The sequence below is a fragment of the Glycine soja genome, chromosome 4, assembly GCF_004193775.1.
Source record: "Glycine soja cultivar W05 chromosome 4, ASM419377v2, whole genome shotgun sequence".
Classification (NCBI taxonomy): Eukaryota; Viridiplantae; Streptophyta; class Magnoliopsida; order Fabales; family Fabaceae; genus Glycine; species Glycine soja.
Genome location: NC_041005.1, coordinates 24,850,246 through 24,922,334, shown reverse-complemented (window position 1 = coordinate 24,922,334; position 72,089 = coordinate 24,850,246). Strand labels below are relative to the sequence as shown.

General features: G+C 36.0%; 1 protein-coding gene across 1 annotated transcript; it reads left to right on the top strand.

The window, feature by feature from the left end:
• Nucleotides 1-46,352: 46,352 nt before the first annotated feature.
• LOC114408146 (diacylglycerol kinase 7-like) lies at nucleotides 46,353-62,370 on the top strand. The gene is made up of 12 exons (XM_028371245.1): nucleotides 46,353-46,940; nucleotides 47,805-47,927; nucleotides 48,629-48,766; nucleotides 48,857-48,942; nucleotides 50,612-50,699; nucleotides 51,719-51,794; nucleotides 53,819-53,901; nucleotides 59,864-59,934; nucleotides 60,422-60,499; nucleotides 60,762-60,849; nucleotides 61,469-61,585; nucleotides 62,212-62,370. Exons 1-12 carry the CDS (start codon nucleotides 46,590-46,592, stop codon nucleotides 62,368-62,370), a joined length of 1,458 nt encoding a protein of 485 aa, XP_028227046.1. The 5' UTR covers nucleotides 46,353-46,589.
• The last annotated feature ends 9,719 nt before the right edge of the window (nucleotides 62,371-72,089 follow it).

Here is a 72,089-nt window from a genome sequence, read left to right as displayed (position 1 = left end):
ACGAAAGGAATACGCGCGGAGTCGCCACCAATGTTTATTTGAGGAAAACGTCAGAAAAACCGGAAAAGACGCGATCTACGAACTTTTAAGTGAAAGGCTCGGGGGTTGTATTTACGCGCGAGGAAGGTATTAGCACCCCACACGTCCGTCACAAGGGACGGCAGCCTTTAATCGAATGTGCAAACATGACTTTGATTTTTGCGTTCCCTTTTATATCCTTATATCCTTTATACCCTTTTTATATTTTTTCTCTTTTTGTGGTCGACAAGGGTGTTTCCCTTTGCTCCTACGTATTCCTCAATTGGGATGAGAAAATCAGACCTACGTAGTTCTTTCGGAACAAAGTGTTTGGTTAAGTTGTTTTTGTCTTTTTTGCAAAATATGTTTTTATTGAACAAAAGGTCATTTAAGGTGTTGGACCATTAAACGGTCTTTTGATTTTGAAAGGAGAGAAACGTTAAGGCATTGGACCATTAACGATCTCTTGGGGTGGTCGACAAAAGTGGGGCTTTTGCTCCTACGTATCCTCAATTGCGATGAGGAAATCAGACCTACGTAGTTCTTGCTTATCAAGTGATTCTTTTTTACTTAAAAGGTGATCATTTTAAGGCGTTGGACCTTAAAAACGATCCATTTACTTAGTAAGAAATTGAAATGACAAACTTCAAAACCTATTTTTATGGACGAGCTTGACTAGGCGAGTTGATTTTAGCCTTGGTTTCACTTTAGTTATTAGTCAATTCAATTAAGAATGAGAAATCCCAAAGAGAAAACGTCCGATTGATTTTCTGCTTTATTTTACTAAAAGATGTTTTTTTTATTATTATATTATTTTTTTTACCTCTTTTTGATTTCCAACGTGGTTACGGCACGACCGAACGGTCGGAATTCATTTTAACCGAAGTTAACGGATAATACAATTCAAACGATCGGTGGAAATTTATTTTATTTTTAGGTTAAGCGAGAAATGACTTAAGTAAAATGGCTTAAGCACGTCAAAAGGGGGTATAAAAAGTAAATGAAATGAGAATAAAAATACACGAAACACAATGCGGACCACCATGGGTACATAGAATGAATCGAAAAGCTTGGTTCGAGGTACTTACCCGTTGAAGATGGAAGAACGATGAAGAACGAATGAAGAGCGTCGAAGAACGGTTGAAACCTTTGCGAAATTCTTCACGGAAAACATTACGGAAACGTTTCGGAAGCGCCTCGGCTTAGATTTTTTTCATGGAAACAATTTTTCCAAGCAAATTCGAAAGAGAGAGAAGTGCCTAAGGGGCTGAACCCTTTTCTTCTTCACTTCCTCCCCTATTTATAGCAAAATAGGGGAGATGGTTGCCGCCCAGCTCGCCCAGGCGAGCTCAGCTCGCCCAGGCGAGCCAAGTTGCTTCCTCCAGAAGCAACAGCCTTCTGGAGGAATCTTCTGGAGGGCCCAAGTGGGCCTGGTTGCTATTTGCACCCCCATTTTTACTAAGTACACCCCCTCTGCTTTTTTTTGTGATTCTTTTTTCGTAAAGTTACGGAAACATACGAATTTCGTAACGATACTTGTTTTCTTTCCGTAATGTTACGGAACCTTGCGGATTACATAATCATCCCCTTTTTGACTTACGGAATGTTACGGAACCTCACTTAATTTATGCAACGATGCTTCCATTTGATTTCCGGTGTGTCGCGGAAACTTACGGATTGTGCATCAATATTTTTTGGTTTTCCGGCATGTCCTGGAATTTCACAAATTGCCTAATGATGGGTGCCAAGCACCTCACAAGGACCAAAGAAAGGTCGCATGTCATCAAGCAAAGGTCCCCGGACGAAATTAGGATATGACAGCTATTATAGGGGGTATGTGTAGCTAAGCTGTAGCTTCTTTAGGAATCTTCTCAAGGAAGCTTTTCAAGAAGGTGAGCTTAGTTATTAGAGGGGTGTGTGTAGCTAAGCTCTTGCTTCTCAAGGAAGTTTTCTCAAAGAAGCTTCTCAAGAAGGTGAGCTTAGTTATTAGAGGGGTGTGTGTAGCTAAGCTCTAGCTTCTCAAGGAAGTTTTCTCAAAGAAGCTTCTCAAGGAAGTTTTCTCAAGAAAGCTTCTCGAGGAAGCTACCTATTCTATAAATAGAAGCATGTGTAACACTTGTTGTAACTTTGATGAATGAAAGTCTTATGAGACACACTTCAAAGTTCTACTTCTCTCCCTCTTTTATTCCTTCAATTTCGTGCTCCCCCCTTCTCTCTTTCTTTTCCTCCATTAAAGCATCCTCTTGAAGCTTCTTATCCATGGCACATTCTTGGTGGTGAAGCTCCTTCTTCCATGGCTTATTCCCTAGTGGATGGTGCCTCCCCTCTCCTCTTCTCCTTCGCCTTCCGTTGCATCTCCATGGTGGAAAATCACCATTGAAGGACCTCATTGGAGCTCAAAGATCCAGCTTCCATAGAAGCTCCACAAGCAAGCTTCCATCAACGAAGCTTTAGTCAAACAAAATAATCCAAAAATGTCAAAGAACTGGGTGTTGAAAAAGCATAACAAGACTTTCTCTTATTGGTTTAAAGATACAATCTTTGCTGATGAAAATGCTTCAGAAACATTAAGAAAGCTAGCAAATGGGCTTAAAGGAAATGTTATAACTTGGCAAGGATACCACATAAACAAGTATTCCTTTTACACAAAACCACAAGATGACAAAAGTACAATGCAAAACAGCGGGGTCACCCTAAGGTCTGAATCTCAACACTTCGCAAGTGTGCATGATGACAATCCCGGTGTAGCTTCCATCCCTTAATTTGGATTCATTGATGAAATTTGGGAGCTTAACTATGTCCAATTTACTGTATGTGTTTTCAAATGTAAATGGGTTGATAATAACACCAGTGCGCGGACCGATGATGTAGGATTTACGTTGGTAGACCTAAAAAACTAGGTTACCACAATGACCCTTTCATCATGGCAGAACAAGCTAAACAAGTATTTTATGTGCAAGACCCTTGTGATGAAAGGTCGTGTGTGGTTCTACACGGGAAAACAATTGGTGTTAATGTAGAAGATGATGGTTCATACATGGACACTTATGTTAGTCCTTTGTCCACACAAATCACTCCTAACGTTGTCGGAGAAGAAGAAGCTGACGACGTTCATGCTAATCATAATGATCATGATGAAGGAGAATTAATTAACATCATCTAATGTAATTTTCTAATTTTGTATTTGATTTCAGTAAATTGATTTACATAACTCATACTGTGATTTTTTATAATGTTAACTAAATCAAGTTTTTCTCTTTATAGGACCATGGATACTCCACCTGCCTCGCTTCCTCCTCCTTCTCTTTCTCCTTCTCCTACAGTAGCATCAATGTCTCTGTCCACCCAGAAGCGGACACGCAAAGCGACACGACTATGATCCTTGGCCACTATACCACCTTGGGCAGAGAGACCAGTGGTCAACATCGACCCTACAACCAGCAAGGCCGATGGTCCCCATAAGAAGAAATTAAGAACATACTTGGGGGTTGTCGCTCGTGATAAGGTTGACATCACATACGAGACATGGAAGGAAGTCCCTACTGCTCGGAAGGATTTGATTTGGGAGGATATTCAGGTATTTTAGTTTGCTTCTTTGATTTTCTTTATCAGCCAAAATTTATAATTGACTTACAATAAAACCTAATTTTTTATTTGTCAGGCGGAATTTGAAATCCCTGAAGCTTCTGACAATAGGACAAAGAAGAAAATTCTTCAGACTGTTGGCGAGAGGTGGCGGCAATTTAAATTGGACTTGACTAGTAAATGGGCCCTTTCAGCCGACCAAGACGGTGTGGACGACACTGTCTGTGAAAAATACGACATTAGCAAGGAGAAATGGGCCAAGTTTTGCCAGAGACGCAGAGACCCTTCTTGGGAGGTATGTACTTTGTCATTTTAGTTGTTTTCGACAAAAGATTCAGTTGTTATAATTCATTATAGTAATTTTTACCATTAATGTTTGATTTTTTCAGGATGTGCGGAAAAAGGCACAGGCCATCTAGAACAAAACACTGCCCCCCACGTGTTGTCTTATGGGGCTTATGAATATTTAGAACAAAAAGCTAGTGGCTGACCAAAAAGAAACTGCAGGAAGCTGCCCAGTTTGGCCTGCATCAGACGCCACGTGAAGTGGAAGATGGCCTGCATCAAGAAAACTGGGCAGATGACGTCTAAGGCAGCAAAGGAAATCGCTGAGAAGATCGTAAGTCATTTTCAATTAAGAATTCTAACTATGTTTGTTTATTCTGTGAATGCCTAAGACAAATATATTTGTTTTGTACAAGATTCTTTGGAGGAGCAGGCGTCACAGGGATCATTCATCCCTCATGGACGTTAGGATGTCCTAACTGCCGCCATTGGGCGAGCAGAGCACCCTAGTCGTGTCCGTGGTGTTGGAGCTCGTGTCACCATCAAGCAATATTTCGGATCGGCTCCACAAATGTCCCGCAGCTCTTCCTCCCTGCCTCTTAAAGACCTACAGCAGTTGACCCAACAAATCAGGGACCAGCAAGAGGAGTCGATCACACAAAAAGTGACTCGGCAGCTGATAGCATCTTTCAGCCAAATGCAATCCCAGATGCAATCTCAGGGGCTTGCACTGCCTCCAGAGCTTATGGTTGGTCCCTCAAGTCCTCGTGTCATCACAAAGGAGAGTTATGTTGATCCCTCAGGGAACGATCCTGAGACAGGTGACTCAGACAAGTGCGGGTTGTACATCGAAGCAAATCCTCTCTGCCTGGTTTCCTTATGAAGAGTTTATGAGGGATCAACAGTTCACAAAATTCCTTTGTTGCCTGGCCAAGTGAAGGTTGGTGTTGAGGAGGTTAAAGATGCATAGGCTCCCGTTCCTGTACCCACTGATGAGGTTACCTTAGTGGGGCAGGCACTTAACACCTTCCTTGCTTGGCCGACACATCTCATGAAGCATTTATCAGAACAGGTAATTTACTTTGATTATATGCTTCTTTTTTTCAATTAATTTATTCAGCATAATTATTTAACTATGTTTGATCAGCAGGTAGCTGTTTCTCCAGCAAAACCTCCACAAAGGCCGGATCTTGAGGTCAATGATCCGCTATATCTGCTGACATTGACCATCCCAGAGCTTTTCTTGAAGCCTTTCTAGGTTAACTGGGATGCTACCGTGTTCGGGGTGTTTAATCCAAACTTCCCATTATAAATCAAGCACGAAGATCTCTCTGAAATCGCACACGGTGGTCAATGTCTCAGCATATCTGTCATACAGTTGTGGATTCTATAAGTCAATTTACCTTATTGTTAATTACCTAAGTTATTGCTTTAAATTCATAAATAATTAACTTTGTCTTAACAACAATAGGCATCTGACTGAAACAAGTATGCGAGCAGGGAATTCTGATGTGTATGGATTCCTCGAGCCACAGTCTATTCAAAAATCTGGGCAATCGTAGTTTGACTCCGAAAGTTACATCAAGAGTTGGATGCAGAGTTCAAAACGCGATGTCTACCTTGGAGCCTACTTAAATGGGTAAGTCAAACAAAACAATTGAATTTAAATAATGTATACTACTACAATAACCCATACTCATCTCCACTGCAACGGACACTGGCAAATGGTGGTCATTCTGCCCAAGGAAAACCTTGTTGTCTGGTTTTGTTCCTTGCATAACAAGCCAACAACTACCTTAAAGGAATAATTAACAGGTCTGTGTTGTTTTCAATACATTTGCATTGACATTACTCAACAACATCAATTTTTAAATGTTTCTCGTATTCAACAGTGCTTTGAAAGGACTTGATGATACTCCACAGCCTATGTCCAAGGCTGCAGCTAAGTGGATTATCGTTAAGGTACGTGATTTAAATAAAACTTCTACTTATATATACTGCTTATGTGTGTGTACACTAATTGTAGTTAATGTTTAATTAATATCCAAATTTCATTATGTATTTAGTGTAATAGACAAAAATGAAGCACTGAGTGCAGCTATTACATCATGCACTGGATGTCCACCATCATCTTAGGAATTTTCAGGAACAACTTGGAAGCAGTAATTGTTTATTTCAAACAAAGTTGATATTCTTATAATTGGTATTACATTATTAATTTATCTTTTATTTGATCATGCAGTATTTTAATGATGCTAGACCATTGGAGCCAGAGAGATTAAAGGCGCTTCGCATCCAGTGGGCACAATATTATCTCTGACTTAGAGATCAAACTTAGGATGTTAGGAAAATTAGGATGCTAAGGAATTCATTTTAGCTTACTTAATTAGTTTACACTACTTGGTTTACATTTTTGCAATTTGCTATGTCATTTGAACATTGAATGTTATTTATTGATAGTTCTTAATAAATCATTTATTCATATTTATCAATTCATAGTTTACTATAGCTTTCTGCTAAAAACTGCTTGAAAACAGAATGCAAATGATGTTTGCTATGAATTGTGGTCTGAAATTGCCTTTCACAGGTTAAATTTTGGGTTTTTTTTTGTAAAAACAGAAAGTGTATATATAAAAAAACCTTAAAACAACATCGGTTATTTACAAAAACCGATGTTAATATACACAAATAACATCGGTTTTTGAAAAAAAACCGATGTTAACATACAACTTAACATCAATTCCTCCAAAAACCGATGTTATTTACGTATATTAACATCGGTTATTTACAAAACCCGATGCTAATCTTCAAAACGTTAACATCGGTTTTCTAGAAAAATCGATGTTAACTTATACGTTAACATTGGTTTTTATACAAAACCGATGTTAAAGTTTCTAACTTAACATCGGTTCTGAATAAAAAAACCGATGTTAACAATCATACCCTAATTTCGTCTGGGGACCATTGTTTGTCGGCATGCGACCTTCGTTTGACCACCTCAAAATGTTTAATACCCATTGTTGTGGAATCTGTAAAGTTTCGAGATGTTTCGAGAAGAAACCACTCAAAAACACGAAATGGGAGTGTATTTAGCAAAGTGGGGTGTGTGTAAATAAACTGCTACACTCTAATTTCATCTGAGGACCATTGTTGATCGCTTCGGAAGGCTTAACACTAATCACGGTGGAATCTGTAAAGTTTTGTGAGATTTCGAAAAGAAAACAACCAACAACACAAAAATGGGGGGGTGAACTTATCAAGATAGGGGCGTAAATAGCAATTTGAATCTAGGCCCTTCTAGAGCATTTTGGAAGTTGGGTTGCTTAAGGAGGAAGCAACTGGGTGGCAAGCTCCTCCACGTTGTTGAAAAATGGTTTCTAGGGCTTCCGTAATGCTTCCGTAAAATTTCCGAAAAACTTGAGTAAGCATATTTCACTTAACATTGGTGAAAGGGAAGAGAAAAAAAGATGAATATCAACTCCGAAATACTTCTGTAAGGCTTCCGTAACTTTTCCGTAAAGTACAAAAAGGGGGCTGAACTTAGTAATTGGGGTGCACTTACAAATCTTCCTCAAGAAGCCTTGGGCGGCAAGCACCTCCCTTTTTCCTAATAAATAGGGGAGGGGGGGCTGTTTCAAAATGTTCATGACCCCTAAGCTATGCATTTCAACTATTTTGGGCAAAAAACATGTTTTCGTGAAGAAAAATCAAGTCGAAGTGCTTTCGTAACGCTTCCGTTAGCGATTCTGTGGAAATTCTTCATCGTTCTTCATCATTCTTCACTGTTCTTCAGTCTTCAATCGATAAGTTCCCAAAATCGAATCTTTCAATTCATTCTATGCACCCTTAGTGGTCCCTACTTGTTTTGTGTACTTTCACTTTAATTTTGCTTACTTTCAGCTTTCTTTTCTTCTGCTTTAACGTGCTTTTTTACCGTTTATTTAAGCCGTTTTCTCACCTAATAAATGATAAAATGAATTTCAACCGATCATTTGTGTTGTAATCTCGTTTAATCACTGTTAAAACAAAATCTAACCGATCGTTCACGCTGTAACCAAGGTTAAACCAAAAAAAGGCAAAATAATAATAAAATAATCAAAATATCTTGAAAAATAATAATAAAATAATCAAAATATCTATGAATAAAATAATCAAAAAAATCAATTGGACGTTTTTCTTTGGAAGTTTCCTTGAATGAATTGACTAAAGTGAAACTAAGGCTAAAATCAACTCACAAATCAAGCTTCGTCCGCAAAAGTCACTCAAAACCGTTTTAAGGTCCAACGCCTTAAATGGTCCTCTTTGCTTTTATCGGTTAACATGGACCGTTCAAAAGCATAAAATCAACATATAACTTTACCGCTTTTGCAAGAACTACGTAGGTCTGATTTCCACATCACAATTGAGGATACGTAGGAGCAAAAGTCCCGCTTTTGTCGACCACCCCAAGAGATCGTGAATGGTCCAATGCCTTAACGTTTCTCTCCTTTCTAAAACAAGAGATCGTTAATGGTCCAATGCCTTAACGTTTCTCTCATTTCAAAAATTAGAGATCGTTAATGGTCCAACGCCTTAACGTTTCTCTCCTTTCCAAAAATCAAAAGATCATTTAATGGTCTAACACCTTTTTGTTCGGTTAAAATATACCTTGCGAAGAAAGATAAAAACAACTTAACCAATGTTTAGTTCTCAAAATACTACGTAGGTCTGATTTCCTCATCGCAATTGAGGATACGTAGGAGCGAGGGAAACACCCTTGTCGACCATAAAAAGATAAAAAATACAAAAGGCATAAAAAGATATAAAAATGTAAAAAAGGGAAAATAAAACAAATCGAAGACATGATATTGAACACTTGCTTGAAGGCTGCCGTCCCTTGTGATGGACGCATGGAGTGCTAATACCTACCCCGTGCGTAAAAATAACTCCCGAACCTTTCACACTTAAAGTTCGTAGACCACACCTTTCCGGTTTTTCCGACGTTTTCCTCGAATAAACGTTGGTGGCGACTCCGCGCATTTTCCTCCTATAGAAAACCGATGTTAATTTATGTGTTTACAATTGAGTTTGCAATTATCTCTTCCCTTATCTTATTTATTTTATTGCAATCAATTTTTTCTTGCACGTTTAAAGAACATTATTAAATTGATTGTTGCTTCTTCTCCTGCATTTTGAGCCTATCATTTAAAAGGGGGTTAAAGTTTGTTAGTAGGAAAATTTTAAAACTTAATTCACCCCTCTCTTAAGTTATTGAGGCCACTTGTCCAACATATAATTATGGCCTCAGCTAACTTCAAGAATAATTATGGCCTCATCTAACTTTCCATTTCGTGAGGGAAATTCTATTAATAGGCCTCTTATTTTCAATGGTGAGGGTTATCACTATTGGAAAACCTGTCTACAGATCTTTATAGAAGCCATAGATTTAAACATATGGGAAGCCATTGAAATTGGTCCCTTCATTCCAACAATGATAGTGGGAAATGCAACAATAGAAAAACCTAGAGAACAATGGGATGAAGATGAAAGAAGAAGGGTTTAATATAATTTAAAGGGCAAGAATATAATTACTTCTGCATTAGGCATGGATGAGTATTTCAAAGTTTCAAATTGTAAAAATGCAAAAGAAATGTGAGAAAGAATGGTAGTAACATTGGAAAAATGGTATGGGTTCCAAAAGGATCCTTAGTCAAAACTAACATTCAAGGACCCAAGAAAATTTGGGTACCAAAATCAAAATATGATTATATAAATGATGGACTCCTTGAAGCAAAGTTGATACATTGATAGTGGTTACTCCAAACACATGATGGGAGATGCATCAAAGTTTATTCATATTTATCCCAAAAATAGTAAACATGTGACCTATGGAGACAACAACAAAGGTAAAATTCTTGGAGTTGGAAAAATAGGTACAATCCTTCTACCACCATAGAAAATGTTTTACTTATTGATGGTCTTAAAGAAAGCACTAACCGAATGAAGAACAAAGAACAGATGAAGAACGACGAAGAACGTTCACGGAAGCATTACGGAAGCGCCTCGGCCTTGATTTTTTTTCTTCTTTCTCCTTCTTCTCACTAATTTTAGTGGAATTTGCTCACTAAGGGTGTTGAACCCTTTCTCCTCAGCCTCCCAAGCCTATTTATTACAAAATAGGGGGAGGAGCTTGTCGCCCAGCTCGCCCAGGCGAGCTGGTTACTTCTCCCCTAGGTCTTCTAATGGGCCCAGGGGCTAAGAAATGCCCCAAAATTGACCATCTTGCCCCCATTTTGAGTATTTTGCTCATTTCATTTCGAAACGTCGTAAAACCCTTCGGAATGCGCGACAATTGGTGTTAAGCAGCTCAACTTGGTTGGTGAAACTCCACGTGTTGGCAAATAATTGTTCCCGGGCGAAATTAGGGTATGATAGTTTCCATGATGTCTTAAGTTCAAATTGTAATATTGTTATTATAAAGGCCTTAAGAAAATTTTAATATTGTCTTAAGTTTCCATGACGCCTTAATAGGAGATATAAAGTGGGTTGGGTGATTAAGAAAGAATGAAAAAGGAAAAGGTCGTGGGTTCGATCCCCTTGCTAACAAAAAAAACTAACAATTAACAACTAACATTTGTAAATAAAAAAAATTATAAAGGCCTTAATTTCTTGAACTTCATTGTGAGTAAAAATCAAATGAGTATTACTACTTACTTTCTCTTTCTCAGGCAATTCTAGCTTGTTCCTTTACTAAGAAAGACTATGAAAAAGTGCTTGTTGCGGCAACACGAACTCTCCATATGAGTTTTGTTTTAGGAGTTGGACTGTCTTTTGCAGTTGGAGTTGGATTCTACTTTGGAGCTAGAATCTTCTCCAAAAGTGTTTTTGTGGTGCACTTAATCAGAATAGGCCTTCAGGTATAATTGTCATACCTTAATTTCGTCCGGGGACCATCTGTTTATTGGGATACGACCCTCGCTTGACCACTTGGAGGTACTTGACACCCATCGTTAGGCAATCCGTGAAGTTCCGCGACATGTCGGGAGTTGAAAGGAAGTGTTAATGCGCAATCCGTGAAGTTTCGTAACATTCCGGAAGCCAAAGAAGGGATGATTGCGTAATCCATAAGGTTTCGTGACATTATGGAAAGAAAACAACTATCGTTACGTAATTCGTGAGGTTCCGTAACGTTACGGAAAAAGAATCAGCAAAAAAGGGCAAAGGGGGTGTATATAGTAAAATAGGGGGTGCAAATAGTAATTTGCAAATCTGGACCCTTCTAGAGGTTTCTGGGTATTTTCTTGCTTAAGGTGGAAGCAACCTAGCTCGTCTGGGCGAGCTGAGCTCACCTGGGCGAGCTAGGTGGCAACCACCTCCCCCGTTTTGTTAAAAAATGGGTTTCCGGGGCCTCCGGGACACCCGTAATGCTTCCATAAAATTCCCATAACCCTAAATAAGCATATTTCACTTAATATGGGTGAGAAGGAAGAGAAAATGGAAGAAAATCAAGTCCTATAGGCTTCCGTTACTTTTCCATAAATTACGAAAGAAAGGGAGTGAACTTATCAAAATGGGGGGTGCAAATAACAATTTTGAAATTTTGAATTGGGCCTTCAGAGTATTTTTCGAAGCTGGATTGCCTCTGGAGGGGGCTTTTCTAAGGATCCCTCAGCTCCCTGGCTATGTATTTCAGCTGTTTTGGGTGGAAAAAATTGTTTCCATGAAGAAAATCAAAGCCGAGGTGCTTCCGTAATGCTTCCGAGATGTTTCCGTGAGCGAATCCGTGAAGGTTTTCCATCGTTCTTCACCGTTCTTCATTCTTCAATGGGTAAGTTTTCGAATCTGAGACTTTCAATTCGTTTCTTGTTTTTTTTTGCTTTCATCTTTATTTCGTTCATTTTCAGTTTTCTTTTCGTCCGTCTTTAACGCGCTTTTACCGTTTATTATGCCGTTTTCTCACCTAATAAATGATAAAATGAATTTCAACCGATCATTTGTGTTGTAATATCGTTTAATCACTTTTAAAACAAAATCTAACCGATCATTCACGCTGTAACCTCGGTTAAACAAAAAAAAACAAAATAATAATAAAATAATCAAAATATCTTGAAACATAATAATAAAATAATAAAAAAAAATCAATCGGACGTTTTTCTTTGGAAGTTTCCTTGGATCAATTGACTAAAGTGAAACTAAGGCTAAAATCAACTCACAAATCAAACTTTGTCCGCAAAAGTCACTTAAAACCATTTTAAGGTCTAACGCCTTAAACGGTCCTCTTTGCTTTTATCGGTTAACATGGACCGTTCAAAAGCATAAAATCAACATGTAACTTTACCGCTTTTGCAAGAACTACGTAGGTCTGATTTCCTCATCGCAATTGAGGATACGTAGGAGCAAAAGCCCCGCTTTTGTCGAGCACCCCAAGAGATCATTAATGGTCCAACACCTTAATGTTTCTCTCCTTTCAAAACCAAGAGATCGTTAATGGTCCAACACCTTAACGTTTCTCTCCTTTCAGAAGCAAAAGATCGTTTAATGGTCCAATGCCTTAAACGACATTTGTTCAGTCAAAATATATCTTGCAAAAAAAGATAAAAAAAAAAACAACTTAACCAACGTATAGTTCTCGAAGAACTACGCAAGTCAAATTTCCTTACCACAATTGAGGAATACGTAGGAGCAAGGGAAACACCCTTGTCGACCACAATAAGATAAAAAATATAAAAGGTACAAAAAGACATAATGACGTAAAAGGGAACATAAAAAAAATTGAAGTCATGTTTGCACACTTGATTAAAGGCTGCCGTCCCTTGTGACGGACGCGTGGGGTGCTAATACCTTCCCCGTGCGTAAATACAACTCCCGAACCTTTCACTTAAAGTTCGTAGACCACGACACATTTCCGGTTTTTCTGACGTTTTCCTCAAATAAACATTGGTGGCGACTCCGCGCATCTTCCTCCCATGGAAGATGCACCCGTGAGTCTCGCGTCGCCCTCCCGCCGAAGGGTAGGTTGCGACTGTTGGCGACTCCACTGGGGACTATTGTTAGAGAGTTAGGCTAATCAATCAGTGTGCTTTCTTTACTATGACTTCCCTTTTGTTCTTGTGTATATAAAACTCTTTTGATGATTGTAGTGTGTTTTAAAATGTATGCATGAGGTAAATATTTATTCATTTGATGCACACAAACACCAACACTATTTGCACACACGGTGAGTTGAAAAAGGGCCCTATACCCGGGTTCGTGGGAACATAAGGAGTGGAGGTGAATCTGTGATCATGCTAGGTCTTCGACTTGCTTGATTACAGTGAACCCTCATCTAGAGTTTTTCTCTTTGATAACATATTGTTGCTAGTAGTCCCTACTGCTGCAATATGTTCTTCGAAGGGGATGATACCTCTAGAGGCCATCAAGAAAGATATGGCCACCTTGGGAATTATCACTAAAAAGCCCTTTTAGCCCTCTCCCATGTAGGTCCCTAAAATAGGGGCACGGAGCAAACATGCTACGTGCCGCTTTTTCACACTGCCATGCATGTAGTCCTAAAGTGTCATGTACCCCTTTGCTTATATTTGTTTGTATATATTGTCTCACTATGTACATCCCTGTATTGTGCCTTTCGCATATGCATCATGCACGGGTTCTCTCTTGATCCCCTCTCTTTGACAAACCAACGGAGTGTCCGTGCCATCTTCTTAAATACATAAGTCGAGCATTGTGCTCCCCCAAGACGTTGTATCTAAGAAGGAGACAATTTCCCGGCCTCCCGTATTCATAAATTGCATCTGTGTCATATGCATTTCTTCATGCATTCATCCATTCCACCCATGATAGATGTTGGAGTTTTTATTCGCACTGGGTTTTGTTTCACTTTAGTAAAACATGGGAACAAATCAAACCGGAAAAAAGGTCTTGTCAAGTCAAGATTAAGGGCCTAGATATCACCAACATTAAGGAGTTGGGGCGGTTGATGGGACCTCTCCAAATGCAAGCCTTCCACAAGGTGTACGGAAAGATCTTAGATTTGACCATAGCAAAGATATCCACGGAAGTCGTTGTATCACTCACCCAATACTATGACCAGCCTTTGAGATGCTTCACGTTTGGAGACTTCCAATTAGTACTGACTGTTGAAGAATTTGAGGAGATTCTAGGATGTCCTTTTGGGGGAAGGAAACCGTATCTTTTCTCCGGGTTTCTTCCCTCATTGAGCAAGATTGCAGTTGTGGTCAGGGATTCGACAAGAGAATTGGATCGCATAAAGCAAACTCGAAACGGCGTAGTGGGCCTACCACGAAAGTACTTAGAAGGCAAGGCAAGGGATATGGCGAATCAAGAGGAGTGGGTCCTGTTTATGGACATATTAGCATTGCTAATCTTTGGGGTTGTCCTCTTTCCAAACATGGATGGTTTGGTGGACCTAGCCACAATTGATGCTTTCCTTGCATATCACCACGGCAAAGAAAGCCCGGTGGTAGCTATCTTGGCAGACTTATTTGACACATTTGACCGAAGGTGCGAGAAGAGTAGCGTACAGATCATCTGATGTTTACCCACTCTTTGTGTATGGTTGGTTTCGCGCCTATTCCAACAAGACATAAGGCATCCATGTCTGCTCCGAAGCCATCGCTCGTGTGTCGAAAAGAGAAGAGTAGATTGGGACCAACACTTGGCTGGGATAGAAGGTAGAACAATCAACTGGTTTCCTCGATGGAAGGAAGGAAAGGAGGGAGTCCTCTTCTCATGTGGGGACTACCCAAACATCCCATTGATAGGGACGAGGGGTTGTATTAACTACAATCCCGCACTTGCTATAAGACAGTTAGGGTATCCCATAAGGGGAGCACCGACGGGAGAGAGCCTCTCTCCTTTCCTTGTGAGAGATTTCGGCGCGCAAAGTTTCAAGATTATACGAAGAGTCCATAAGGCATGGGAAAGCTCGTTAAGGAAAGATAAAGAACTTAGGGGTATTCATAATGGCATCATCGGTGGTTATCATGAATGGCTGAAAGTTCGTACACGAGGGTTAGATTGGCTCTCCAAGTTGAAAATTATCAACGAGGAGGACTTCGAAGCTCCGAAAGACGATGAAGAAGTCCGAGCTCTAAAAACCGAACTAGGAAAAGCAAGACTTGCCAAAGAAAAATTCTAGTTAGTCGCTACAGACGTCCGGAAAGAGTGTGCCGAGTTACGAGAAGGAAATGCAGTTATCGCAAGAGCCCTTGAACAAGAAACCAAGAGGGCTCATAAGGAAGAGCATGGCCGAGACAAATTCCGTGGAGCTTTGTGGGGCAGCAACAATGAGCTCAAGCTTCGAAGGGAAGAGAGAGACCAATCACGAGCACATAGAATGGTTTTGAAAGAGAAGTTAGCTGCTTGCTCAAGGTCCAAAAGAAACTTGTCTCAGCGTTTATGCGAGACAAAGACCAACATGTTAGCCATCGTCAGCAAGTACCAAGAAGAGCTAAATCTAGCCATGGCTCATGAGCATAAAGTGGCGGACGAGTATGCCTGAGTGTACGCGAAAAAGGAGGCTAGAGGAAGGGTGATCGACTCGTTATATCAAGAGGCAATAATGTGCATGGATCGATTTGCTCTTACCTTGAACGGGAGTCAAGAACTTCCTCGATTGCTAGCCAAGGCCAAAGCAATGGCGGACACCTACAACGCCCCCGAGGAGATCCACAGACTTCTCAGCTATTGTCAGCATATGATAGACTTAATGGCCCATATAATTAGAAACCGCTAGGAAGTTTGTATTGTCACTCAGATCTTGACTAGTTATAAACTTTCTGAATAAAATGAGTTTATCCCGCGTTTTTACTCCAAAGATCAATGCGAATCAAATCACTCCTGCATCGCATAAGCATCTCTTCATGGCATCATAATGAACATATCATTCCTGCATTTGTCCGTTATCATATTCTAGCATCACATTTTGCATGAGTCATTGCATCATCATGCATATGCGTTCAACATACTTTTTGTTCTACAAACTGCATACCTTTTGTTTTCATGTTCGCTCATGCATGATCCTTGCATTTTCCTCTGCAAAAAAAAAAAAAAAAGAAGCGTGAAAATCCACACTACATTCTTAGTTGCATGTGTTAGGTACCATGAGCCAACCATGTTGGGATCATAAACCCATTTCTAAAAAACAAAAAGAAAAAAACAAAACAAAATGATTGAGCATGGTACCTAATGCGTGGTTAACTAGGAAATGATGTTTCTTTGGGCATCTCAATCTCATAATTACATTTTCCATGCATAGCATGCGTATTCCCGAGTCTTTCATCTCTATGAAATATTGTCAAAGTATTGGCGATCGAAATTGCCATTCGTTGGATTATGGGGTTGAACCAAGCTCATGCTTTTACGAAAAGGTTCATCAAATCAAGTTGAAGCATGGAAGTAACCATCTTGCAAAAATTGGGGCAAAAGATGGATCGAGTAACATCGCTACCTCATTTGCTGCCAAACACATTTAGGACTGTTGATGTCCTTGTTACTTCCTGTTTCACCTTGACAAAGATGTCATGGACCATGTTGAAAATCTAAATTGATTCAATCCCATGTCCTGCGTAAAAATTCACAATACTTCAACTGTGCATCATTCGCATACATCCATCCTTTTCATTGGTTGCATTGCTCATTGCATTATTTCCTTGAAAAAAAATGAACTTAATCATTATTATCAAAAAGAAAAAAACATGCTTTACAGCGCCCTTACCGAACCTGTGCTAGAGCTAGAGTAATGGGTGAAGTAGAGGAGGTGCAAGAGCAAATGAAGCCGACACGGAGGCCTTGAAAGAGAAAATGGCCACAATGATGGAGGCCATGATGAGCATAAAGGAGATAATGGAGGTTAGTGCGGCTTACCGAACCCGTGCTAGAGCTAGAGTAATGGGTGAAGTAGAGGAGGTGCAAGAGCAGATAAAGGCCGACATGGAAGAGAAAATGGCCACAATGGTGGAGGCCATGATGAGCATGAAGAAGATAATGGAAGCCAATACGGTTGCAGTTGCCGCTACCAGCGTTGTTGCTAAGGTGAACCCGATGCCCTCATCTGATCTCAACCAAATGAATCATCTAACCTCAGATATGGTGGGCTAAGATTTGGGAAGTATGGGCGGCCCCTATTATGTGCAAATTCAAAACAAGCACGCCTTCCCGCCATATGTTTGGCCTCCCAACTATATGCCACCCAATGTGGCGTACACTCCTAATAAGAATGTCAATAACTCCACTTCCATATTCATTGAGAGCTAACAACCCCAAACTGATCATGCACATGTCCCTTAAACCGTGGGGGAGACACATGAAATTCCCCACCACAATCTAGCCGACTTCGAGCCTTGCCTCGGATATGCCATTGAAGGGCAAGCAGTTGGTGGTATACCCTTGCAAAACACTTTGGAGGGCCCTCAGTTTCGCCCACAACCACAACCTTTGCATTCCACAGCAGGTAAAATCCCTCCTATTATGGAAGGAAAGGGAAAAATTGGATCATCTGGAGGAAAGGTTCAGGGCCATTGAAGGAGGCAAAGATTATGCCTTTGCTAATCTAGAAGAGTTGTTCCTAGTACCCAAACATGGTCATTCCCAAGTTCAAGGTGCCGGACTTTGACAAGTACAAGGGGACTACTTGCCCTAAGAACCATCTAAAGATGTCTTTTCGAAAGATGGGGGCATACGCAAAAGATGAGGAACTGTTGATACATTTCTTCCAAGAAAGTCTTACTGGAGTAGTTGCTACTTGGTACACTAACTTGGAGCCTTCCCGAGTCCATTCTTGGAAGGACCTAATGGTTGCCTTCGTTAGGCAGTATCAGTACAATTTTGATATGGTTCCGGATAGGATGCAACTACAGAACATGTGCAAAAAGGGGCATGAATCTTTCAAAGAGTACGCCCAAAGATGGAGAGACCTGGCAGCTCAAGTGGCACGAATCTTTCAAAGAATACGCCCAGAGATGGAGAGACCTGGCAGCTCAAGTGGCACCTCCAATGACGGGGAAAGAGATGATCACAATAATAGTAGACACATTACCAGTGTTTTACTATGAAAAATGGTGGGGTACACACCTTCAAGCTTTGCGGATTTGGTCTTCGCCGGGGAAAGGGTCGAAGCGGATCTGAAAAGAGGCAAATTTAATCATCCTGCTTGGATGAATGAGAAAACTGGGGCAAATGAAGAGGGTGAGGATGAGGGAGAAACCCATGCTGTGACTATCATTCCTATATGGCCAAGTTTCCGATCAACCCAACAATGTCATTACTTAGCCAATAACAACCCTTCTCCTTACCTACCACCCAGTTATCCATAAAGGCCATCCCTAAATCAACCACAAAACCCACCTGCCACACAACCAATGCTAAACACCAACCAAGGAAGGAATCTTGCAGCAAAAAGCCTATAGAATTCACTCTAATTCTAGTGTCCTATGCTGACTTGCACCCATATCCACTCGATAATTCAATGGTAGCCATAACCCCAACCAAGGTTCCTCAACCTCCATTTCTCCGAGGATACGACTCGAATGCAACATGTGCATATCATGCAGGAATTCCGGGACATTCCATTGAGCACTATATGACCTCGAAGCGTAAGGTGCAAAGTCTAATTGATGCGGGCTGGCTGCAATTTGAAGAGAATCGCTTGTGAATCCCAACGTTGACAAGCGACACCACACATGGGGAAATTTTGAAAGCTGTTGTTAGATGTCTCTAATAACTCATCAGGATTTTCAAGTTTATGCCATTATTATAAACCACAATTACAATTCTAAATAAAATGGATGAATTTGACATTTTTGTCCCTCATCCTCTCACAAACACATCTTTTCTTATTCAAACTTCCATCGGAATGTGAGTGCAAGCCATTGGTCTGTTAGCTCAAGCGACCTGCGCTCCTGAGTGTTGACTTCCAAGACCGTTCAATCAGAGATTACTCGTCTTGCACGTTGGTGGGGGTGCCGTAAAACAATGAGTAATGTTCAAAACAAATAAGTTTCAAAATAAAAGAAAAAAAAAAGTATTTGATTGACTGTGTTTTCAAGTAAAAATATAGACATTCATGTGACCTCATTTTATCATTCCTAGAGAAGTGAGTTATCAAGAATAGGAGTCATTTGACTTAATCCATCAACTCAAAAAAAATCCTTCAACTATTTCTCGTCCTTGGAAAACTCTTTTTGCAAGAATCAACTGCTTCTTTCATTCTTCCTTGCTACAAGGTTGTGAAAAATAAAACAACGATGGATACCTCAGATCCCTACACTGGGGCAATGAGAGGCATCGTGCCTGAACCTCAAGTGAACCTAGGGGCAGATTAGAAGTTCTCACCCAATAGGTTCCCTGCTGCAAGGTCATGACGAAAGACAACGATTGGTACCTCAAAGCCTTACACTGGGGCAATAAGAGGCACCGCGCATGAGCCTCAAGTGAACCTAGGGGCAGATCAAAAGTTCTCACCCGTAGATGTTTTTAAACAAAAAAAGGGGGGACAAACCCTGGAATTTCAATTGATTGATTAAATGTCAAACGGCTCCATTGTCGTCACTCCAAAATGGTCAAGTGACTAAATCAAACAGAACATACACTCTGAGGGAGTTCCCGGAGGGATTTGCAAAAGATAGGATAAGGTTGCATGAATTATCACCTCTTTCAAAAGGACAGTCAATCTGTGTTTTCCAAAAAAATTAAACCAAAATCAAAATCACAAAATAGGGAAAGAATGTCATGAACATTGTACAACTTTCCATTGCATTGCATTGTTTCATATGAAGTCCGCATTTACCAAATTTCATGACAAAGGTTGCATGCATCTGCATCCCTAAAAATCATGTTGACTGCATAGATTTCCTACATCCAATGTCCAATCTTTTGAATTTGGGATGACCGGCTCTCTCAATGAGTCAATCTCATGCTTTCTCATAAGGGAGGACCCTTGGGTACTAGTACCCCCGCCTTCAGAGGACTACACGTCCTCGCGATCAGAGAGCTGCACACCCTCACCTTCAGAGGACTGCACGTCCTCACCTTCAGAGGATTGCACGTCCTCACCTTCAGAGGATTACAAGTCCTTACCTTTAGAGGACTACATGTCCTTGCCATCAGAGGACTACGCATCCTCGCCTTCAGAGGACTGCACGTCCTCACCTTCAGAGGGCTACACGTCCTCGCCATCAGAGGGTTGCATGCCCTCACCTTTAGAGGACTACACGTCCTCGCCTTCAGAGGACTGCACGTCCTCACCTTCAGAGGGCTGCACGCCCTCGCCATTAGAGGGTGACACGTCCTTGCCTTCGGAGGGCTGCACACTCCCTTGCCTTTAGAGGGCTACGCGTCCTCACTTTCAGAGGGCTCCACATCTGCACCTTAAGAGAATTTAAGTTCCTCTACCCTTAAATGTTTAACCGAGACTTGCACTCTCAGTTAAGGGGCCAGTAGTTTCCTTTTATCAGTTCCTGGGCCATCCCTTGATATTGGAGGGCGCCAACTGTGCGAATACAACCAGAGAGGGAGGCTATCACGCAGCTACTATGCATACCGGGGCAAGATTTCACCCGTTTCGCTGCAAAGAGACAAGTGCGGATCGTGCGCACCCACATGACCACTCTTACACAGATATGTATGACATTGCTACTTAGCAACATTCTGCCCAGCGACCGTAATGCCGATCTCCAATTGCGGAAGTATCAGTTGGTCTGTGCCATCTCGACATAGGTAGGTATGCATTATTTCCAACTGATTTCTAATGTCATCTACTATTTGCAGGGGTCGCACCCACAAGACACCCAGTGGACCGGGAGAAGTCCAAGAGGGCCCTGGGGTTTCCAGCTCTGGTTACGGGCCTCTATCAGTCCTACAGGGTGCCCGTACCCCCCTGGCAAGGTCATGCCATCGCGACATAAGTAAGTATGCATATGGTTCAAACTGATTTCTGATGCCATCTATTGTTTGCAGGGATCGCGCCCGCAGGACACCCAGTGGACCCAAAGAAGTCCAACAGGGTCCTAGGGTTTCTAGCTCTGATTACAGGCCTTTGTCAGTTCTACGGAGTGCCCGTCACCCCCAGCAAGGTCATCAGGCCTCCTACTAACCAAGCTTTCATCAAGAAGTATTGCGCCCGCAGGCAGGCAGAGGGCGAGACACCACAACAGCCTGGGGATGGCTAGCAACAGGCAACAAATGCACCGCTGCCACCTCTAGAGCCCCTCAGCTCATCCACAAAAAGGTTAGAGTATTGCCTACGACACATGACCGACCAATAGGCGACCAAGTCCAAAGCCAAAGGTAAGCAAAGTACTAGGTCCGTGACCGAAAGTCATCATGCGTCCAGCTTAAGACGTTAAAGAAGCGCTACTAGGAGGCAACCTAGTACCTTTTGAACCTATACTTGTTATTTGATCACTTTTTATAGTAGGACGCACCTAGTTGCTCATGATCCTAGGAATTTAAATAAAACAAGCACAAGCTCGGAAGGTAGTCATACCTCACAAAATATATGTATGTGTGTATAGGTAGCAAGATACCTTAGATATGCATGTATATAGCAAACATACCTCACAAAATATATATATATATATATATATATATATATATATATATATATATATATATATATATATGTATGTTTAGGTAGCAAGATACTTTGGATATGCATGTATATAGCAAACATACCTCACAAAATATATATATGTATGCTTAGGTAGCAAGATACCTTGGATATGCATGTATATAGCAAAAATATCTCACAAAACATATATATGTATGTTTAGGTAGCAAGATACCTTGGATATGCATGTATATAGCCAAAAATATCTCAAAAAACATATATATGTATGTTTAGGTAGCAAGATACCTTGGACACGCATGTATATAGCAAAATACCTCACAAAAATATACATATGTTTAGGTAGCAAAATACCTCATGGAAAAAGAAAAAGAGAGAAAAAAGAAAAAAATAATAATAAGTTGTCTAGCTAAAAAACCAACATGCTTTTGAAAAGAGATAACTTGCAGCTTTTCTTTGAAAAAAAAATCACTAATCATAACCAGTTTTTGAATGAAAATGTGTGTAATACACCTGAAGGGTGAATGCTGTGAAAATTTTCCCGAACGCCCAAAATGGACTCGGAAGTATGTGTGAATTGATAAAGGAACATGTTTTGGAAACACTGGGTTGACTAAAATAGAGAAAATGAATCTTGAGCCCTAGTATCACATGACCATAAAAACTTGATGCTTGAGTGTCCACATAGGTGCATGCATGACCAGTTTTGCATAAAATTTCCTAATCATCATTGTTGCATGTGTATCATGGAAATAATGTGGGACATCCTCTTTATCCCCGAACCGCTGGCCAAACCCTGACATATGTCATGTCCATCCGTTCTACAAGCCTTGAGCCGAAATCCCAACTTACCATAAACCTTGACCCAGGGTGAGAATGTCAATCCTTGCTCTCGGAAGAAAACAAAAAATGAGAAAAAAGGAGAAAAGGAGAAAATTCCCAATCAAAGAGTGGGAGAAAGCAAAGAAAAAAAAAAGAGGAAAGAAAATTCCCGATCAAGGATCGGAAGAAAACAAAAGAAATATCCAGAAAGGTCTTTGGACCAGACAATATCTAAACAATACAAAATTGTCACCAAGTAAAAAAAATAAGAGGGGGAAAAGGAAACCACGACCTAAAGTGGTCCTCTTCCTTTGATTCCCAACCAAAATCATGTGCGTCGATGGCTTGTTCACCTCGCATTGAACAAAAACAGAAAAGGAAAAGGCCGAGAACACTCAAAGCCAAATTTCCCACAAAAAAAACAAACCATTCCCAAGAAAAAGCTCTATTGATCCATGATCACGCATGTAATCCTTGATTTGATAGGAAATGATTTGCAAAGCCAAGTCATGACATATCTATGGTTTGGAATTAGGATGAAACACTTACCTGTGTGAGATCGATACACTTTGAGTAATTTTTTTCTATTTTTGTTGAACCCAGTGTTTCCTCTAAATGGTCATTTAGAAGCGAAATGCTAACATCCAAAATCTCATTTATGGTTATGAGAAGATTTCATCAACATACTCTCCTTCCCTGGTAGACACATTGTTTTTCATCCAAAAAGCATATGTTGCTCGGATTAGTTGGAAGTTTTGTCTCTTTACTAAAGCATGTTCGCATTTTAGTGAAGAAAACACCGAGACTATTTTAGTCTCACAAGTTATCCAAAACTACGTAGGTCTGAGTTCCTCATTGAGGATACGCAGGAGCAAGAGCCTCGCTTTTGTCGGTTGCCCCACAATCTCTGTCATACTGACCCTGGGGTCATGTGACATGCGGAGACAAATTATGATCATTCCGCTCACCTTTTCGTCATTCAGACACAATTGTGTCCGATGGCACGCAGAGAAAAATTATGGTCATTCTGTGCTTTTTGTCATCCAGAGGCGGCGGGCCCGATGACATGCGGAGACAAATTATGGTGATTCCGCTCACCTTTTCATCATTCAGACACAGTCGTGTCCGATGACACGCAGAGACAAATTATGGTCATTCTGTGCCTTTTGTCATCTAGAGGCGGCGAGCCCGATGACATGCGGAGACAAATTATGGTCATTCCGCTCACCTTTTCGTTATTCAGACACAGTCGTGTCCGATGGAACGCAGAGACAAATTATGGTCATTCTGCGCCTTTTGTCATCCAGAGGCGGCGGACCTGATGACATGCGGAGACAAAATATGGTCATCCGCATGCTTTTGCTATCTGTAAGACTCGATGAGTGATAAACGCGCAGAGACAAATTATGGTCATTTTGTGCCCTTTGTCATTCAGGAGTAGCGAGTTGAGTGATAAACGCGTAGAGACAAATTATGGTCATTATGTGCCCTTTGTCATTCAGGAGCAGCGAGTCGAGTGATAAACGCGCAGAGACAAATTATGGTCATTCTGCGCCCTTTGTCATTCAGGAGCAGCGAGTCGAGTGATAAACGCGTAGAGACAAATTATGGTCATTCCGCACACCTTTTTGCCATCCAGAGGCGATCGTGTCCGATGGCACGCAGAGACAAATTATGGTCATTCTGTGCCCTTTTGTCATCCAGAGGCGGCGAACCCGACGAGATGCAAAGACAAATTATGGTCATTCCGCACACCTTTTCGCCATTTGGAGACAATCGTGTCCGATGGCACGCAGAGACAAATTATGGTCATTCTGTGCCCTTTTGTCATCCAGAGGCAGCGAGCCCGATGACATGCGAAGACAAATTATGGTCATTCCGCACACTTTTTCGCCATTCGGAGACAATCGTGTCCGATGGCACGCAGAGACATATTATGGTCATTCTACGCTTTTTGTCATCCAGAGGTGGCGAGCCCGATGACATGCGGAGATACTATTATGGTCATCTGCGCCTTTCGTCAATCGAGAGGAACGAATTCGGCAGTATCAAGATGATGTTGGTCGTTCGGTGCTGATCATTTTCAAAATTTTTGCAGGTTCCACTGGCTGGGAGATTGACCGGCCGAATGATGTTCCGGTCGAACGAAATTAGTGTCTTGTCTTTACTTCCGTTTTATCTCCAATAAGAGACAAGTAAAGAGGGGGAATTGTCATACCCTAATTTTGTCCAGGGACCATCTATTTGTTGGGATGCGACCCTCACTTGACCACTTCTCGGTACTTGACACCCATCGTTAGGCAATCCGTGAAGTTCCGTGACATGTCGGGAGTTGAAAATAAGTGTTAATGTGCTATCCGTAATGTTTCGTAACATTCCAGAAGCCAAAGAAGGGATGATTGCATAATCCGTAAGGTTTCGTGACATTATGGACAGAAAACAAGTATCGTTACGTAAACATGGGTGTGAATGTATGCATACATGATTTTGATGATGCCAAAGAAGAACCAAACAAGGCTGCTTCAAATGATAAGCATTTGCTTCAAGAATAATTCAAGATTGCTTCAACAAACAAAGCCTTGTTTCAAGATTCACTAAAGACCAAGCCTTTCCTTAAAACAAAGTGCTTTCAAGACATGGAAGGCTCTGGTAATCGATTACCAGGAAGTGTAATCGATTACCAGAAGACAGGGTTGAGAAATAGCTGTTGAAAAATGTTTTGAATTTGAATTTTCAACATGTAATCGATTACCATATGTCTGTAATCGATTACCAGCAACGGAACTTTGGAAATTCAAATTCAAAAGTCATAACCCTTCAAATTATAACTGTGTAATCGATTACACAAACATTGTAATCGATTACCAGTGGAAAGTTTTTAGAAAATTTGCCAACAGTCACATCTTTTCATTAGATTTGTGAATGGCCATCAAAGGCCTATAAATAGGTGACTTGGGCATGAATTTTATGAGAGAGTTTTGATTGATCAAAATGTTTTATCCTCTCAAAAGATTGAGAGAGTTTTGCTTGGCAAAAATGTCTTATCCTCTCAAAAGACAATGAGAGAGATTCTAAAAGAACTTCATTGTGAAATGCTCTCTCAAAAGAAATCCTTGACCAAACACTTGCAAAATCTATAAGGATTCTTACGTGATCTTCATTGTAATATTCTTCTCTTGAAGAGAGAATTCTTCTTCCATTCTTCTTATTCAATGAGATTGGTTAAGAGACTGTGAGTCTCTTGTTGTAAAGGATTCCTGAACACAAGGGATGGGTTGTCCCTGTGTGGTTCAGACTTTGTAATGGATTTTACAAAGATAGTGGAAATCTCAAGTGGGTTGCTTGAGTACTGGATGTAGGCACGGGTTGTGGCCGAACCAGTATAAAACTGTGTTTGCATTCTCTCTTCCCTTATCTCATTTATGTTATTGCAATCAATTTTGCCTTGCATGTTTATAGAACATTATTAAATTGATTGTTGTTGCTTCTTCTGCATTCTAAGCCTATCCCTCTTAAGATTATTGAGGCCACAAGGTCCAACAAGTGGTATCAGAGCAGGATTCTTGTATAAAGTTTAAAAACTTCAAGAATAGATATGGCCTCATCCAAATTTCCATTTTCTGAGGGAAATTCTATCAATAGGCTCTTATGTTCAATGGTGAGGGTTATCATTATTGGAAAACCCGAATGCACATCTTTATAGAAGCCATAGATATAAAGATATGGGAAGCCATTGAATTTGATTCCTTTATTCCTACAATGGTAGAGAGAAATGCAACTATATAAAAAAAAACTAGAGAAGAAAGAAGATGATGATGAAAGAAGAAAGAAGAAGATTCCTCTTTAGCCCCTAAATGCTAAGTGCGATCAACTTGGGCACATGAGATTCAATTGTCCTGTGTTTAAAAGAAGAATGGAAAAATCCGACAAGATGAATTTCAAAGAGAAGAAAGAAAAGAAAGGATATATCACTTGGAAAGATAATGTCATAAATTATTCAAGTGATTCAGAGAAGAAAATCATAAGTCTGGGTATCATGATGAAAGACTATGAAAATGGAGAAGAGTAAAGTCGATAAATTGATAGCAATTTCTCCAAACACATGGCATGCATCTAAGTTTATTCATTTTTCTCTCCAAGATAAATGAATATGTGATTTATGGAGACAGCAAACGAACGCCACATTTCTCCCCAACAAAGTGAATATGTGATATATGGAGACAACAAACAAAGGCCACTTGATCAACAACCCCAACAAGTAATATCAAATGATACCAACAGGTCACTTGTCTTTGATTGATTACTTTTGATGCTTGTTTTCTACTTGAGTTTAGATTGTTCTTGATGATTGTGATTGAATTTGATTGACTGTGTTTGATGATTGATTGATTGTATTTTTGATTGTGTGTTTGATTGTATTGTTTTTTATGTTTGTTCCTGATTGAGTTTTTGATTGTTTTTAAAGAATCTATGAAACTTTTGAAATTAGTTTCATGTTTTAAGAAAACTATTTCAAATTTAGAAAAGGAAATTTTGAAATTGAAATTTGAAAATTGAAATTTGAAATTTGAAAAGTTAAATTGAAAATTGAAATTTGAAATTTGAAAAGTTAAATTTGAAAATTGAAAATTAAAATTTGGAAGTTGGAAGTAGAAAGTTAAAAATGGAAGTTGGAAGTTGGAAGGGGAAGTTACTAAAAGTTGAAGTTGGAAGTTGGAATTTGAAATTTAAAATTTAAAATTTAAAATTTAAAATTTGAATTTTGAATTTTGAATTTTTTTAATAGAAATTATTGTGTATTGAAGAGAATCAAAGATGAAGTACCAAGCAAAAAAACCTACAAGCAGCAAAACTCGCAAAGAGGAATGAAACGATGAGAGTGAAAGGAAATGCAGATAGTTAGTAAAAAGGAAAGTAGAAAAAAAAGAGATTTTTTTGGATATGCACTTCAACGAAAGCCCAAAGATCACCTTAAAAGGGCATATACATGTTACTTGTTAATGGAGACCAATAAAATAGTTCTGCTCTCCCATCATTAACATTTCAAAATCCTTTGCATGTTATGTACTTATTCTTAACATAGAGATTTTTTTGTGGATCAAAATATGATTTCATCAATATAAACTTGAACCAACAAAATATTATGAGAGGATTTTTTAATAAAAGGGTACTTATCAACTTTTCCTCTCTCAAAATTGCACCAGTATAAATCAAGTATTTCTACTTCTTTCCATAATGGTTTATTAAGAACTCTTATAACACTTTCTATCACCTTTTAACACCAAGTGTTTATTTGAAAAAATATTTTAGGAACTCTAATTTATTTGTCATTGAATAACCATACTGCTCTTCATTATATATTTGCTTTATCCTTAGTGGATGACCTGTATTTAATACATTATTATCTTTTATATCACAAAAATTTTATATATCTTTGATATACAGACTATTCAGCCCCCCCCCCCTCTTTTAGTGTGTTTCTTGTTGTTTTAACACTTTGATACAGTTAATGCCTAAAATATAGGACATGGGAACACCGCATACACATACAAAGATAAAGACTTTAGTGAAATGGAATATGAGTAACATATAATAAAATATCTAAATTGATGCTCTATTCATCTTTTAAAACAAACTTTATATGTTTTTACAAGTGTCTAAGTTGTGTAAAGGTGTCAACAAAAGTACCCAAGCCAACAAAAAATCATTTTTAAATTGAAAACCTAATAAGAAGTCTCAGACAAGTGTCAAACAAGTGTTTGGGTGTGTCAATGTCAGAAATGTGTCCAGCATGATGACTCTTTGAACAGTAGAGGTGTTTGTGCTTCATAGGATATAGTACTAGCTACAAAAGAAAAGCACATGAATTTTTCTTTTCTATTTCTTTCTCCTCAAGAAAGTGACACATCACTGATAGTTTTGAGACAATGGTCATCTCAAAGCATGCTATAATATCATAACAAATCTCTTCACTAAAATATATAAAAGGAAATTGAAGCTTTACAATAATCACATGAAGAGAAATCAAGCAAGTGATATATTGAAGTGTTGAAATTTTGATTGGACAATATTTTCCTATGACAAAAGTTTCATTCTTTGCTTAGAAAAGTTTGATTGTATTCGCGCTTAAGTGGTTGTCCATTCTTTAAGTGTTTTGAATCTGTGCATTCATGTCAAACCTTTGTTGTTTGTGAAATCAAAGAGTGACTTAGTGTTAAATAATACTTGGGTGTTCCTACATTCAAGGGGAGTCTAAGGGAGTGCTAGAATTGATCTAAAGAATACTATTGTAGCTAGGAGTGGCAAGACAAAATACTTGTTTGTAACAAAGCTTTGATCAGTAAAACCCTACACAACATTGTGAAGGAGAGTTGGATGTAGCTCAGGTTGAGTGAACCAGTATAAACTTAAGTCTTTCCACTTTGCTCTTGAGCTATTTAACTTATATTCTCTTGTGCATATCTTGTCACATTTAGTCACACAAGTTTGCATTTAAAAATCTCTTTGAAAATATCTATTTATAGAGCTGGAAGATACTCTAAACTTATTTTGACGAAGTTGGTTTTTTGTTCAATGGACAATACAATTGAAACTTTATTTTTGACATACTTGTTTGAGAAAATCACACTCTTTGCAAAAAGTTTTCCATATTCATCTAACACACTGTTCAACCCTCCCTTTAGTTTGATATTTTTTTATTTTAATTAATTGTAAATAAATCATTTAGGAGGAATATAAAATGACATGCAATATTATTTACTCATCAATATACATAAATATTTGTAATTCCAAAAATATCCTTTTTATGAGTTACAAAAAACCAAAGATATTCTTCTTATGTTTGACAACAAATTCCTCCAGTGACTTATCTACTTTTATATATATAAATATTTAAATTTATGCTAAAAAACAATTTGATTCATCTAAAATATGTCCCCTTAACTTTAAGCAAGGTCAAGGTTCACCTTTTGGATGGAAAAAATATGGTTGAGATGGGAGACCGCAAAAGGTGGCCATCCAGGTTCTTTGATGGAGATTGGTCATCAACAAAATAGGATGATACTCCACATCAATATCATGGGTACTGTTAGTCGTCTTATACAACTAAATTTTGTATAGAAAATATTTTCCAAAACTTGTATAGTTCCCAATTTATGGTTATTTTGCACTGATTTTGTAAACAAAATCCTATTTTATGGTTAAAGCTGTCTCTAGAATATTTCTATTGGATTTAATGATGAAATCTATACAATTTCAGGTGAAAAAGAGGCTAAGTCATGAAGTGCTAAAAGTGACGGTTGAGCTTAGCTCATCGGCGGGCTAAGCGCGCATCCACCGCTAAGCGCAGCTTCAGCGCGCTAAGCGCGAGATCAGTGCGCTAAGCACTGCAGTTGTCTTCAACCAGGCTCAGCACAAGACTGGCGCTAAGCTCAAATCCACTTACTCGCACTAAGCGTGAGGGTGGTGCTAAGTGCAACATCACGAATTCATAGCCTATTTAAAGTCTGCCTTGTGCAGAATTAGGGTACACAACTTTTATAATACTCAAGGCACAGAATTCCAAAGAGACCATTGTGCCTATTTCGGGAAAAGTGCTCTGGAGGCAGCAAGAGGAGCAACTTTTGTAGAGATACCTAGGTTTTGTAATCTCATTATTATTATTAGGGGTTTTTCTGTAATGGCTTGCTAAACACCCTTGTTGGAGATTTCTAATGAATAGCTTATGTAATTATTTTAATATCTAGTTGATTGTATTTCTTGTGTCCAATGCTTCTTTTAGTGCTTAAATTCTGTATGCTCTTGGTCTGGTCAACCATTTGTGTGCCTAGTTAGGTGATTTTAGCATTGGGAAATGTATTGTTGCCTTAGAACTTGAATGAAGCAGAATTGAAACTTAGTCTTACAAGAGGGATCTGCGGAATAAGTTTTGGTTTTAAATATGTTGTTACAATAATGTTGTTTCGTCTAAGTCTAGCCCAAACAAGAGGGATCTGAGGACAAAGCTTAGGCTAAATTAGTCTAAACTTTCGTAAGCTATTTAAGCTAAGTCTAGTCCAACAAGAGGGATCTGAGGATGAAGCCTAGTTTAAGTTAGTCTAAACCTAGGAGGGCTATCTAAATTGAGCCTAGTCCAACAAGAGGGATCTAAGGACGAAGCTTGGATTGATTCAGTCTTACTAGGGATTGAGGTTTAGTAATTTAGGCTACAACATAGAACACAAAAGCATGATTGATTAGAGAAACATCTTTATATGCATCAGCTGGTCTGTTAGAAAGACCCAACACTTCTACCTACTGCTGTCAATTTTATTTACTTGCAATTTTTACTGTTTTTAGCCTAGACTTAGTTTACTCCTGTTTTAAATCATCAATTATCAATGTTTCGTTCAACATTGCCTTATTCCTAAATTTAACCTTGTGTTAGACTAGTTCCTTGAGTTTGATACTCGGATTCATCCGTTTTAATTTTAAATACTTGATGATCCAGTGCGCTTTCCGGCAAACCGGATTTACCTTGAACATATTTGCATAAATAAAAAGTGGACCAAAAAGTAACTGCAGGGGAAATCCAACAAAGTATTTATGGCGCTGTTGCTAGGGAACTAGATTTAAGAAGAGTTTAGTTCAGTTTTACGACATTATTTTATATTTTTCTCTTTAATTCATTGATTCTTTTTGTTCATACTTTAGTGACCGTATATTCATTGTTCTTTTGAACTAGATAATTGTTGTTCTGTTTTCTTGTATGCAAAGAAGATCTACTACAGGTGATTTGTTTCCCATTGATTTGGAGATTAACGCCACCTGTAGAAGGCGTAATTCAGAGAGAATCAGAAATTTTTTGCAGGATCTAGAAGTAGTAGCTACTCCAAAAGAAGAACCTCGATCTTCTGAGGCATCTTCTAGTTTTCCTATTGCAGGGCATTCTCATATAGAACCAGTTGAAGATACAATCATGGCTGAAGAGCCAAGAAGAGTAACCCTGGAGGATTATTCAAGTTTTATTGTGCCACAATTTTTCACTAGTATTGCACAGCCAGAAGTTCAAGCTCTGAAAATTACATATCCTCCTTCCTTGATATAGTTGATTCAAAATAATTTGTTTCATGGTTTGCCCAATAAAGACTCTTATGCTCACCTAGCCACTGTTAGTCGGATAATACGACTAACTTTTGTGTAAGAAACTTGTGTAAATTGTATATAACTCCTCCCATTTATGGTCATTTTGTAGTGTGTTGTAATTACTTTTTGTTAAATATAGGTAATAAGTACTAAGTATCCCCATTTTGTGTATTTAATGATCATTCCTTTTCAATTTCAGTCTAATTAAGCAAGTTTGGTGGAAGTGCTGATTTTGAGCCGCTCGCTAAGCCAATTCTCTGGCATAGTGAGCCATCCGCTAAGCGCATCAATTCATGGCTAAACGCGTAGAAGATTGTTAGTCGGTGAAAACAACTAACTTTTGTGTATAAAACCTGTGTAAATTATATCAAACTGTTCCAAATTATGGTTATTTTGTAGTGTTACAAGTATTTTTGTTAAATATAGGTAATAAATACTTAGTACTTCCATTTTGTGTGTTTAATAATCATTTTCTCTCAATTTCAAGTTAATTAGGAAAGCTTTGAAAAGTGTTGTTTTTCACCTTCTCGCTAAGTCAATCTGCTGGCTTAGCGAGCGTCCGCTAAGCGCAACACTCATGGTCTAAGCGCGAGGAAGACTCTGGAAGAAGATGAGCTGTACAGGTTCGCTAAGCGCACCGCTTCATCTCACTAAGCGCACTGCTTCAGTTCATCCACTAAGCGAGAAAGTCATGCGCTAAGCCAGAATTCACTAACGTGCGCTAAGCGGTCCATAAGTGCGCTAAGCGCACGAGCACGAACAAGGCCACCTATTTAAGCCTGAAATCAGATTTTAGAGAGAGAGTTTGCATGTCTAGGGTTTCTAGAGAGAGAAAGGTCCAAGTTCCAGAGAGTTTTGAGAGATTTTGCTATGTAAAGATCTGCAGAGACCAAAGCTTGAAGCAGGAGTCGATTTGAAAGCTTAAGATGAGTTTGTGAGTGATTGTGAGATCCTAGAGGTGAAGGAGACATCCTCACCACTTGTATTTTTTTAATCTTTCATCTTTGTTCTTCTCTTTGGGCCTCTCTGATCCTTTCTTTCATAGCCCTCTTACCCTTGACCACGTTACAAGTCCAATAAAGTCCATGTGGATCAAGGAATGACTAATTTTGCTTTTAAGTTGGGATTCTGGAATCAAACCCGCACACGTTTATGATTGTTGAAAAAATATATAAAAAAAGGAGAATCATCGAGGTTTTGTACTTGCACATTTGAGAAGAAAACTCATTCGACCAGGAACTAAGGGAAAATGCCCAAAGAGAATTGTGATAGTAGGGTACATTTGATGTTAGTCGCTCATGCAGATTCCTTAGGATTTCTTTTGAATCCAAGGGTGGCCTTTGTTGTATAAATTCTTTTGGGATCAGTTCATGTCATCAAGTTTCGGTGGGATCGACATACCCTTGGCATCACTCTATGACCTTAAATCAGGAAAGTTTCACTTGGTCACATACCAGAGTGTGACAATCCATTGCCATCCTTCAATGGGGCACATGATCGATCCCAAAGCCTTATGTTTTATTGTTGTGCAGAATAATCGAAGTTTTTAAAAAAGAAAGGGGAAAACCCTAGGATCAACATTTCAATTGATTGGTTAAATGTCAAACGACTCCATTGTCGTCACTCAAAAATTATCAAGTGACTAAATCAAGCAAAACATACACTTTGAGAGAATCCCCGAAGAGATTTGCAAAAAGATAGGATGAGGTTGCATGAGTTATCACATCTTTCAAAAAAAGAGACAATCAATTTGTGTTTTCCACAAAAGGAAGCAAAAAAGATCAAATCAAAATCAAAATCACAAAATAGGAAAGAATGTCATGAGCATTACAAACCTTTTGCATTACTAGCATTTCAAGATGAAGGTTGCATACATCTACATCCCAAAAAAAATTCATGTTCATATTAGGCTATAAGTGCATAGATTTCTCTTTATATATCAATTTCTCAAATCTAATGTCCTATCTTTTAAGTTTAGGATGAGAGGCCCTCTAAAAGAGTGAATCTCTTGCTTTCTCATAAGGTTGAGCCCTTTGGTACTAGTGCCTATTGGCTTGTTTCATAGGAATCAAAGTCCTCGCCTTTATCTTTCATAGGACTCAAAGTCCTTGCCTTTATCTTTCATAGGACTCAAAGTCCTTGCCTTTATCTTTCATAGGACTCAAAGTCCTCATCTTTATCTTTCAAAGGACTCAAAGTCCTCTGTCTTTATGCTTTCATAGGACTCAAAGTCCTCTGTCACTTACATTCAAAAGACTTCAATGTCTTCATTTACATTTCAAAAGACTTCAATATCTTCAAACATTTACGCTTTCAAAAGACGACAATGTCTTCATTTACATTTCAAAAGACTTCAATGTCTTCAGTCATTTATGCTTTCAAAAGACGACAATGTCTTCATTTGCATTTCAAAAGACTTCAATGTCTTCAGTCATTTACGCTTTCAAAAGACTACAATGTCATCATTTACATTTCAAAGACTTCAATGTCTTTTGTCTTTTATAGGACTCAATGTCCTTGTTTGTGCTTCATAGGACTAGACGTCCTCTGTTTCTATGCTTTGAAAAAAAAGAAAGAAAAACAGACTTCAGATGTCTTCCGCTCTATAGAACTTCAATGTCCTCATGTTTTCTCAGCTTCACTTCCTTGGTTTTCACCAACTGCACGGTCAAATAGTAAGATCGCTCGAACGAAATTAGTGTCCTTATCTTTACTTCCCTTTTATTTCCAATAAAAGATAAGTAAATAGGAGCAACTGGCATACCCTAATTTCATTCGGGGACTATCATTTGTTGATCTTTTGATCCTTGTTGGTTGACTTACGGTGTTAAACACCAGTTACAGTGCAAAATAAATGATCATTCAATGTTTTGATCAAGAATGCGAAAGATACTGAAAGGGAGAGGCAAAAGGGTCATTTCAGAGGGGGTTTTGAACCCTGGCTCGCCTAGGCTAGCCTCTGGATCGCCTGGGACCCCAAATGGCTTAAGGGTGAAGTAACTAGCTCACCGGGGCGAGCTGAGCTCACCTGGGCGAGCAAGGTTACTTCAGGTTGAAGCAACAACTTCCCTGGCCGAGCTGCCATGACCCCTAATGCCATCTTTTGCTATAGAAAGGCATGAGGTAGGTTGAGCAAAGGGTTCCAAGGTCCACCATTGAGAGAAATCAGAGAGAAAAATATGGCTGAGGTGCCACCGAATTGCGACCGTAATCGACTTCTACATCGTTCTTCATTCGTCATTTGGTTAGTGTTTGTCTTTAAGGATTTGAACATGATGTATGGACCCTTAGAGGTCCTCTTTATTGTTTTGTGCATGTAACATCCTAGAAATTTCTACCCGGAATTTTTGAAAACAATGTATTTTGAATGATTATATATATATATATATATATATATATATATATATATATATATATATATATATATATATATATATATATAAGTATTATTCAGTGTATATGCCTATATGTTCTTGGTAGAAGTAGGAATAGTGGGGGCAAGATACATGAGTTAGGCTAATTAAGGAAGAGAAATCCATAAATGGGAGGTTATGGGTTAATTCTTAATTAATTAGTCTAAAAATCATCGTTTTGCGTGCGACTTAAAATTTAACGAAACCAACCTCTGAACCACGCTCGGGGTTTTATTCTGAGTGTTTTGATATATATATTGCCTACTTTCAAAAACTGGCCCCGACGGACGCAGAGAAACGCGAAGAACTGGAACCAGAGAAACGACACGCAAACCGAGGCAGGATTTTAGCATTTCAAAGGTCAGATTTTTCTCACTTTCTGTGGCTGTGTATGGGTCACAATCAATAGAGAAAGTGGGCCCTTTTTGCTCCACTCAAATGGAGACATGTGGCATAGCTTAAATAAAATAATAAGAAAAGAGGAAAAAACCTTTTTTTTTTAAAACCAAAAAGCAACTCTCTCTCTCCTCACTCAGCCCCACATTTTCATAAGCTCTCTCTCCCTCTCCCTCACGTTGCTTTTCTTTCTCCTTCATTCTCCATTGAAGCTCCAAACAAAGCTCCAACCTTTGGCCATCATTTCTGCTCCAAATCGCGAAAGGAGGGCATTTTCGGAGTCGTGAAGCGCGTCTCTACGTGTGGGACTTCGAGATTTCAGGTTTGGGTGGACTTCTTTCCCTCTTGATTTTCGTGGGTATGGGGTTTTGGGAGATATGATGGGTATCTTTGCTAGGTTTCTGCTTCATGATAGTTATTTGTGAAGAAATTTGTTGAAAGCATGTTGAACTTGCCATGTTTGGATGAGTTAAACATACCCATTCTGTTTTAGGGTTTTTATGATGATGCTTGTGATGTTTATGTGCTGAAATTGCTTATGGAAAACTGTTAGAGATGAAGGGTAGAATTAACCTAGGGTTAGAAGGTGAGAATATGGTGTTATGAGTGGAAAAAGAATGGATTTTTGAGAGCTGGAAGGCCAAATCTGGAATTGGTAGTATTTAGAGGTTAGAGTGAGTAAATCCTAGCATGAAATGCCATTTAGGACTTATGAGAAAGTTTGGGTTGTGCTAGAGAGAAAAACAAATGACCAAAGTGAACAAAGAGCCATTTCTAGGGTAAATTTGGGTGTTGAGGAGTCAAATTTTGATTCGGTGGAATTTTAGGTGTAAATCCAGTTTGAACAAGTTTAAATTGATGTTATAGACTTGTGTGAGGTGAGAGTTTGCTTCAAATTTACCCTATTCTCAATTTCACTTCTCAAACCTTGAAAATCCATTAAATTGAGGGATTTTGGATACCTAGATTTTGTGTTGCTGTGGTTTGAAGTTTGTCCTTGGTTTAGACATGATTGGTACATGATTTAGGACTTGTAGGATTCAATTTGGGCAAAATTGGATGAAGGCAAAAGTGGTTTTCGAAAATCTGCACTTATGCAGAATTTTGCTGTCAAATAGGTGCAGCAGAATTTTGGCTTTGTGCAGAAAAATGCTTGTGTGGTTGGCTGTGGAAAGAGTAGTACAGAATGAGTTATGGATGTTTTCTAGTAGATCCCAACGGTCAAAATGTATACTTATGTACTAGAGACTTCCAGTAAAATTTTCGGGTCGATCCAACGGTTAACGAATTGGAACGAAGGAAATGTTACTGGGGTCTTTAAGTGAGAAAAAGCTGTGATTTTGGTTTGAGTTTTGGGCAGAGTTTTCTGCCTTTGCCCTGTTTTGCTTGGTTTGTTAGTTTGTGATGATTTGGATGTTGAATTACTTGGATGTTGGGGAAGCTTGGGAGGATTGATGGGGACCCGGTGTTGAGAGAAACAAGGATATGGGCTACATGGGAGTACGTGAGCTTAGTTGGCGGTGGGCAACAGGGGATGGTGGGTTTATGCGCGATTTGTGGATGTGGAAAAACTTGTTGTGCACCATCGCCCGACCGCCACCTAGTACCACATGTGATGGGTACCCCATAATCCTACAAGCTTGAGATGAGGAAGTGTAGAAGGGTGAAACTTCCTGCTTTTATTCGTTGACCACAGAGTGGTACCTGGAGATATGTCGCGGGGGTCAGGAGACCTTGGGGACGTCAGGTGGGGTGCTATTGCCCAAAACCAAGCTTGACCAATCCCGACCCAACCCGGGCATAGTCAATCAGTGAGAACCTGTGATGTACCTAAACAGGCGAGCTCCTGGCAGTCAACAGATAAAAGGAACAAAGACCACAAAGCAAGGAGGCTTGTGTGGTGGTTGGCCAGCTGTGAACTTTGATTGATATATGGGATATGGGCTCTGGTAATCGATTACCAAGGGTGGGTAATCGATTAAAAGGCTTAAAAATGAAGACAGGAGGCTAAGATAGTCTCTGGTAATCGATTACCAAGGTGTGTAATCGATTACCAGGCTTGAAAACGAGGTCAGGAAGCTAGGGAAGCCTCTGGTAATCGATTACCAAGGGGTGTAATCGATTACCAGGCTTCAAAAAGGGAACTGGAAGACTATGGAGGCCTCTGGTAATCGATTACTAGACTGTGTAATTGATTACACAGAGGAATGGGTCACTGGTAATCGATTACCAGGTAGGTGTAATCGATTACACAGTGCCTTTTTCAGGTTTTCATGTCCTGAAGCTGTGTAATTCGAGTTTGGCCTCTGGTAATCGATTACCAAGGCTGTGTAATCGATTACCAGAGATGAAAAGCCTTAAGATACCCCTTTTACTTGCATGTAGTGGTTATGAGACGCATTGTGTTGCGGCATAGTTAGATTCTTGTGAAAAAGTCTACCCCTTTCTTTTCTTTCTTGTATATCGTGATGGCGGCGCAGCTAATCCATGATCGAGTGGAGATCGAGTGCCTAGAGGGAGCTTGGGAGACCCTCGAAGGCAACACGAGGTGCCGATTTTGGGGCATGATTCGATTTATGTCTACTTCATTGGTGCATCCAGATGAACCCGTGCGCACGTTTCAGCGTACTGTGGAGTGGATACTACTCACGCCTACACCATACCGTCTAGTGGAGCCAATCCAAGTGATCGAGGTGACGTCATCCGAGGAAGACCCTGAGGAGGATCCCGAGGAGCCACCTCCTGAGCCTGCTGTGGATGCTCTTGACTTTCTAGAGGGTGATGAGGACCCACTCCCTGAGGTGGATTCTCCCGAGGACGTCATGTCGGCATCTGAGGCAGACTCTACGGAGGATAGTGGTCCTGGACAGATGGCGATCAGTGGAGGCTCTTCATCATAGTAGACAGCTCATTGGATTAGTTTTGTATACTTTTGAGGGTGGGTGTATCTAGGACTGACTGTTAGGTTTACTCTTTTGTTTTTGTATGGGTAGACCTGTTGTATAGGAATTTGATGATTGTATACATGTGGCTGAAGCCACCACTGTGGACACCTTTGCTCTGGATGACACTATGTATTTTGTAAAACTCCCATATTTTGGACAGCTATTAAATGATGAATGTACTTATGTTTAACCTTGTTATTTGAAAAGAAAGCATTAGCAAACTTTATTTGCAAAAGGGTTTACCGACCGTATTTTATTTTATTATTTTCATGTGACGACCTAAAGTAATGGCTGGTATACTCTTCCTTTTGAAACAGCAAAATAGTTTAGAGATTACGAGTGGTAAGAAAGAAATGACTCCGAATAGAGTTGTGAACTGGCCATTCAGGACTCTATAGTGAGGATTTTCCTTCTGAACCTAATTATTGTGAAAAGAGAAAGAAATGAAAAAGAAAAAAAAATCTACCATGGTTTTTGTTATTTAAATCATTACTATTAAACCAGTCATTAATTTAGGGACGCCACAGTGCATCTTCATCTCCTTCTCCTATCATTGATAATCGTTTTTCTTTTGTAAAGTAAGTTTTAACCGATCATTAGTGCTGCAAGTTATCTTTAAAAAAGGTTGAAGGTTAATAAGCAAAAACCAAAATAAAACCAACTCATAAACTTCTTCATTTCATCAAATATTGCTTGAGATCATTTCAAGGTCCAACGCCTTAAATGACTTTTATTTGCAATTAAAATCCATTTTTCAAAAGACATAAAATCAATGTAACACATAAATTTTCCAACTTAAAGAACTACGTAGGTCTGAATTCCTCATCGCACCAGAGGACATGTAGGAGCAAGGGCAACACCTTTGTCGACCCCAAAAAAATAATAAACATAAAAAGGGAAAATACATAATTTTGAAGTCATGTTTTGCATAATAGATTAATGGCTACCGTCCCCTGTTCATTCAAAATCCACAAACCTTTGCCTTTTTTGGTTTTTCTAACGTTTCCCTCGAATAAACGTTGGTGGCGACTCCACGCATTTTCTTCGTGAGAAGACGCACTTTTTATCCCGCCTTGCCCTCCCATCAAAGGGTAGGTTGCGACACCTTTGATGTTAGAAGCACCAAAGTTCTACTACACGACAATCATCAGCCCCTTGAACATAAGGGCATTCTTCATTTACTCATCCAGTTCAATATTGAAAATCTAATACACACCTTGCTCCCAAAGAATCTTGTTGACCTGGGGTGAATATAAGATATCTTCATATCCACCCAACGTATTGGTGGTGTGAAGAATGTTGATGTAAATTGTGTGAGGCAGGTCAAAAGGGATGTTTTCCATGAGATAAAAGAGGATGAACTTGTGCAAGTCAGATATAGAGTCCTTGGACCCTACCTTGTGCAGAAAGCTTTTGTTATAGATATTTTGCCAAAGTTTTGCTTCCTTACACAAGAAGTTGTACTCAACCTTCTTCTTATCTCTTACCTAGGAAAGGTTCTCCTTGTATAGGGCCCTAGGAACATGGTTCACATAAGTCTTCTCCCAATCACTATGATACTTGGTGCCTTTCCTAATACAACCAATGACCTATGCAATGGTCTCCATAGACAGAAAGAATGTCTTTCCAAGAAATCTGTAAATGATGTACTTCCTGTCTTGAAACTCAAAGTTCCTCTAGAACATCCTGATCAATTCTGGATGTATGGTTTGAGGCTCTTTGAAACAACCTCTAACTCCACAACTGAGCAAGGTAACATGTTGACACGGTCTTATTCTCTCCAAATAGCCAATGTCAAAGAAATATTCAATTGAATAGTGGGCTCATCATTAGTGACTACAATTGTAACGCCTTGAAATTTTCCTAACTATAAATCAATGTTTAAATTTATTTATCATGTTATTTTCTTTTTATTATTGACTTGGATGAGTTGATTTATGGTATGAATTAGTCATGTGAGATTTCCTTGATGTGGATTTTGAGTTATGTGGAGTTTTATTGATCTAAGTTGAAATTATGAGATTTCAAATTTTATCTAAACTTGTTCTGGTAAACCTGTGATCCTGGATTTGTTAACCGTTGGATCATCATCAAATTTGGATTGTAGGTTTCCAACCCATGTCCCCACAGCTTGACCATTGGGATTTGCAAAAGGAATTTTTTTATCTCTTCCTTAGTGCCAAAAACGTGCTAAGTGCAATTCCAACCTCAAAGTGAATTTCACTAAACGTGAATTGTCACGCTTAGTGCAAGAGGAATTGTGCTCAATGCGAATTATCATGCTCAACGCAAATCTCAACCCTAGAGAAATTCCGCTAAGTGCAAAAGGTCACACTTAGCGCCAAAAGTGGACCCTCGCTTAGCAAGACGAGCTCGCTAAGCAAGATCTACATATTATAAATATATTCTTTGTAACGACCCGCCTTGTCATTATGATATCACCACTCTAAACCACGTAAATTTCAATTTTTAAATGAAAACTTCATTAATTTTTGTATGAAAAATATCAAAGTAAATTTTTCCCGATATACATTCACCAAACAATGCACAATTACTTAGATGAATATATATATATATATATTAACTTAGTACACATCATTCACATAAATGAAAGTAAATTAGTTCATACTTATAATTAAATCTGATTTGCATCCTCAATTCATAAAGAATTAGAATTATAGAATAAGTTACGGAGCAGTTGATTAACAAAATACAACTTTCTCCCAAAATAATCCCAACGTCATCGCGTTAGCTTGGCGGCTCCACAAAAGAATCTCACTTCATGTACTTTATTGTTGTCCATCTACTCCCACGAACGAAGGTTTATGATCATCACAAGTACCAACCACATGGTACAAAAATTGCAAGGGTGAGTTTATTATAAAAGAAATTAACACAAAAATCAAATGACCATGATTAGTAAGAAAACATTAACAAATACCATAATCATACACAAACATCCATTAGTCCAACATACACTCAACAAGTAGTTATCATCCGTCCATAATTCCAGTCAATCATGCTCAGTATGATGCATGCACCTGACCTCAACTCTCAAATGCAATGTGGTATCATTCATCAGGAAATAGCCTAAGCGTGTCCGCACGACACTTTCACTTAGGAAAATTAGGCAGCAAGTCTCGAGGTCATCCTGTCGTGCATAGGAAACCCCCCCCCCCCCCACCCCATGGTGATCAGTCTGAATCTCAAGGGAGTTCCAAACCGAGTGACATCCCCCAGGTACAAGTATTTCCCCTCATGAGAAACTACAAGTACTTACTAACAAAATTTATACTATCATCATGCAATATGAAGTATGAAACATGGGCACCATCAATGCATTTACTGTGGATAATTAAAGATTCTAAGCCATCCCTCTCCAGAGATGCTTAAAACTCTTTAATCACTTTATTTCCCCCACCAGGGATATCCATCATGGTCACTGCACCCCCATGTACATACACAACATACATCATCACAAGGACATTTTCAACATCAACAACATCTCATCTCAATGTCATTCTCAACATCAACATCATCTCAATGTCATTTCAAACATCAACATCATCTCATCTCAATGACATTATCAACAACAACAACATCATCTCATATCAAGATAATCATCAATAATAACATCATCTCATATCAATATTATCACAAACACCAACATTGTCTCGTATCAATTATTATCAATATCATATTCAATAACAACATCATTCTGTAGCAACATTATCATAACCATCAATGTCACCTCATATCAATTAATATCATCAATAAAAATATCATCAGTAAATCACATTCCGCTCATACATACATATATAGTTCATACTTTGGATTCACACTCCCCAGGTCTTCAAACAACACAAGTCTAATAAAAACAATAATGTCATTTATCAATAACAGACGTATCACATCCCATTAGTCAAAAACATTATTTTTCTTCAAAACCAGCATGCAACATGGATAGGCATACATCCCCATAGTTAGGTTCCCTGACCCAATGGTATCAAAAGTCATAAATTATAATAAACTTCACTCACTTATCATGAGCTTTCCGTTAGTTCTCTTTATGTCGCTCAGAGACCTCTCTTGTTCACGTTCGACGATCCAAAAGCAAGGTTCTATATACCAAATCGAAGGAAATTTAGTATAGATTTCAAAAATAAGGTTAATAACAACATTTGGGGTCAATTACCCCTTTCAAAACATAAAGGGCTAAGGGGTGTTTCGGATTCTACCAAAAGGAGACATCATTTTGAAATTCCAATCACGCCAATACGACCGGGGTTTAGCAAAGGTCACAAAAATAACATCAATTTTATAAAAAGATAATTTTTACAACGTCTCATTTTCAAGGGTTTTCAAAGGAAGTGTAAAAACACCCTATTACAATATGCAAAACACAAGAGACACTAAGAGAAGCTCAAACTAGCTAGGAGAAAGGCTTAGAAGTCAAGATTACCTTAGAGAAGCTACAAAAGAATGGATTGAGAGATTTTTCTCCATTGAATCCTTCAGGTGGATTCTGAGGATTCTGCTCCGATTAAAATGTTTCTCTCACTATGGTGGTTGTTCGGCGGCAAGCAACGGTGGCCACCGGTGGTCGTGTGGGTGGTGGAGGGAGAGTTGTATGGCTTGGTTGGGGGTTTGGAGAGAAAAAGAGTGAAAATCATGTTTTTCACGCTAAAGAATGTATTTATAATCTACAGATCTCGCTTAACAAGCTTGTCTCACTAAGCAGGAGTCCATTTTTGTCACTAAGTGCGACAATTCGCGCTCAGCACAATTCTCTCTCAGGTTGGAATTGCGCTTAGCGTGCTTCTTGTGCTAAGCAAGAGGTGAAACGTTGTTATTTTTCAAATCCTAACGGTTGAACCATGGGGATATGGGTTAGAAACCTTCAGTCCAATTTTGTAGACGATCGATTAATGAATTCAGGATCATGACTTTACTGGAATAGGTTTGGATAAAATTTAAAATCTCATAATTTCAACTTAGGTTAATAAAACTCAACATAACTCAACATCCACATCAAGCAAATCACACATGACTAATTTACACCATACCTCAACTTATTCAAGTCAATCATATAATCAAATAACATGATAAATACAATTAAACACCAATTTATAGTTAGTGAAATTTTAGGGCGTTACATTTTTCAGCGTGAAAAATAGGATTTTTCACTCTCCTCCTATCCAAATGCCCACCCAAACCCTAAAACCTTCTTCTCCACCACCCACGACCACCAGTGGCCACCACGAGCCGTTGTTGCTTTCCGTTGAACACCACAGGGAGAGGAACATTTTAATCGGAGTGGAATCCTCAAAATCCACCTCAAGCATTCGATGGAGAACAAGCCTTCAATCCTTTTTTCGTAACTTCTCTGAGGTATTCTTGAATTCTAAGCCTTTCTCCTAATTAGTTTGATTTTTTCTTAGTGTCTCTTGTGTTTTGGGTATTGTAATAGGGTGTTTTTACACTTTCTTTGAAAAATCCTTGAAAATGAGACATTGTAAAAGTTATCTTTTTTATAAAATTGATGTTGTTTTCGTGACTTTCACTGAACCCCTGGTCACATTGGCATGACTCAACAACTAATGTTGTCTTTCAGCCAGATGTAGTCCCAGTTTTAGTCGCAGATGCAATCATAGGGACTTGTACTGCCTCCTGAGCCTCAGGTTGGTCCTTCTGCTACTTGTATCATCACAAAGGAAAGTTGTGTCAATCCCTCAAGGCAGGACCCAAACACAAGTGACTCAGAGAAATGTGGGTTGTATGTCAATGAAAATCCTCCTCGCCTAGTTTCCCTTGGAAGAGTTTATGAGGGGTCGACCATCATTTACAACATCCCTTTGGGCAATGATCAAGTCAAGGTCGATGTTGAGGAAGTTTGAAATGTTGATGCTCACATTCTTATATCCACTCAAGAGGTTCAGTTAGTGGGGCAAACACTTAATACCTTCCTTGCTTGGGCGACACATCTTGTAAAGCATTTGTCAGAATATGTATTTCATTTTGTTGCTTTTAAGAATTATTGAAAAAAGGATTTGTTACAATTAAAGTGTTCACTGTCATTCACTTATGTTTATTAATTCTGTAGGATAAACAGAAAACTGAAGGGCCAGCAAAACTTGTAGATAGGCTGGATCCTGATGTCGATCCCCTATACCTGATGACATTGACCATCTCGCAGCTTTTTCTCAAGCTGTTGTAGGTGTCTTGGGATGCTACTGTGTTTGGGGTGTATAATGATAACTTTCCGTGGTACATAAAGCATGGAGATCTTTCTGAAATAGCATGCGGTGGTCAATGTCTGAGCATCTCTGTTATACAATTGTGGATTCTGTTAGCCACTTTACATTATTGTAAATTAGCTAACTGATTGTTTTAAATTCATACATAATTTACTTTATTTTAACAACAATAAACATATGATTGAGACAAGTATGCAAGCAGGGAATGCCTCTGTGTATGGATTTTTCAAGTCACAGTCCATATAGAGATCTAGACAATCACAATTTGAATCAGAAAATTATATTAAGAATTGAATGCATATTTCACAGAGGGATGTGTACCTAGAGCCTAGTTGAATGGGTAACTTAAACTGAACAAATGAATTTAAATAATGTATGCACTATAATAACTTAATGTTCTCCACTGTAGTGCACCTTGACAAATGGTTGTTATATGTCTTAAGGACAATGTTGTCATCTGGTTTTCTTCGTTGCACAATAGGCCCAACAACAACTTGAAATAAATTATTAATTAACATGTCAGTTATATTTTGTAATACATTTACATTATCATTAGTTGGGAACATCAATATTTTAATTGAACAATACGCATGCATGTTTCTCTTGAATAGTGCTTTGAAAGGATTCGACAATAGTCAACAAAGTAAATCCAAGCGTATTGCTAGATGGATTGTAGTTAAAGTAAGTGATTTAAACAATGTTTGTTGCCTTAAAAATTAAATTTTATCACTTTGTACACTAATTTTTGGTTAACTTTGAATATCTAAATATCCTATTCAAATTAGTGTAATAAGCAAAAAGGAAATACTGAGTGTGAGTACTACGTAATGCATTGAATGTCAACGATAGTCTTACGAGGTTTCAAGGATAATTGGGAAATGGCAAGTGTTTACTTCAAACCTAATTCAATTTGTTATAATTGTTATTATTTATACTTATTAACTTATGCTTTATTATATCATGCAGTATTTTACTGATCCAAGACTATTGGAAGCAGCGAGAATGAAGACAATTCACATTCATTGGACAAGATATTATCTAAAAGTTTAAAATGAAATAGTAGGTGTTTATGTAATTTTTGAATTGTAGAGTTATGTTAATTTAGATTAGGTTACAATTGATTTTATGTATTGATTTTTATAACTTTAAATATTTCTTTTAATTCATAGTAAATATTCAATTATTATGGACTGTCTAGTAAAAACTGTCTGAAAACTATCTGGATTGGTTTTGTTTTTCAAATTACAGGTTAATTTGGAATAATTAAAAACAAAAATAGGATATTAAAAAAATTCCAAAAAACAACATCGGTTATCATAAAATCGATATTGTTTTTTGCTCACCAACATCAGATTTTCTAAAAATCAATGTTGCGTTTGACTCACAATTACATCAGTTTTTCTAAAAATTGATATTATTATGTACATGTTTTACATTTTTTTGTTATTTCTTATTATGCAACATCATTTTTTAGAAAACCGATATTGTGTGGTTTAACTTAATATCAATTTTATTAAAATTAATGTTAACGTTATTACTTTTAACGTCAGCAGTTTAACATTTGTAGTAATGAACCGAACTCGTGAATGCCCCTACTTAGAAAACAATAGCTGGTTAAAGTATTTATAAATTTAATTGATTTTGCATTTCATTGATATTATCTCTATCTCTCTTGTATTTGTTATATAATAGAATCCAAGATTCAAATGATAAACTAATTATTACAAAATATAATTTCATATAATTCTTAATTATATATATATATATATATATATATAATTCTTAATTATATATATATATAAAAGCGTACTCTATTCAATGAACAGAACATGAAATTCGATGACAGCATAAGAAGCATTTTGTAATTAGGGAGCATGTGAGAGGGCCTTTACTATTGACCACGAGTATAGACGTACATCTAAAAAACCGCAAAGGCATAGAAAGAACAAAACAACATTTTTTACATGGAAACCTCCATTTGACGTTGTTCTTGGCCAAGCGCCAGGCCAATCGCCACCGTTGTATCGATAAACCACTAAAAAAGCAAACAAAAATAAAATAAACCATCCTTCGCCATCCCTTCCCATTCCATATAGAAGCATCTCATTCAACAAATGCATCTAATAAATTAGTGCATCAGATCGAATAGTTTTTTTTCCTGAATTTGATCTGAGCAAAAACAATGGACTCACCGTCGTCATCAACAACTGGAGACACGAGCAAGGTACCGATAAAGTCATCATCATCGATCGTGGAGTCATTGCGAGGATGCGGCATTTCAAGTGGCACTCATGTGGATAAGGAGGAGCTGAGGAAAAATCTGACGATGCCAAAATACCTTCGCTTTGCAATGCGCGATTCTATCATGTTCAAGGACCCCACCGCCGGTGAGAACCTTTGCATTCGTAGCAAAGACGACCACAAAGCGGTGGCACCGTCCACGCCTATGATTGTTTTCATCAACCCTCGCAGCGGCGGTCGCCATGGCCCTTTCCTCAAGGAAAGGCTCCAACATCTCATGAGTGAAGAACAGGTCATTATCTCATTATCTCTATCCTTCTTTGCATAATAATTAAACATGATTACAAGTTTTGTTGTTTTGGTTTGTTCTTAAATTATAATTTTAACTCAGCATTGCCCTCTTCTTTCATTTCTGACCATACCAAGTTTGAAATTAATAATATCAATAAAAAAAATATATTCATATTTTTTTATACTATCACTTATCATAGTCATCTTTATTTGTATGATTTTTTCCATATATACTAATAGTAAATTAAAACAAACGAGAAAATAAATTGAATGTAAGATTCTTTTATAAACAAAATCAAATTATGTATTTGAAATATTAGAATAGTTAAACGAGAATTTCTATGAAAGAGTAGAATAAGTTGATTTACCTTACAAAAGGTATAATTATTTTATGTAATTATTATAAGTTTATTAATTTGTATAATAATGTATATCATTACTAATTAATTTACTGTGTAAAAACCAATGTTTATCAATTGAACTCACATCCTAGAACCAAGTTTCTAGTTTACTTCTTTTCTTTCTATTTTTTTACTCTATTATTGGGTTAAAATATTTATTAATTTTGTCACTCTACTGAAAAATTTAGTTGGCTTCTTATTTAAATATCATATTTCATCTACAAAATTTGAATTTAATACAACTCAAATCCACCCCGAACTGTAAATATGTTGGTTTACTTCTTTTCCCTTATAGCTTTGGTTCAGAATCTGACAAAGTGTTGACCATTTGTTTACAATTTTGATTTTTCTTATTATTCCAAGTTACTAACTAAATGCATGATCGTAATATATGATTGTTGCATTATTGTTTTTTTTTTTTTTATGCATTGATGTTATTATGGTTGATATGAAGTTCACCGCAGGTTTTAGACATGTTAGATGTGAAGCCTCATGAATTTCTCCAATATGGGCTAGGTTGTTTGGAGATGTTGACCGGTCTTGGTGATTCTTGTGCCAAAGAAACTCGTAAAAGAATAAGGATTATGGTATGTTCTATTTCACAAGTGTGCTTCAATATGCTTTTGTTTTCACATGATAAATGCACAATTCTTGGGTTTACTGAACCTCACACGTTAACTAATTAATTTATAATATAAAATCTCATAGTTTGGTCTTCCCTCACTATGCATACATATTTAGTTATAATACAAAGTTAAAGTTTAGTTATTTCATTCTCTTTTCTTAGTGGGTAGATTCAAATTCATCTCTAGAAAATTTTGTTGGCACACACACGTCACTAAGAATGTAAAAGCTAAATTTGGTCTCTCCAAATTACAAAGGCTAGCTAGCAAGGGACATGTGCGAGAACTATATGGCCAACATCAAAGGTTCTTTTAGATAAGGATAGGGGGTTTTCAATCCCACAAAGAAATGTGTTTGTCAGCAAATCCCACAAAGATGAATTTCGGACTTTACTTTTTTCCACTTTGACATAAAGTTAAAAATAAACAGAAGTGATAGACAATTGAGTAAAAATAAGTTAATTCATTGTTTTATATTAATTTTGGTATGTGTATGTATCTCATATATGGTGGGTTGATGATATTTGGACATCCCATACCTATATATTGAATATCTTACATATATTTTTATTTATTTTCTTTCTCTTATTAGGTGTAGAATAGAAATTTTTGTCCAAGTGTATTTATCCATATATGGCGGATGAATCTATGTATTGATTTGATAGGTAGCCGGAGGTGATGGTAGTGTTGGTTGGGTATTAGGATGTCTCACAAAACTTCACGAACAAGGACGAGAACCTATTCCTCCAGTAGGGATCATACCACTTGGTACAGGCAATGACTTGTCTAGGAGTTTTGGTTGGGTAAATTCGCATGCTTGGAAATTGTGTGTTAAATGAATCTTGATTATAATGTCAAATAATATTTACTTTTAATCTATTTGGTATTACCAGGGTGGTTCATTTCCTTTTTCATGGAAGGCAGCCATTAAGAGAACTCTTTACAAGGCTAGCATCGGTCCAATTTGTCGTTTGGATAGGTATATATTATCTTACAGTTTTGCACGTTGAAGTATGGTAGACTTCTTTAAGTTGGCCTTTACAAATTATATTTTTTTTAAAAAAATTACCTATGTTGATTAGCAAAGGAGTAGGATTATATAAATGTTGTGGCACAACTATGAAGAAATTATAATATAATGATTTGTTCTTGGGATCCTCTTATTCTATTGTAAATTGTGAATTGACTACAATAATATAGATGATAATTTCTAATCTCGGGTTACAATTCGCATATATTTGAGTAAATCTTCAATTTAGTTTCCAAATTTATATGTCACTGGTCCTTGAAACAATAAAACAAAACTCAAGTAAGTTTTTGAAATTTTTTAGAATTCTATTTTTGTTTTGTTTAATAAATATGAGGTATCCCTTGGCCACAAAACTTAGGACTAATCCATCGAGATACCATACTGAGATCTAGTTAAGGGTCTGACCTTTCTTAACATATTTTTTCCCCATAAATACGAATCAAAGATCGAAGCTCTGACCACATACTTAAGAGACACGGATATTTTTTTAATCATGGCACTCCATCTTGTTTTTAGGATTTCATTCAAATCTCTAAAATTAATATTTTTTCTTCTTCTCATATTAGTCTTTAAACTTTTTCGATTAATATTATCACTCAAGTCACAAACAAGGGACCAAAATGAAAAAAAAAATTTAAGGAACTCAAATTAAATCCTAACAAAATTATAGAGATTTATTTGAATTTTTCTTAATTTTAAGAACTAAAGTGATAACAAGATACAAATTTAATGACTAAATTCACTATTTACTCAGCATATTTTCTTATACTCTTCAATTTTTTGTGTTTTTAATTCTAGTACTCAAAGAATGGTATGAACACACTAAATAGGGAATGAGATACTTATATGCTAAGCTAATTGAAATTATTTATTTGGACTAACTTACTCCAAGAATAATCCTATATCCTAAAAGAGTTACTTGTCATTCTTAATATTTATTTTCTTAAAATCTACGGGTTGTAATGAGTAGTTAATCTTAATAATTAAATTTAAAGAAAATCAATGATTAGGATGAAGAATAACTTTATATATATATATATATATATATATATATATATATATATATAGTCGTGTAGGTTATAGGATTTGATGTGTTAGTAAATTAAACTTTTACTTAGAAAATTTTCCAAATTTTAATGCTTCATTTGTAGTTCATATGTTCCTAAACTGATTTAATTTTTTTAGTGGGTAAGGTAACACTGGTTTAAAGTATGTTTTGACTTTCTTATTGCTTTGCATGTTTCATGTGGTAAGCATGACTGCAATAAATTAGAAGTTCATAACACATATTTATGCTAACATGGATGACTTTAATTAATGTTTGGTTTCCTAATATTTTTATATATTTTAATTAATGTTTTCTTTGCAATGATGTCCCCAATGTTATGATTCTGATTTTATATTATAATTTGCAACCTAATTATATTTTTATATATTTTAATTAATGTTTTCTTGCTTTAACCTAAATTTATAGTAATTGTTCATATTTGTTTTTTTTTTTTATAATTATAAAGCAGCTATGATTGTGACCTAAACAAGAACTACAATTTAAAACCATGATTGTAATTCACAAATCAATTAGGCATAACTTTTCTGCTATTATATTTCTTTTATGCAGTTGGCGACTTTCACTTTCAATGCCAGAAGGTACAATAATAGAACCACCGCATTCTTTGAAGCATACAATAGAGTTCACACTTGATGAGGTTTTGGCCTATTTTTTTTGTCATATATTTATTTTAACTAGTCGTACTATTAATTAGGTAGGCTTCTTTACTAATTGTTGTTTTTGGCAAGTAGCAGTGTTGAAAAACGCATATGATTTTGACAGTGTTGGGTCTAAAAAGAAAAAAAGAATTGGTAATGCATTTGGTTTAACTGAGATTAAACTATTATTAAAATGATATTTTTTTTTTATTTTTTACGGACAAATGTTAAATTTTAATTATTAGTCTTTTGTTAGTAAAAGGATTTCAACCCACCACTTTTCCGTTTTCTTCTTCCTTAACCATCAAACCAATCCTACCAACAAACCAATCTACCTTTCTTTCTCTCTCTATATAAATGAGAGATAAAAAACCCTACACTTTTGCCCTTGTGTGCTTTATACCTTATACACAAATAATATAAAACACAATTATTGAATAAAAATAAAAATTAAAAAAAATATTTATGTCTTACACAAAAGTATAATGAGTCTAATTAATAAAAAAAAATCTAAGCTATACATATTATTAGCAATTAGAATTATTAATTAAAAATAAATATAGTTTAATTTGATTTGTGATATTTCAACACAAACAATTTATTCGAGGAATAATTTAATTGAAAAAGTTATTTTAAGAGCCATTTGTGTTTAAGATAATTGTTACAAAAGTTAAACAAACTCATCCATCTTGGAATTGGTTCTAGTCATGATAAACACTTTGTCAATGAATTAATATAGAGGACTTTATATAACTCGTGCAATTGAAGTAATCATAATCTTGTTCGTCAAAGAGAATGACATAATTTTGTCTTTCTTTAATGTGAAATTCACTTGTCAATCTTCTAAATAATTGCTTCCATTGTACTCACATGTTTATAATGACTCGACATACAAGTATAATGCTATTGCACAACATTTACTTTTTTTATAAGATATTTTGTCATTCAAATTTTCTAAACTCAATATCTTAGTATATTTTTTTTTATGTCTAATGTATAAAGTTTCTTGTGACCGAAGGGCTTAGAATTTGAGGGAGAATTGTCTGAGAATGTTATATGTTACGAAGGCGTGTTCTACAATTACTTCAGTATAGGTACTGTTGGCTTTTATGTTCGTAGTATGTTGTTGCCTAAAATGGGTTTTTTAAAACATGTTAGAGGCTTCTTTTCATAGTTGGTATTAATAATCGAGACTTATGTTGTTGTACTAGAATATATGTCTAGGTAGCATTAATAAAATACCAATTACTCGCTTCTTGACGCTCATATATAAGGGTAATTTAAGAATGCATTTTTCAATTGTTATAAAATGCTACTTGAATTTTGAAGTCCTAACCTTTCCTTTAAGATCTATAATTTTTTTAAATTATGGTTTTAGAAGCTCAAGCAAATTACTTAGGTTCATGCAATTGGGATATGATTCATTGAAGAGAAATAAGATTACGTATATGCCTCATATTTTACGTTTTTCTTTTCCAAATGAATTTACGTATGCGTGAATAAATATACCATCTCTTACTTTTATATAAGAAATAAATTAATACATTTTTGTGGTCTTATAAGAAGTATAAATTCATTTTCATATGTATTTAATTATAATTTTTTTACACTTAATTTTCTTTGATGTCTATTAATGAGACTCTCACTCATTCTTCGTGCAAGTAAGTGTGTTATTTCATGAATTCAAAATAATTTGATTAAATATAACTAATACTTAAATCATTTAATTTTATGGGTATTTTAGGAATAATATTTTAATGTATGACATTATTAATTAAAATTAGCTAATTATTTTATCGATATTCATTAATTAGTTATTTGTTTGTTATATGATATGGTATGTATCTAGTATTATTGTATTAAATAAAGAATACATGAAACTGTGTAATGTAAGAACTCTGAGAAATAAGATTACCAAATATAGACCATTAGATTGTATTTGAATATTGCTCATGATTAAAAAAAAGATGTTCATGAATTTTATTAGTATTCTTTTCATTATTAGCTAACTTTTAATCTTTGATCATCTATCCTTACTTTTATAGCATATATTTATAGGTTCTCACATAAAATGAAAAATGTTATTTGAAGTGAATGAGAGTTACTAGTAGGGGGTTCAATAGCGACCCTTGATTGTTATGATTTCTTTTGATATTGATTGCTCAAGATGATTCTGGTTATTAGAAATTTATTGGGAGTAAGAAAAAATCATTATCACACTTGAATAATCTTAAGAAGCATAATTAAAATTTGTCTAAGTGTTAAGAAGTTGGTCTTCCAAAAATATTTGTTAAAAATGTTGCTTTTGGTGGTGAACAAAAGTTGATTTTATTGATACAACATACTTAAACACTACTTTTGAAATATGAACTCAATTTTGCCTGACTTGAAAATTTTCAGTTATATCAAATACTTACAAAATTCATTTCAATAATCAAAACTTAATTTTCCTTGAGAAATACTTGGTTTTAAAAATAAAAAATGGTTCAAAAGCTACAGATAGTAAGGCAATTGTAGACAACTAAGAAGCAAGGTAAGGATATTGCATACAAAGTTTGTGTACTAATTTACTCTTCAATTCTTGGACTATATCTAGTCCCTACCTCAATAGGATTTTATCTTAGTAGTAACACTTGATTACAAAGGTATTCTTTCTAATCATGTCTCCACAAAGTTCCTAACTATGATTAAAATGATAATTTCTTTTTGGTTATGTATTGCAACCAAACTTAACTATCTAACTCAACACTTAATTAAGTGTGTTGTAACCAAAGTATAATTATTACAATATAATAAAGTATTACATTACAAAAGTGTAATACAATGGACAAATAGTCTATTGCTCTATTCTCCTAATAGACATGAATTTCATATTTTTTTTCTATAAAGAACTTCATCGAAATGAACTTTTATGTTGCTAATCATAAAAATACTTTTAGTGAATAATAGATGAAAAATATCTTTTACAAAAATAAAAAATCCAAAATTCTTGCAAACAAACTCATGAATTATCCACTTTGGTGTTGATTTAGGATGGATACTATTTTTAGGTACCTTATATGAATTTCTAATTTTTATTTTAGAGCAATAATTATTGTTTTTTTTTCTCATTTTACAGGAATGGATGCCCAAGTGGCTTATGGTTTTCATCATTTACGGAATGAAAAACCTTATCTTGCACAAGGTCCAATTACAAATAAGGTATTGATTGACTATTAAAAGTCATGACGGTGAATATGTTTTATAGACAATGTTCCTTCTCAAGATTGCTTAATTTTAGAAGATGAAAAAAAAGAGACATTCCATGAAATTCTTATGTTTAAATAGCATATCAAAGACAATAAGATTTATAGAAGGGATCGACAATTATCTTTTTAGTCCCTAAATTTTTTAGGATTTTTGTTTTTAATCTCTAAACTTTGTATTGTTATTTTTAGTCTTGACTGTTTTGTCCTAAATTTTTTATAGAAGGGGCTAAAAATTGAAGTGAGACCGCTATTTACTAGAAGAAAGGTTGAATAGTGACACCAACATTGATCAAGCTAATTTTTTCATCACAAGCATGCTTTGCTTTTGATTTTTGTTCTTCTCAAGCTTCTTGCTTGGAAATCAAAAGATTCAAAGAAGTAATAACTTTCCTTCAGAAGTAATTGGATAAAAGAATATTCTAAGTTAAAATCTTCAAAGTAAACTTGTATTTTACTGCTTCAGAACTTACTTTTAAAATCTCAGATTATGTTAAATAACAAATTATTTTGCTTAAAGTAGTTGTTGCTTTTAAATGATAATATTGTTTCATGAAAAAAATTTGATAAAAAATTAGAGTTATACTTTTCAAAATATTGTTTTTCTAAAACAAACTTTAAGCATATAGCAGCAAGGATAAACAAGATGCACTAAACAAGGAAACAACACACCAAGGAATTATACTAGTTCATCCCAACCTTGGTTATGGCAATACCTAACCTATAGGTTTTCCACTAAGACCAATCATGGTATTCTTTCTTTCTTGAAGTATCCACTTGCTCCTTACAACCAATAATCTCCTAGCCTCTGGAGGCTCCACCTGGGTATTACTTTTGAAAAGCCTCTCTTGAATTCATCCTAATTATTCTTTCACAAAACCTCTTTAGGCTTCACCCTAAGTCTTCTCTTCCAGAGCCTCTTCAAGCTTCCTTTTAGTATTCTTTCAAAATTCCTATTCAGGCTTTACTTTAGTATTCTCTAAGGCTCTGCAAACTCCTCTCAAGTTTTCTTTCAAAAAGACTCCAAGATTTATACTCTCAGTAGCAATTGCTATTGGACTCACACAACACCTGTTGAGTTCCCATTAACCTTCAGAAGTAGCAGTCCCTTGATTACCCTTCTAAGTTATTTCCCTCTAAACCTTGGGGGTGGACTCACACTTTTTTGGATTTGTCACTATTGGCTCCACCTAAAGTGTTTTGACTAAGGAAGTTCCATAGAAGTGAGATTGGAGCTAGCCGTTGTTGTGGAAACATTTGCCTTATCTTTTGGAAACATTTCCTTGCAAGTTGCTTCAACTAATTTGCTCAGTATATAGAGTGAGATTGGAGCTAGTCGTTGTTGTGGCTATTGGAGATTGAATTCAATTTTCAAATGTTGCATGAGTTGTCCAACTTCTTATAGCTAGTTGTTCTTCACATCTTCAACCTTTATCATATAACTCATTTGTGTTGTCTTTTTTATCTCTAATCTTGCTACGGTGTCATCTAGCTTGCACTCTTAAATATATACATTGAAGGAATATCCATTGAGATAGATTCGTTGAGTGCTAGTTATTCTCTTAGTGGTTTCCACATGGTTTCAAATTTCAAATCATGGGAAGTCTTCTAGAGATTAATTCTACATTTGTCTTCTTGAGATGCATTGTTATTGTAGTTCAATGTACAACAATCTTCTTTCTACTTGGTGGTTGGTTCTTTGTCTAGGAAATTTTTCTTCCTTTGGATCTTATGACTTAAAAATTTATCAAAGATCACTAGGAACTTACAACATTGTAATTAGAGTTGTCCAAGCACTGATGCATGTCATCACTAACAATCTCGCAGTGAAACTTCTTATGATCCTTGAGCCATGTGTATCTTTTGATATCTACCCCTTGACTTAAGTTATCTCCAACATCATGCTTCTGATCATACACAAATTCTAATATCTATGCTTAGACCTAGAAAACATGACATCTTTTCCAGCTTCTGAATAACTCTCTTTTTGGTAGTCATGCTTCTGACTACAAAATCTATGCCATGAAAAGTTTTCACTATAGACCTGTGATTCACAATTGTGCTATGCTTTTGAATATGCCATATCTTAATAAAGATCACTTTAAAGCAACCATTAGTTGCTAAGTTCAATCACTCGTGGTTTTGCTTCATAGTGATTTGTCATCATTAAAATATTAGCTTCTAGAGGGACTTTGTCTCACCAAAAGTAAGGATGGAGAAAAATTTAAGAGACTAAAAGTAAAAATAAAAAAAGGTTAAAGGGCTAGAAAAAAAGTTCAAGGACTAAAAACAAAAATTCTAAAAATTTTAAGAACTAAAAAGATAATATACCCTTTATAGAATTAATGTAATACCAAAATCACAAATTTGCTAATACCATAATTACAAGATGTGGTTTGCCTATTGTTGGGATCTCAATGACTAAAGATATGGTCAATGTAGTTTTTATAAAGCATGGACAATCCTCACCTTACAAGTAGGTTTTTTGGTACTAAGTTAGACTTTAAGAAAAACGTTTAAGATGTTATTAGAGTCTATCTTAGAAAGATTATTGAGCCACCTGCATTTATGCTCTAAATGCATATTCCAAACTGTGAGTGGTATTGTTATTAGGTCACCCGTCTACGAACATGGTGTGGCATGGTTGACAAATAATGTTGTTCCTTAAGCATTTGGTCATGGGTTCGATCCTTGGTCTATGCATATGGAAAACATCCGTTGGGAGAAATCAACCCCTTAAATGGATCTTAGTATCATAAGGGATTAGTCCTTGGATCTTTGTCGAGGGATACCTTGAGTTTACCCTAAAAAAAATGCCACCCATCCATATTTGTCCACACCATAGATGTTAAGCCTTGTGTGCAATGCTTTTGTTCAAAATTAAGATCCTATACATCGACTAGACATAGGGTTAAATAGTCTTTATCAAACCATGCCAGTTCTTAATTTAAAGGTTGATTTTACAAGGTTGAGTTAGACATGAAAAACATAGAAGAATCAACTAGAGAGTAAGTCATATTGGACTTTGAGGAGGATGGCTGGGATGGAATCCAATGTAATGTGGACCAAGTCATGTTCAATATGATGATGGTTGGTCAGGCCTAACCAATGTTTTAAAACTAGACTAGTTATTGAATAATAAAGATATGGGCTCAAGATTCAATGGTTAAATTGTGATTGAACTAGTAATAATTAAAAAATATATTTTTAAATTTTTAATATTATGTTAATTAAAATTAAATAAAAAATAACTTAATATATAACAATTTCATCAAAACAAAACAAGTTTTTCACTTTAACTCTTATTTTCTACAATCTAGCCCACTTCACAATCCTTAGACATAATATAATTACTTCAGCATACTACAATCAAATTACCCTAAAAACCATAAGACATCTTTGGTTCTTGAGATGGTGGAACTTAGTTGTCATGAACTATTGACTACAATCCCAACTTCCACTTTTATAAATGAATCACCTTTTACATTGTTGTTGTTGCTATTTTAGTTGTCGAGGAACTTAATTCCAATACATCATCACATGGTGGCTCCTAAAGGAGAGACTTGTAAAGGATATGAGAAGACACTCTTGAGGGGGGAAATAATTTGTTGTTTCATAATCTTTATCATTTTTATGCCACTAATAATCACTAAAGTTTGTATCTCAAGCATGAGAATTAAAGGGATAAATCTCCTTTGCTTTTTATTCTCTTGGGCATAACTCATCTTGTTCTTGAACTATTTTTTATGCAGTTTTTCTGGTGAATTCTTTTAGAACTATTCAAAATTGGTGAACCACCAAATTTGTTCATTTTTTTATTTATTTTTAAATTGGTTCAATGGTTTTTACTCAATTTTCATGCAGTTCACAAACTGAATTTGATACCTTGGTTCCTAATTTGACCAATCAAACTGATTTTCCCGATTCAATTTTGACAACCATGGGCCTAATCTCACAAACTGTTAATAGTTTCCCATGAAGCATATAAGAATTAACAAAAGGATGAGGACATATTGGACTTTAAGGATGGCTTAGATGGGATCAATGTAATGTGGACTAAATCAAGTTTAATATGCAGAAGTCGGTGAAGCCAAAATTTGATGATAGTTGGTGAAGCATTCCAGAGTTAAACCATAGAAAAGCAAAAACATTAAAAAGGTAGTATGTTACTCTAGTTTCTTCATTGATGACTCTACAAAGATGGAAAAGTTATTAAAGTTATAGGAACGCATGAACTTTTTTCAAATAAACAAACATATAAATGAATTCCCATGTGATATGAAGGAAAAAATATATGTTTTATATGTGGCAGATTTGATGATGTTGCACTTTCAACATTAATCATAGCTACCTAGCTAGAGTTCTTTCTTATAGGCATAAATTTGGCCCAGTAATGGCATCATTTAAGTATAGTCCATTGTACTAAAATTTGATATTTAGAATCCATTTGCCATTGTTGTTTCCAACTTGTTAGTGGAGAGAGGGAGCACATGTAGAGTTGGTGAAAAAAAGCACTCAACCTTTGATGTGTTTAAGGAATCACATCCAACCTTGGGTTAGACTACATGGAGAAGAAAATAGTGTGACAAGCTTCGAAGGGCATTTTATGAAGCGACCTTCGCTCAAACACATATTGGATGAAAGAGAGAATGGTAGGGGAGATAGAGTTGAGCAACACAATGGACAATGATTATTGATATGAAAAAACAATCAATAACAGGATATGAATGTTGCATAGGAATACACGTATGGTTTGCTCAACTTATAACCATTTGGGATGAGGCTGACCAAAAATAACATTAGATGATAAAAAACATCAAGTTATTGAAAGGATGAAGAGACCCAAAATTGTAGTTAAACAAGCTTTTCTTAAATTCATTTGTGCATGGCCAATACTGGGCATCAAAAAATTATGGCTACCTCTTTTTAGGATTTGCTAGGGTTTTGGTGACAAATTAAATAATCCATTTATCCATTATCTTGTCCATCCATCTAAAGTCCAATTATATCTATCCATTTGTTAAAAAAAATATTGATTTTATTGAATAAATCATATAATTAAATGGATGCAAAGTAGCCCATCTTTTTAATTTTCATATCCAATGGACCATTTAATTAACATGTAATGAGTCATCCCCAATCTAACATATTTTTTCATATTAAAATTCTATTAAATCATTTACACCCATTTTTTCATTAATAGGGATGTTTCACAAGTCAGTTTGGTTTGGTTTTAAGGAATAGAATTTGAACCAATCAAAGTTGTTTTGTTTGATTTAATTTGATTTCATTAATAAGTGTGAAATTACTTGTTAAGGTTGAGACAAAGATACTTTGGTCTAGAATGAGTTCAAGATACTTTGGTTAAGGCTAAATTGAAGTTATTTTAATCGAAACTAAGTAAAGGATACTCTAACTAATGCCAAGAAGAAGATGTTAGTCCAGGCTAAGTAGACAAAATATGTATTGACCCAAGGCCATACCTACGATGTGTTGGTTGAGGCTAAGCCAAAGATGTCCTAGTCGACCCAGGCAAATATGCATAGGATGAGGTTGACTAGAATATACCTTGACTGAGATAGAATATGTGTCTTTGAATAGTAAAATAATGGCTTTGTTTTATGGAGTTAATGCACTAGCCACAAGAGTCTTATATTTCTAAATTACGAAACTCACAATATTTAGTTTCTCTATTTCCATCATTCTCCAAATAGATTCCTTAATTTCATAGTGTCATTTTCAAGAACTATATATTTGTCATATTTTGGTGAACACTATTCTTATATCATTTTATTATGTGTTCATGTTACATGGTCAGACAATTCCACTAATTTGTATTTTGACAAAGTGATGTCATAGATTCAATCGTAACAATAAATATTGGATTGTGACCAATATGTTTTTTGTTTTGATTGTAGATTATATACTCTGGTTACTCCTGTACTCAAGGATGGTTCTTCACACCATGCACTAGTGATCCAGGTTTTAGGTTAGATATATCTAAACTAAAGCAGTCCTTCCTTAGCATAAATTAGGAAAAATACAAGGTTCTAGTTATGGTTTTTCTTCTCATTCTAGATCACCTTGTGAAACCCATTTTCTTTAATAAGAGAAATATTATGACTTGTGCAACAAAAAATTTTGCCTCCCATTTTTTATTATCATAAGAGAATCATAACACAAGTTTACAAAATTTATCATCTACAAAAATTCTGACATTTTTGGAGACTTTTTTCTTTTACTTGTACACAGACAAGTTTTGTGCTTTGATAATTTATTATTTTAATTTAAGGTTAAACTATTTTACTTGATTTTTATAGTTGTCTCCATATTAAGTTAGTACGTGAACTACAATATATTTTATTTTTTATTTATTTATGATAATGTGGTTTTTGTTTATGGATTTCTAAATGGCCTAATAACTATTTATTTAGTTCCATGAGACTAAATTATTCAACAAAAATATCTTGCAATAGGGGACTTAAGAATATTTTGCGAATGCATGTCAAAAAGTTCAATTGCCCAGAATGGGAGCAGGTTCCAGTTCCTACAAGGTATATCTCATCAAATAAATTTGAAAAGTACATATTAATTTGTATACTGATTAGTGTTTCAAAATTGGCATCATTACCTTTTACCATATTCTAGTTGCCAACAATGGATGTGTGTTTCTCCCATATTCAATGTTCAAACTCTTTTCTTTTTTGTTTTCTAAATTTGAAGTTCTTATAGTATGCATTAGTGTGATAACAATTGTTCTTATGGTTTCGTTTTGGGTTTCTCTCTTTTAAATAAGGTTATGTCCTTTGCTTTCAGTGTAAGAGCAATAGTTGCTCTAAACCTTCATAGTTATGGAAGTGGAAGAAATCCATGGGGTAATTTAACACCTGAGTATTTAGAGAAGGTATTGAACTACTTTTTCCTTTGATAATTCTATGTGCATTGATGGTTGAAAGTATTATATATTACAATAATAGGGAAAAATACACAAGAGAATGAAGCATGAAAGGATAGGTAGTTTGGTATGTGAGATATAAATGTAGTTGGCAATGAAGTTGTAATTAGATTTTATATCACTTTTATGCTACCATTATTTGTGTTATTTACATCAAAAGCATAAAATATTTATTGTGATAATTGAATCCAGAATATCATAAATAAGATTATGTGTAGCATTTCTATATCAATTAGGGATGTCAAAACTAATACATTAAAAATGGAATATATTGTAATCCAAAATTTTAAAAATGGCTGCTCCCATAAACAAACTTGACCATCAATATCTTAATATACTGCATTTTTGAGTATTTTTATATTATTGTATTGGTATCTGCTCTTCTTTTCGCTCTCTTATTTGCTTAATGATGATATTATTGTATGCCATGTCACTTAGGAAATTACCCATTCACCCATTGATTTATGATAATTTTAAAATAAATGTGAATTGTGCTTGATAAATTTAATTTTTGTTTTGGTCAATTTTTAACTGTCTATAAATGGGACACTTTTTAATGTGTTTCTAGAGAGGCTTTGTTGAAGCACAAGTTGATGATGGACTTTTAGAAATATTTGGTCTAAAACAAGGATGGCATGCATCATTTGTCATGAGTGAACTTATTTCTGCAAAGCATATAGCTCAGGTACCATATTAATTTGACGTATTTTATTCTTTGTGATTTGGGTTGTGTTTTTTACTTCAAAATTGTAAAATATATGAACTCAATTTTTTTAATGCTTAGTTGAATTTTGAAATATAATGATTTTGGGTGGATAGATTCTAAATTTCATTGTTCCCAACTTATTGTATTCAAATATTATTTTTTTTAGAAATGTATTTTAGTTTATCACCTTCACTTCCATATATGGAAACTATAAATTGTGCATATAAATTTGCAATTTTTTTTATTTGTTCACATGAGCTTGACAATCCTTAATATACCATCGGGCCTTGGGCCTTGGGCCACGACTACTAAATGGAGTAATTAAAGCACTGCCCTTGCACAAGAAAAACCTTGGTTAATGCCAATATGACCTATATCTATTCCCAAATTTTTGAATTTACTACCTAATGTTTTATCTAGCTAGTTTGAATATGACAAAAGGCAACCGACCTATTTGTTTGTTTGCTAACATAAATTAGTTTTCTCTCATTTTGTACTAATTGATAACTTTGATCATAACTATTATTATTGTTATAAATATATACGACTGTTATCATTAGCATCATTTGGCATGTGTGAAATTGAATGTAGAGGTCTAATTTTAGGCAACAGCTATTCGATTGGAAGTCAGAGGTGGTGAATGGAAAGATGCATTTATGCAAATGGATGGAGAACCGTGGAAACAACCAATGAGCAAGGACTTCTCCACTTTTGTGGAAATAAAGAGGGAGCCTTTTCAGTCAGTCATGATTAATGGAGAATAATTTTATCTTGGAAGCTTATTTATTCCTTAACTACCTATCCATGCAATGTAAAATTTTCACTTACTTTTCTATACCCTCCTTGCACCTCATACTATTTTTTTTATATTTATCTCATTTATGTCGCATTACATATTATATTTATCATTTTCTTCCTCTCTTTTCTATAAGTGCATTCACATCCTTTTCTATATGAAATAATTATTTTGTAACGATTTACATAATGTGCAACCTTTTTGAATCCAAGAAGTCTATTATTATTGTTATACCATGTCTAGAAACACATTTGAATTGGTCACTCAAATATTAAGAAATTTGTCTGTAGTTAAGTTTGTCTCATAGTCATGGTAGTTTGCATGTTAATTGTTTTGTGTGCCTACCTATCTTGTAATGATTAACTATATGAAATTGGTATATAATATTCGTAATAATTGTGATTGAAGACATCCTTTTATACAATTATTTCCTAATCTAGGATGTAGTAAGTTTACCCTTACATGCTTGTGAATGACCGCTTTTGTAATTAACTAGGGATGATAGTGTGTAAGATTGGGTAGGATACTATAGTATTTATCTTGATATTTATACTTGTCTCCATACTTGTGCGAGTAATAACTTTAATCCTCATCCATATATCCATTGGATACCTATAAATTCATACTAGCACATTGCTTATATGTAAAGTTTATAAATCAATAAAAAATATTAATTAAAAATTTATACAACTAAATTAAAAATTTCTTCTTAAATCATCCAAACATAATATTAAATAATCCAACCACAACTTTAAATCATTTAAACATACATCATAATTAAACATAAAAACATAATAATTTTTAACGATCAATATTATAATTCTTAAACTTCAATAATCAATACTACATTTTATTAATTAAATTAATAAATAATAAAATATATAATTATAAATTTAAAATATTGTAACTAAATTATTGCATTTATAATAAGTGAAAGAATGGGAGAGGTTGGGTATTATAGCACTCGCACCATTCCCATTAAATTTTGTGGGTAAATACTTGTCCTAGATCCATCCTTAAAGAGCAAATATTTATTCTACCTATTTATGGATATTTTTGTGGCTATTGTACCGTCTAAGTAGAATTTTCATCTCTAATTGTAACACCCCCATTTTATTGTATTGAATGTTTTATTATTTATCATGTATTTATTTTTTCATAATTGAATGAGAAATGTAAAATTTTGAGAGACATAGCTAGCTCAAAATATTGAGAACTACTCAGTTGTAAATTTTGAAAATTATTTTGGAACAAAGTCAAACAATTGTAAAAATATCTAAATTTTCAATAAAATATAATATCAAGGAAAACATTATAAAATTAATTATAGGAGTGAGAGAAAATATACTTTTAAGCATAAAATAATAATTAAGGTAGTTTAATAAATTTTGACAATTTTCTAGGAGTTATATGATATTCCTATGTTAAATGATCAAAATATCCCTAGTCATTAGTAAAAATTCCAACAGAATTGTTTTACCATAAATAAACTATAGAAAAATATAAATACTATATTTTTAAATAAAAATGGACTAAAATAATTGTTTAAAAGGTTTGACATGGGTATAATTTTTCTAATAAGAATCGCCTATTTTCATAACAAATTAATAAAAATTATCTTAAAAATTATAAATTTAAGACCTAGTACCATGATTATATATGGAGATATATTAAAACCTTGGGGCAAGTCATAATATGATGGTGAGTACTGTAATGTCATAGTGTTTCTTATTTGCGTGGCTAAGTGTTTGATTAAAATACAAAAGAAAATAAATTTTAAATTATTTAATAAACTCACTAATAAAAAAATTGCATGAAATTCCATGTGTTTTGTATTTGGGGGATCTTTAATGGTTATTGAACTTGAATTTGGGCGTTGGCACATGTAAGAAGGGGTATGTATAGGAAAATCACATAGATGGCTAGTAAAAGCCCAAAGCCACTCCAAATCTCTTATATGCTAAAGCTTCTCCCTCCTTTCTTGTTTTCTCATTTTCTTCTTCTCTACCCAAGCTTCTATCCCCCACTGTAGCTAAGAGAAAAGAATTCTACACAGTTAGAGGTCTTTCTTTTTGTCTAGAGCTTCCTTGGGTGCTTGCTATTGTATTGGTAAACCTTTATTTTCCCTTATTTTGACCTCTTTGTTCATTTTTCCAATCCCACCAAGAAGCTAGTGAATGGGTTTATCTAAAATTTTATTCGCGAATCAAAATTTGATTGGAGCTTGCTTTTGTGTTGATTAGGTCATCCTCCATCTGCACCAACAACCATAGTTAGTAAACGAAATCTCTTGGATCACCATGTTGCTTCCTTTAGATTCTTTCTCAAGAAAGTTGCAAAATTTTAGGGTAACATGTGAAATTTGAATTTTGTTTAGCTTGGAAGCCATGAGAGGCAATTAATCATTCAAAATTTTCAAAAATTCTACATAACCCACATGGCTTAAGTGATGGTAGTTTACAAAAGGTGAAATGACCTCTATCAGCACTAGATTAAGGTGATGATTTATGTGGCTTAAGTGATGACTGGTAGCATAGGCGATGACGGTTATGGCTTAAGTGATGTAGGTGAAAAAGTCTGAAATGGCCTCTGTCTACACTAGCATTTAAGCAATGATTGGTAGCTTTAACAAGAAATGTTATGGCTTAAGCAAGGTCAAAGTTGTGGGTAGGGTGATTACTAGGAGCAGTGTGGCTTAAGCGATGATGGTTATGGCTTAAGTGGTCTCCAAACTAATTTCAAATATTTATAGTATTGGTTTGTGAGTAATATAATGATACCAACTTTGGAATTTATGTCTATGTTATGAAATTTACACTTACAGAGAATCATGGATGTTGTGAGGGTAAGGGTTCATAATGTTGAATGCCTCACTAGGTTTATAATAATAGTTAGATGTGCTCTTAATTATCAGGATTAGGTAAATGGTGAATTTATAACATAAGGGAACTTGTGGTGTTGGAAATTGATAAACAATGTGTAATTGATGGATTGTGTTAGAGATAGGGGGAGCAACATGAACAACATGAAGACTAAAGCTTCAAGCTTGGAGAAAAGCTTGAAGATGTTTATTCTTTCACATGCCTAACTCCCTTGAGTGGCATTTGTATTGGTTGTTAAATTGAATGTTGCATCTTAGTCCATATCATATCTTTTGTGCATCATGAGTAAGTGAGAAGAAAAGTTTCTAAGTTAGAAGAGTTTCTTTAGAAGGAAAAAATGATGCAATCCTACCCCCCAAGGGTATTGGATAGAAGACTCCAAGAGGATTGGGCTAGAGTTACTAAAGAAGGTCCTGGGGTTCTCATGAACCTCAGGGTAGATTTTTGAGCCCATGGGCCAAGGTTGGGTCCACTCTTCTTTGTAAATATTAGAATAGGTTTTTCCTTCTTTTGGGCCTTGTATTTTGGCCATTCTAGTAGTATAGGGTTTTAGCCTTATATTTCAGGGCATTTTGAGTAGTCTTTGTAGTAGGGACTTTTTTTTTATATTTTCATGTATTTTGGCATAGGGGTGAACTTAGCTATTATAGGTGTGTGTAGCTAAGTTCTAGCTTCTCATCTCAAGGAGGTGAGCTTAGCTATTAGAGAGGTATGTGTAGCTAAGCTCTAGCTTCTCTAAGAATCTTCTCAAGGAAGCTTCTCAAGGAAGTTTCTCAAGGAAGCTTCTCAAGGAGCTGAGTTTAGTTATTAGAGGGGTGTGTGTAGTTAAGCTCTAACTTCTCAAGGAAGCTTCTCAAAAAAGCTTCTCAAGGAAGTATCTCAAGAAAGCTTCTCAAGGAAGCTTCTTAAGGAAGTTTCTCAAGGAAGCTACCTAGGCTATAAATAGAAGTATGTGTAATACTTGTGATAACTTTGATGAATGAAAGTCTTGTGAGACACAACTCAAAGTTTAACTTCTCTTCCTCTTTTACTCCTTCAATTTCGTTCTCCCCCCTCTCTCTTTCTCTCTTTCTTTCTTTTCCTTCATTGAAGCATCCTCTCCAATCTTCTTATCCAAGGCACATTCTTGGTGGTGAAGCTCCTTCTTCCAAGGCTTATTCCCTAGTGGTTGGCGCCTCCTCTCACCTCTTCTCCTTTGTCTTCCGCAACACCTCCATGGTGGAAAATCACCATTGAAGGACCTCATTGAAGCTCAAAGATCTAGCCTCCATAGAAGCCCCTCAAGCAAGCTTCCATCAAGTAGTATCAGAGCACAAGAGCTTCAAGTAGGTGCTCCTTAAACCTCCATTGATTTTCAGCTTTACCTTCTCCTTCATTGTTGTTTCTTCATTTTTCTCCATGTATCTCCCCACATGTCTTGTGCTAAGTGTTGTTAACATGATTCTTTAGAGTTTCCATCGATTAATCTTGCTATAGAAGCTAGATTTGATTTTCTATGGTTCAAATTTCTTGTTCATGTTCTTGAACCATGAATTGTGTTGAGTTTAGGTTCCTTTGAGTTTTGTCTTGTTAATTTTTGTGGCTGAAACCTAAACCATAACATTCTTAAAAAAACATTAAAGTATAAGAAAACCTAAAAAATCTAGAGTGACTTGTTCACCTATTGTAGTTTTGTCATAGAAGGCATGAAACTTGTCACATAAGATTTCTTATGTTGTGCTGAATTTTATTTTTCATGTTTCTTTGTCTAACTCATTTGTTCATGAGTGTATGAAATTATTTTAGCCTATTATTTTATTTGAGTCAAATCTTGCATGTTAATTAGTCCTTAACATGTTCATGCAAAATTCTTAGAGAGTCTTTGATTGTGAACCTTTTCTTGAACTTTTAGGTTTCCTTATGATTGTGTCTATTGTGAATTTGAGTTTTGGTGATTGAATTGCTGGCTGAAATTTTGATCCTAAGTGAATATTGAACTCCTAAAACTGTGGTAAACAAGCCTAGTGAGTTCAACATACATAGGAAGGTTGAAAGTAAGCCCAAGGCAATCAATATTCCATGCAAAAAAAAAAAAATTTGAAGTCTGAAATCGCTGGTGCTGGCAGCTTGGACATACGAACTTGTAAAAATTATTGTGAATTGGTCACTTCGAATTTTAAGTTGAAAGTTTTAATAAATTTTATAGACATCGGGAAAAAATTTAGAAAAAATAAACCAAGTGATATGGATAAAATGAAAAAATAAGAAAAATCACACAATTTGGCAGAAAAATCAGTATCCAGAAAAAAAAAGGTGAAAGGGAAGTGTGCTTGTTGTTTTGGCTCAAAATTTATTCTATAATTGGTGCCTATTTTATACCAATCTTAGTTCCGAAATTTCAATTGAAAATTATTGTGAAAACAAGTTCCAAAGCTAGAGGTTTGTCAAGCCTTTTTTTTTAGTTTTTTTTACTCTACTCTAGAGCCATTCTAAGCTTCTCTTTGAGTCCTAGCTTGCTTCTATGTCCTTTTCATTGCTTTAATTGTTGAATAATCCATGAAAAATTATCTTGTTAAAACTCCATTGGTTTAGCTTTCATTTCATTTTTTTTTTGTCTTTGGTTATTGCTTGTCTCTTTGTTTCCTTGTTTATGAGTTGCCATATAGGGAATTGGAAAGAAGGATTGGTGCCATCCCATGAAGAATTTGAGTCAAGAAGCAAGGGGGCCAACCACCTTAAGAGCTATTGTACTAAGAAGCACTCCAAATTGAGTGAATCACCAAAGTGAGAACAACCACCAAAATTGAGGACCTTTTTGTAATTTTGTAATTGACAATTTACTTACTTTCATTGCTTTCAAATTTTGTAACAAAAAGGCCTTTCATTGGAAGTAAGTTGGGAGCCACCAAAAGGTCACCCTACTTCCATTTGTGTGTAATAATTTTAGGCAATTTTCCCTTAGGATTGTGAGTGTTTTCTTGGGAACCTTAAATGTGGTCATCCAAATACTCTTAGGATTCACCTAGTTTACATTTGTTGCTTACTTTCATAGCTTATTTCCTTTACCTTCCATTGTCAAACCGCCAGATAGCTTGCCTTTTACCAATTAGTTTTTACCTTATCTTTCACACCTCTTTTAGTGTTTATTTTGGCTAGTTTCAACCATAGTCTCTTTTACCTTTTGTTTTAAAACCCCTAACAAGAAAGAACCACAACTTAGAAACCAACATGAGTCTTCATTCTTCATCTAGTGTTAATGGTAACGGTTCTACTCCTAAGGACCCCTTGTATTAGATATTAGATGATTTGAGATCCCTTAAGTTGTGGAAAGAAAAACAAGAGAGAAAAGACAAAAGGAAAAAAAGAGTGGAAGAAATAAGTCAAGATGAAAAAGAGAAAATAAGGGAAGAAGAAAGAAGGAAAATACTAAAAGAGTTAAGAAAAGATAAACATGTCTCCTATAGTAGTCATAACTCTTGCAAAAGCCTAAGTGAAGAACTTTGTGACTATTATGAAGGAAGGCATAGGACACATCTTAGACCTCACTCCCATTGGAGAGAAAAGGAAAGAAAGCCTCAAGAGGCTAACATTAACCTCCTATACTTCCATGGGAAGGACAATGTAGAGGCTAACTTAGATTGGGAAATAAGGGTAGAACAACAACTTAAAAGGAAGTCTACTTAAAAATCTTATGGCTCTTACTCTTATCCAATGAAAGACCAAGGTCAAGGCATCTTAGGGGTGACACCTTCTAAGCCCAAAGATGATAAGGGGAAGACGATAGAAAAGCAACCCCTTAAGGCTAGTATGCAAGAGAAGACTAGCTCCATAAAGTGCTTTAAATGTCTTGGAAGAGGGCACATTACTTCTCAATGCCCCACCTATAAAACCATGATTATGAGGGGCCAAGACATTTATAGTAACCAAGATGAGGCTACTACTTCACCTTCCTCTAGTGAAAGTGAAGAAGCAAAAGAATCTAGTGAAGAAATATACCCCCAAGAAGAAGGACAACCTTTAATGGTTAAGGAGAAGTGTAAGGAGGTAAGTGTCTCCTCCAAGAGGTTAGCTAAGAAGGAAAGTCATTTTGAAATAAAGAAAAATATTAAAGAAACTTCCCCTCTTAGACAACCTCCACATATTCTCCTTTGTAAAAAAAACACTTGTTAGCACTGCCACACCTCTTGGGCTTGAGGTTATTCCTTAAGTAAAGAAGTTGTTGGATGAGGGTTTGGTTTGTAAGAGCTTAAATCCTTGTGCTTTGTTGGTGCCCAAAATAGGTATTATTAGGCACCAAATCCCTAAATTAAGTGATATGATGAATGTGTTGAGTGTTACAACCCTCTTTTGTAAAATCAGTCATGCACCCAACATGTTCATGATTCATGTACATAGGGACTCATTAGGTAGGTTTGTTCTTATTTTTGGTTTTAATACAAACTTAGGTGCTCATATGGGATACCTTAGGTTTGTCCTATTTTTTTGTAGGAATAATCAACATGAAAATACAGAAAAAGGTACGCTTTATTGCATTACTTTCCTTAACTTTTTAAATAGTGATCAAGGGGTTCCCACAGACCCTAAGAGAATAAAGGTCATTCCTGATTGGCCCACTCAACCAAGTATAAGGGAAATCTGGGGCTGCCATGACTTAACAAACTTTTACAAAAGGTTTGTCCCATATTTTTCTATACTTGTAGCACCACGCATTGAGTTGGTGAGGAACCATGTTCCTTCATGGGAAGATGTCCATGAAAGGGGTTTTCAGACCTTACCCTACTCTAACATACCCAATACCACTAATACATATGTTTCTATTCTTTTTATAGGTGTCAAGGGAAGGAGCCCAGAGTATGAAGAACCTCAGGATTTGAGGTCAAATCCTTTCCAAGGTGGAGGGGAGATGATGCAATCCTACTCCCCAAGGGTATTGGATAGAAGACTCCAAGAGGATTGGGCTAGAGCTACTACAGAAGGCCTTAGGGTTCTCATGAACCTCAGGGTAGATTTCTGAGTCCATGGGCCAAGGTTGGGTCCACTCTTCTTTGTAAATATTATAATAGGTTTTTCCTTCTTTTGGGCCTTGTATTTTGGTCATTCTAGTAGTATAAGGTTTTAGCCTTGTATTTCAGGGCATTTTGAGTAGTCTTTGTAGTAGGGACTTTTTTATATTTTCATGTATTTGGTATGGGGGTGAACTTAGCTATTGATGTGTCATTATTTTCTCCTATTTCTTAACCCTTTTTGTCACCATTTTAATTACTGATTAGCCTTAATTGTCAAATTAATTATGCAGTTTTATCATTTGGGCCTACTTGACTAATTTTGTGTTTTTAATTTAATTTCAGGAGAATTATAAGCAATTGGGCTTGGACTTGAAGAGAGCAGACAATTTTATTTTATCAAATCTTATCTTATCTAGATTTTATTTCATTTAGATTTTATTTCGTCCAGATTTTATTTCATCCAATCTTATCTTATCTTGTCCAGATTTTATTTTATTTCGTTTATGGGCTTCGACTGAAAATAGATTTGTAAGCTTTGGGGCTGAGAACCTATATAACAGCACCAGGGTTTTAGTTTAGGGAGTTTTTGGGTAGGAAAATAATTCTAGGGTTTTAGAATTCCAGTTTTTACTATTCATGCACATTGTTCACGTAGAATAAAATTCGTTTTCTGCAATTTTGTTTCTGCTTCAATCTACAATTTCGTTTTCTGCTGATTAATGGAAGGCTAAATCTCCAACATTGTTTTCTCTTGAGGATCAAGCATAGCTCTCTTTGAGGTTTTGTTATTACTATTGAATTCTGATTAGTTTTTCCTCTTCACCAATTACTCTATATTGTTGCTATTAATCCATGCATGCTTAGTGCTTGATTAATTATCTCTGTGCTTAATTTACGTTCATGCTTAATGATCAGTTTCGTTCATGATTAATTGGTGTATGTGTTGCTTAATCACATAATGACAGCCTTATGTTAATTTTCGCTTAGTAATTTAATTTAGGGTTGGATTAAGTGGTTGAACTGGTTAGGGATAAATCCTCGTAACCTAGGATAAGAGACTTGCTTATGAATCAAGGGGAAACAACATGTTTTAATTATGCTATTTTCTAATTAACATTTGCTCGCTGTTTAAATTACAAAAACAAACAACCCCCCCAATTCGTTACTATTTTATCACTATCTATTATGAACTTTGGTTGACCATTGCTCGTTGGGAGACGACCTAGGATCACTTCCTAGATACTGCATTTTTTTAATGTTTATTTGATTCAGATACGGCCTCGATTAGCTATTATAGGGGGTGTGTAGCTAAGCTCTAGCTTCTCTAGGAATATTCTCAAGGAAGCTTCTCAAGGAGGTGAGCTTAGTTATTAGAAGGGTGTGTGTAGTTAAGCTCTAGCTTTTCAAGGAAGCTTCTCAAGAAAGCTTCTCAAGGAAGCTTCTTAAGGAAGTTTCTCAAGGAAGCTACCTAGGCTATAAATAAAAGTATGTGTAACACTTGTGGTAACTTTGATGAATGAAAGTCTTGTGAGACACAACTCAAAGTTCAACTTCTCTCCCTCTTTTACTCCTTCAATTTCGTGCTCCCCCCTCTCTCTTTCTCTCTCTCTTTCTTTTCCTTCATTGAAGCATCCTCTCCAAGCTTCTTATCCAAGGCACATTCTTGGTGGTGAAGCTCCTTCTTCCAAGGCTTATTCCCTAGTGGTTGGCGCCTCCTCTCACCTCTTTTCCTTTGTCTTCCGCTACACCTCCATGGTGGAAAATCACCATTGAAGGACCTCATTGAAGCTCAAAGATCCAGCCTCCATAGAAGCCCCTCA

Bases quoted from the DNA above. Each gene is read 5' to 3' on its own strand.
- LOC114408146 (XM_028371245.1), top strand. From the start codon at position 46,590: ATGGACTCACCGTCGTCATCAACAACTGGAGACACGAGCAAGGTACCG. The intron at 51,795-53,818 runs GTACTGTTGGCT...CTCATTTTACAG, and splicing joins CTACAATTACTTCAGTATAG to GAATGGATGCCCAAGTGGCT. The intron at 60,850-61,468 runs GTATTGAACTAC...ATGTGTTTCTAG, and splicing joins CACCTGAGTATTTAGAGAAG to AGAGGCTTTGTTGAAGCACA.